At 40.9% G+C, this 72,089-nt stretch overlaps 2 protein-coding genes across 2 annotated transcripts in view; both read right to left on the minus strand.

The window, feature by feature from the left end:
• GALNT8 (polypeptide N-acetylgalactosaminyltransferase 8) overlaps window positions 1–4,719 on the minus strand; it is a 17,302-nt gene extending 12,583 nt beyond the window's left edge. Inside the window, exons 1-2 of the mRNA XM_010121842.2 lie at window positions 4,524–4,719; window positions 1,061–1,349 (exon numbers count right to left, since the gene is read on the minus strand). Coding sequence (XP_010120144.2) covers window positions 1,061–1,349; window positions 4,524–4,719 — 485 coding nt within the window. The remainder of the gene's footprint in view (window positions 1–1,060; window positions 1,350–4,523) is intronic.
• Window positions 4,720–20,100: 15,381 nt separating this feature from the next.
• Window positions 20,101–41,913, minus strand: NDUFA9 (NADH:ubiquinone oxidoreductase subunit A9). Its single transcript, XM_086758407.1, has 11 exons — window positions 41,785–41,913; window positions 37,519–37,689; window positions 36,589–36,686; window positions 36,306–36,397; window positions 32,530–32,671; window positions 31,291–31,393; window positions 30,511–30,578; window positions 30,275–30,351; window positions 26,391–26,486; window positions 22,836–22,902; window positions 20,101–20,375 (listed from the first exon to the last, which is right to left on the minus strand). The coding sequence occupies exons 1-11, from the start codon at window positions 41,840–41,842 to the stop codon at window positions 20,205–20,207; spliced, it is 1,143 nt and encodes a 380-aa protein (XP_086614533.1). The 5' UTR covers window positions 41,843–41,913; the 3' UTR covers window positions 20,101–20,204.
• Between the last annotated feature and the right edge of the window lie 30,176 nt (window positions 41,914–72,089).

A 72,089-nucleotide genomic window follows, 5' to 3' on the forward strand; every position in this document is an offset into this window, starting at 1 on the left:
GCTTATCATAATATATAGAAAAAAAAATAAAAAGGTGCTTGCTTTTTAACAGATACTTGTTCCTAATGAGGATTTTAATGATTACTTATGCCAGCTCACATAGTACCACTGGTCTGCTTAAAAAATATTATCTATTGGCTTCAAAACCAACTAATTCCTGGCAAAGTCCCTTAAGCTTCCTTTTATAAAGCGCACAGCTCACCTACATATTAATCCTGCAGATGTTTACGCCACTATCTTTTCCATGCAATTAATCCTCAGCCTCTTTAATAAATTGAGAGGAAAACAGAGAGAGAAAATAAGGCTATAAGGAAACTCACAATGTCACAGGTCCATTATGGCTGTGCCTAGAAGACCAAAGATGAGAGTGCCAGAGATTCAGCTCAAGTGCTGAATCTTCCCTCATCCTTCACGGGACTCACTGGCCAATAGTTAGTTCCAGCCACCTCTCCTGTTTGGTTCCTAGTCATCTTTTAATAAGCAATATAGGTATTCCCCACTTATAGTCTGCAACATAGCTAAGAAAAATAAGCATTTTGTTAAAAAGGACAGAATTTTACAATATAAGGGTTTATGTCTTCATTGATTATATTTTAGAAGTTTTCCAAAGCAAGGGAAGTTAAAAAACACCACTTTGGATATCTCAGCCTATAAAAGGCTTAAGTAAGACAGTGTAAGAGACAAGAGAAAGCATGCTTCAGATTTCCTGCCTTTGGGATTTAAACAGAATATAAACAGACCAGAAAGTCTCATATCTTCTGAATACTATGGTTAGCTTTTCCCCTTTCTACTAACAGTTACAAGTTCTATGTTAATTGTAATGTTAACATTATATTATTTTTCCTAAGTTTCTTCTCTACAACATGACTTCTTTTCACAGTCTTTGGAGTATTACAAGTCTGAGTAAGATTTGGAAAACATGATAGGAAAAAACCCTAAAGAAGCAGAGCACAAATTGAGATCTGTTAGTTGATTATTTTAACTTCGTGCAAAGCAACGTGAGTCCCTTTCCCTTTAATTTCATGTCTTCTTGTGAATGTAGAGAGGGCTTATACTGTACCTGGGAGATCTGGTGTCTCTGATGGGTCGGTCTAGAGGTAGACGATCACTGAGATAAACATTATACCCATAACTTAAGAACAGATTCTGTGCAACAGTTTGCTCCTCTTCCCTTAAATCTGCACCCCAGCTTTTGAACAAAAATGAGTCTGGGTACAGCAAACGGTGTACAATCTTCTGTTCCTCCTTTGCATTATCAGCTTTGTGTACTTGAGTCTTGGAACTATCTTGCAGTTTCAGACCATGTTCTATTTGGTTTATATTTTCACGGAATGCTTCCACTGATTTTGCTGATTGAAAATAAAAAAAAAAGGGTTCATTATAATAGCAATTGACAACCCTCGCTATCATCATAACTGGGCCAAATTCTCCATATAACGCTGTAGGTCAAGAGATTCGTGAAGTTACAGCTAAACTGATACTCACATGAGACTAGCATCAGACCCTCCCTCCTACATGAGAACATCTTTTAAACACCACGTTTCACAATACTCTGTCTCAGATTCTGCTTTCAATGGCATGAGCACAGAGCAAGGGACACTGCGCTGGCATCAGTGGAGAAATCTGGGAGTACAGGTAACCCAGAAATGTTAATTTCCATGACGTTATGCTTGAGTTACATTAATGTGTTAAGGATCCATAATGGGATTCCCATCTGAGTCAGGTTGTTCATACCATATTTATCTTGAAGGTAAATACAGTAAATGAGCCCTTTGCTCCTTTACTAAGCTTACCAGACTCTTTTGACTTCTGCTCATAAAGATTTGAACAGGGTGAACCCTCATCTCTCAAGGTTTTGTTAGGTTCACAATATCATGCCATAAAGAAAAGGCACAGATAGCCTGTGTGAGGTTGTTTAGGTCAAATTGTTCTTGAAGGTAAATACAATAAACGAGTGCTTTGCAGTGTCTTTTGAAAAGCTAGTTGTTAGTTTTGACTTCTGCTCTATCAGAAAGCTTTGAACAGGATGAATCCTAATCTCTCAAGGTTAAGTTAAGTTAAGTTGTTAAGTTTACAAAATTGAACTGTGCCATATAAAAAATGCACAGAAAATCTGTGTGAGTTAAATCTTTCTACAATTAAATTACTGGCTGTGTGAAATAGGGGAAAGGAGTGGATGTTGTTTAAACTCAGGGAAGGCTTCTGACCCTGCCTCTCACGCACAGCCCAAAGTACAAACTAGATAAGTGGATAGTAAGGGAGACTGAACTGCCAGGATCAGAAGGTTGTTATCAGTGGCACAAAGTCGAGATAGAGGCCAGACACTAGTCATGTACCCTAGGGATCAATCCTCATTCCAATACTGTTTTAATATGGTCATTAATGACAACGAAAATGGGGCAGAGTGCACCCTCATCAAGTCTGTGTATGATATCAGACTGTGAGGAGTGGTTCATACACTGGAGAGTCCTGCTGCCATTCAAAGGGACCTGAAGAGGACAGAGAAATGGATCAACAGAGACCTCATGAAGTTCAGTAGAGGCAGATGCAAAGTCCTGCACCTGTGGAGGAGCAAACCCATGGACCAGCACAAGCTGAAAAGCAGCTTTGCAGAAAAGGACCTAGGGGTCCTGGTGGACACCAAGTTGAACATGAGCCAACAGGATGCCCTTGCAGTGAAGGCGGCCAAGGGTATCCTGAGCTGCATTAGGAAGAGCATTGCCAGCAGGTCAAGGGAGGTGATCCTTCCCCTCTACTCAGCACTGGTGAGGCCACATCTGCAGGACTGTGTCCAGTTCTGGCCTCCTCAGTACAAGAGAGACATGGAAATACTGGAACAAATCCTACAAAGATCCACTAAGATGATTATGAGACAGGAGCATCTGTTATACAAGGAGAGGTTGAGAGAGACTGAGAAGGCTTAGGGGCAGAGATTGGACATATTGATGCATATAAATATCTTACAAGAGGGACTAACAAAGATGGAGGGAGAGGCTTCTCCTGGTGTCCAGTGAATGGGCAAGAGGCAGTGGGCACAAACTGAAATACAGGAAATCCCATTTAAACATAAGAATCTTCTTTTCTATTTTCTTTGACTGCTGGAGTGACCAAAAACCAGAATAGGTAGACCAGATAGATAGGTTATTAAGTCTCCATCCTTGGAGATATTCAAAGCCCAACTGGACAATGTCCTGGGCAACCTGTTGTAGTTGATGATGCTTAGAGCAGGGGAATTAGAATAGACTAACTACAGAGGTGCCTTCCCACCTCAACTGTGACTAAGCACTGAAGTGACAACTTCAGCTTTCTTTCAAATGGCTCTGAAATAATTGACAAAAACTGTGCCCAGCTATTGATGTCCATGAGAATAGGTGCCAGTGAAGACACTGTCAGCCGTAACAGTGACACTATGAGCTAGGGGATATTAAATGCGATCAAGCTGTGCAGGGAAAATTCCTTATCAATTTCAAGGGTGCCTGAAGTGGCATTTCAAACAGCTTCTTTCAGGCTTGGATGATCAAAACGTTCTAAGTTTCTTCTTCTGCTCTAGCTACCACACATCTAGCTCTAATGTGAGGAGATGTGGACCACAAAACAGTCAAAGCAATGCCAGCTAGCAGGGTTCTGGCTGCTTTAGCCCTCTTACCACCGCCATGAGGTGATGAGATTGAAATAACATGGAAAAAAAGTGGGAAATCAAGGGGTCCAAAGGAAATAAAAAGATAGATTCTTCAGCCCTTATTCAGATGTCTCTACTGTGCCCACTTCCCAAGATTCCAATCTGTAACAGATACCTGAAAACAAGGTCAAAATTCACAATCCCTTCCGTGAAAAAGAAAAGGCCATTTTGGAATTAATATTGCTCATATACAAGTATTATCTGCTGGGATGCTGTTGGCCTTCCACTGTTGTGAGATGAGAGAGAAACAGTCCTGCCAGCAGATTTCAGCTAATGCTGCTTGGGAACACAGTCCAATCAAGCAGGCGATGCAGAGTTCATCAGCGTCTTTTCCCCACAGCGACGCCATTGTGCCTATGCTCAAGGGACATGAAGGAAAAGGGCTGAGTCACAGTTCCCCTTGTTGCTCACCCACACAGCAGGCTCAGAGGCTGAGGAAATGGGGCATTTCCAGTTTCTTTCAAAAATAGCTGTTTATGACAAACAAAATAATGATGGGAATAAGAGCCACCTGAGATAAGTATGCTGGTACAAAAGGCACCTTAAAATTGCTTAACAGTTCTAAAAGAGTTAAAGGTTAGGAGCTGTCTAATATGAAAAAAAAAAAAAACACCAAGATGACTGCAAAAGATTTTATTGTTTTGTGTGTCAGTAGAGAAGCTATCAAATCTTTTTCAAGACTACAAGAAGGAAAAAAAAAACAAACAAAACAAAAACCAAAAAACAAACAAAAGTGCGCAGGGAAACACAAACAAACATTATCAGTGCTATCTATTATTATATCCTTCAGGAAATCTGGATACTCAATCCTCAAAAAACTTAAGCAGCATGGCCTTTTACTTACAGAGGTTATGAATGTTCCAGTCCAAATGGTCCAGTCTCTGAAGGATATTATTTTCTTGGTTCAGAGATCGAGAATTAACTTCCAAGGAATTGATTCTGCTCTTTCTTTGATCTTGCAGTAAGTTCACCAGGTAACACAGAAAACCTACGTTCATGATTAACAGTGCAACTTTATGGGGTCTCTTCCAGGGTGCCATTGTAAGCTCAAAGGAACTCAGTGTTCTGCTGCTGGTTGGAGTTTGTCTGTGGCTCTGGGTCCACACCGAGTCTTCTTTCCAAATGCACTCTTTCAAATTGCCTCTACCTAATTGAGAGCTAAGACTGCCCAGAGTCTAATGAGTCATAGAACTGATGATGATAAGGTACAGCTTACAGGTGTTTTCACTTTGTGCTTATATGTATCTGTACGAGTTATCAGAGAAAGTAGGCAGCTCTCACTGGCTTGTGTAATGAGTCACGTGAACTGAGTGAGCACCTGGGGTGATGCTGGAGGAAGTGCAGGGCTGCTGGGCAGATGTCAGAAAGCCTGTCATACAACAAAGACCCTGTACACCCAAAGGCCATTGGAATAAACTGCAAGCCGGTTCTATGTTTCCTGGTCATTAGCAGCTGGGGAATTGTGAATCCAATTAAACAAAAATGTGAAAACATATTAAAATGGATTTTCCATCAGTTTTTGAGCTGGCTGAAAGTAATTGTGACTGGTATAGGGAACTTTACAGCCCTCTCCCACACAGGTAGTTCCTGCAGCTCACCCCTGCCAAAACTCTTGCCAGTTATGCCTAGTACAAATGTGTGAGTTTGAAGTAGCACTCGTAACAGGAAGTAGCATACAGAGCTTTCCTTTCCATAAAAACACCAAGCTGCTTCATGCATCCCAGCATGGCTGTCCCAGTGTGGGTCATCTGCTGGCCATAGTCCCTCAGGGCTGTTTCTGCCCCAGTGTGTGTCCCCCATGGGCCACAGTCCCTTCAGAAGTGTCTCCTTTCAAGACTGTGTCGGCAGTCCCCTCAGCAGTCCCCTCTGGGTGCCTCCTGCCTTAAGGGCTGATGCTCTTTCTTATGTATATCAGTTCACGGCCTCCTCTACCATAGGGCAGCCCTGCAGCTCCTGCTACAGAAACTCTAACAGTCATGCTGGGTACATACTGATGTAAACATTTTACTTCAAATTCACATCACTAATATATAATCCTTTTTTTTTCTTGCTCTCTGTAAAAAACATAAAACTTTAGACTAATTCATATGAAAAGTGAGGAACCAAGACTACTGAAAAACAAATCAGTCATGTAGGCCAAGATCCCTTTACCATGTGAAATGCTGATGCAAAAGAAAAAGGACGGTGGAGAGGGATAAAAAAAAGGACTGAGATCTTTCCTCGAGCAATAAAGGACAGAATAGATGGATCTATGGATCTCCTTGCTATACACTTGCATTTCTTTGTCCTCGCAGGTTGTCCCAAGACTTGGGTATTGCGAACACTCCTAGGCAGTCTGACTATTCACCTAGCAAGTCCACCTACACAGAATCACAGAATGGCTGAGGTTGGAAGGGACCTCTGGAGGTCATCTGGTCCAACTCCCCTGCCCAAGCAGGGCCACCTAGAGTTGGTTACCCAGGACCACATCCAGATGGCTTTTGAATATCTCCAAGGATTCAGACTACATCATCTCTTTAGGCAACTTGGGCCACTGAACAGCCAGTCTCACAGTAAGTGTTTCCTGAAGTTCCGACACTGTTTGAGTCACAGGTGGGTTACTTCCTAGGGGGACAAACTGTGATATTAGGAAGAACATTTGGGAATTGTACAAGACTTATTGTGGGATGCTTAGGAAAGGAACTAAAGGCAAGGAAAAAAAAAGGGAACAAGGTGGTTTGGGGAGGAACAAACATGGAAAAAAAAAACTGGCTGGACAGTATTCTTCTCTGGCCATGCCCTGCACCTGATCTGTTCTGTCTTCTTATTAAACTCTGTTTCTAAGCATATTCCTGGGTGAGGAACACTCTATTTTGTGTCCATTTGTGTGCTTCGAGGTCTAAGTGCCAGCAACGGGAGATTACAAGACACAGGGAACGTGTGCCTGTGGTGCCAGCAACTGGAGTGACCAGTGTGTGAAATCAAGTCTTGGAAACTGAACTAGTGACCTGGAGTTCATCAGAAACTGATAGCTAAATGTTTCCTATCCAAAACCTACTTAAGCTAAAGCATAGGAGTGTACATATGAGAAACAGGCAAGGATCATTCTGGCAAAATTGGAGAGAGGGAAACACCTTTTGTTTTCATTTTCATTCACTTCTGACACGATGCTAAGTTACTGCTCTGTTTAACAGGTCCCTGGAATACAACACTGTACTTTGCCTAGGATGGCCTCAGCCTTTGGAACCTCACCAAATGCAGTGGCAGCCTCAGCTTTAAGTGACAGCAATGCCTGCTTGAGGTGGAGTTCCCAAGAAAATTGTATCTACAGAATATGTATATGTGCCTCTGTTTATTCACTCTTCCCCTAATAAGTCCTGATCCTGTTGGCCAAAGACAGTAGGCAACTTCACAGAGAAGAGACGCTGCCATTTACCCACTTGCAGAAAGTCTACAGCTTAAGCTTAAGCCTCACACGCCAGTTAATTCAATGGCAGAGAGGCATCACAAACACCATGGCAAGGATGAAATGAAGTGTTGATGCCCTGTTAGACAGCTGAGAAACCAAACACAAGATGCAAATCCAGAAGAAACTAGATTTCTTTAGGTGGGACTCCTTCAGTTGCTCACTGAAGCCCCTGTTTACAAAACACCCCAGGGCAAGGAAGCTTGGACAACCTTCCCAATTCTTAAATTCCCATGGCCAATTTTTTTATACAATAAAGAGTCAAAAGCCAGCACACTGCTGGTTGAAGGGACGCAGGAGGTCCAGGAATAGCCTGCAAGCAGAAGGTGATAGCAGCTTCACAGAGCTCCCAACACTGTCTTGCTAGAGAGCCAAGCTGACTCCTGTCCACACATCTGACTCCCTTATCACCAAGTAGGTCTTCTGTAAGTAGCTTGTAGTCACCTTTGCTCCCAACCTGCCCAAAGGCCACACCTGACCACATATGAAAGTCTCCGCAGCTGCAGGCAGTTGGATAAATTAAGCTAATTACAGGGTTTCTGCTCTTGACAGGTCTGGGTCCTCTGTTTGATAGTACAGACTGCTTTGACCAGGGGCAGAAGCTGAGTGGCATCTCCCCAGGCAGAATCAATTTACAATAGCCAGGCTCAGCGATAATCTTGAGACAAGAGGAGTCAATAGTTTTAAAGCAAGGACCATGAACCCTCTAGTCCAAAATCAACAAGTTGCTGTTGTCAAAGTTTGCTCTTGGCCAAGCCCAGTAAGTCCATGATAGAGAAAAAACACGGGATACAACCTCACTAGTATATAAAACTTCATTTCCCAATTATTGCCAATGCTGTAATTGTTCACGTATTCCTGCCCCATAGAATACCTGCCACAATTTGCAGAGTAAGACTTACCAGAGACTTTTCCCCATGGGAATAACTCGAGCTTGGTGAGCATGTTCTGGTCAGCATGTGGGAGAGAGGAGCTAGGTGTGCCAACAACAGTTGTGCCCTTTAACTTACACTTCCAAGGCCCAAGAACAATCCCTCAACTAGTCTTTCATGATAACACAGAAGTAACTCTGCATGCAAAACACTCCTTCTGCTCAATGACACTGGCCAAGTCAGAAAATCAGATGCCCTACATTTCACTAGCAATACAAAGGAATCATGAAAAAAATATGCAAGGGAATAGTTTCTTTTGTTAGGTTTTTTACAGCTCCAAGAATACACAACTTGCACATGCCAATAGGTTGTTTGATTCATACCTGTTAAATAGCTGACCTTCAAATGGAAAGGAGTAAAGGTAATTAATCTGATTTTTTTCCTGATGCATAAAAGAAAGTGTGCTTATCTATGCTAAGATACTTCTGCTTCTTTTATACTTACAGAACCCTTTTTATTTTTTTTTTTTGGGGGGGGAGGGGAGGTAAGGAGAAAGCAGGGAAGGAGAAATAAAAAGATGAATCCCAGCATCACATTAGGTAGGCTGTTTAAAAAAAAAAAATCCCAATTTTACTTTTTAATGCACACTTAAAAATAGAAAACAAAAATACTTTCAAGAAACATACAGATTATGCTTTTGTTGAAATTGTATGGAAATCCAGAAAGAGAAAAATAAAGGACCTCTGGACAGAAACAGGGCTAGAAAAAAATTAAAGAATGCAATTCATTTTGGTAAAGAAAAAAACTCAGCTTGTAAGAACATAGCAGATGTTACTGTGAAGCCCAGTAAACTGTGTAACAGGAAATGAACAACTGCCATCAAATTAACTACACTGTGAAATGTTAAGAAGAAAAGGTAGGGCAGGTCAGGATTTGCATGCCACCACATAGAGCAAGGCAAGCCTGTTTGCTGTAAACTCTGCTTAGATCATGGCTGAAATGTTATGCTGATATTGTTGCATAGCCATAGAACCATAAAAACCAAACAACAAAACAACAACAACAAAAAAAAAACAAACCAAAACCCGAACAAGAAAAACCAAACAGAACCAGAGGAAGCAAAGAGCACCTTGTACTGTACATGTTGGGGTTAAACCACAACAAGTACTGTACTATGCACTGTAGATGCATAGGAATGCCTTGATTACAAGTGTAATACAATAGTATTTAAACACTGTGTATTTTTAAATATTTATTTTAAAAATATTCAATATTTGGTTAAAAGTACCAATAAAACACTTCCTTGGTAATAGGAATCTTTTCTGCATGGTTTGGGTATACTAGAGTGGACAGGAGAGAGGAGAGAAGTGTACCCGCAAGAGCTGTACTATTCCACATGCTTTCAGGATCAAAGAATGATCCTTTACGGGTCTTGTATCACAGCACAGACATCGCTGTGATGCACTGATTGTGCAGAGGTTTCTGGTTTCTGTCAGCACACTCCACAGCTACCAAGGAAACACTGAACAAGAGTTCCATACTAGCTGAAGTCAGTGGCATTTTTTCCAAATTCAAGAATTCTTACCCTCTTGGGTAGCAACTGAGCACTGCCCAGGGCAGGCTCCTAGGAACACTGGTAGCCTTCCAGTACAAGGAAGAGCAGTGCATTGGAACTGGAGTAGAAAGAGATGGTCCACACCCAGGATTTTGTTAACTTCCATATTGTGTATCCTGGGCTGCATAAAACCCCCTACCATATAAAGAACCCTGTAGTATCCCTGGCTGCATAAAAAGTATGTGTCCTGTTTTTATTTTGGGGGAGGGGGGTGCTATGGTGGGAGCTACTGTAAGAGGCTGCTAGAACTTGCTCCCTTTGTTCAGTGAACTCAGCCAGGCCTAGGGCCACGAAGATGATAAAAGAGCTGGAGCACCTCTCTTATGAGGACAGGCTGAGAGAGTTGGGGCTGTTCAGCCTGGAGAAGAGGAGGCTCCAGGGAGACCTGATAGCGGTCTTCCAGTACCTCAAGGGGGCCTACAAGAAAGATGGGGAAAGGCTGTTTAGTAGGGCCTGTTGGATTGGACGAGAGGTAATGGTTTTAAAATAGATTTAGATTAGAAATTAGGAAAAAATTTTTTACGATGCGAGTTATAGAACACTGGAACAGGTTGCCCAGAAAGGTGGTGGAGGCCCCATCCCTGGAAATGTTCAAGGCCAGGCTGGATGAGGCTCTCAGCAACCTGATCTCGTTGGGGATGTCCCTGCTCCTTGCAGGGGGGTTGGACTAGATGACCTTTGAAGGTCCCTTCCAACCCTAACCATTCTATGATTCTATGATTCTATGATTCTAAAACAAAGAGATTCACAGGAATCCAGGACTAGCTTCATTCAGAATTTTCTCCAAAAGGTCTCACTTGTTTTTTACAAAAATTTTGATGCTACCACCTTTGTAAGCTTTTTCAAGAAAGAATGTTTAGAGTGAGTGAGTCCCAGGCTATAACTAGTCACTAAAAGGACAGAAAGAAGCTATAGCAGCACACTGTCACTCTGTCCTCAGGTCTGCTGCCAGCTTTCCTCTGCCATTTCATCAGTGTCCTTCACCTTCTGCTTCCATACCTCAAAGAGGCTGCGGTAACACTATCACAAATAACTCCTGAGTTCTTACAATACTTTGACTTTCTTAAAATATAGCAGTCCTCTGATCTCTCCATTCCATATGATGCATACCCATGTGTATCACATAGAGCAGGGGGAAAGGAAGAAGAGAAAACAGCAGGGAGAAAGAGGTAACTACAGAGTAATTACTGCTGGTGTGAATGCTCTTCTCAGTCATTTACCATCTGCCTTCTAAGCGACTGAAGAAAGTTTTAAGGCTTTCCAGGTAAGCCAAGAAAGAAAAATTAAGAGGTAAGAATGAAATAGCAGACAGACAAGAAGGCTTAATTCTATGCATGCCACCCATTCTTGGAGTGACACACTATGAACAGTGTAATTTAAGTTATTATTTTTTCAGCATGAATATGCACATAATAAGCAGTAAGTCCAAACCAGAGTCCTAACTGCTTAGGATACATGCAGTGTTTGGAGAAACATAAGGTCTAAATCCTTCTTTTTAAATCCCCACCCACACAAACTGTTCCTAAAATGCATGTATCCTCCAGTCCTACTTGCATGGAGATCTCAAAAAGTGGATTAAGTTTTATGCTGTTGCCATCTCCTTCTCCTACCTCCATACCTCCCTCCTTTCATACTGAAAAATTACACTAGCGTTTATCTTCCCAATAAGGGATAAAGGCTATCGGTATTTCCCCCATGAACTCAAATTATAGAGGTGCTCTAATTTATATGAATAAAACCATTGCCCTTAGAATAATCCCGCACAATATTCTCCTACTCATTACAATTTCTCTTCACATCAGCCAGGATATACTGGTGCCCCAAGGCACCATATGAACCAATCAAACAACACCGAGCAGAAGTGTCACTTTTTCCTTTCAGGCTAGCTGAGTCCAAAAGTGAAAAGTGATGTTTTAGTGACACCTATGCACTCTTTTCTTTTTTTTTTCTTCTCAGTCTCAGGGAAATGTATACACTTTCCATCAGACTTTCCAAGGTTGGGTGGTGCATGTTGTGGCAGGTGCACCCACCCTTGCAGTCCTGGGGCTTCCTGCCAAAGGCTTCCCATCAAAACTTCCCGGCACAGCTCTTGTCTTAAGTCCATTGTCTAGTATTAATCCCTGTGTGACATTTTGAACCTCTGGTTTGTTAATGATATCAAAGTCTTAAAGCAATTTCAGTTAAAGTAGAGGTAAGTTTGAATTTGTTATCAGTTTGTTACAAGTAAAACTGGTTTGAGTTTATCACCTGGTCTAATTTAAATTTTGTGAGTTTCCGTGACATTTTAGATTGGTGTAGTTGGCAGGATGGCAGGTAGTATCATTGATTGCTTATAGAGGCATGGAGTGAATCTGTCCTCCACACAGTAAATAACCAAGTATACCCTGCTATCAAATCTTGTTTCACTGTTGCATTTATTATCAAAATTCACTATTTTATATTGGAAAAAGGTGTATTGTTGCTTGACTCCATCCACGAAAATGTCAATAGAGGAATTATTACAGAGACATGGCTGTAGCCCTTCTCCCTTATGTATAGAATGGGCGAAAGGGGAGTGGTTCGACCCAGCAGCAGTTGGAGAAGGAAAAGAGCAGTGCTGCGGGAATAATCGAGATGGCAAAGGTGAAGAAACTATGTGTGCCATCCTAGGCATCTGTTTCATTCTAGCACAAAATCATATTCCAGAATATTAGAAATGAGCAACTTAAAGAAGCAATTAGAAATAGATTGTTTGAAGAGAGAAATGCAGAGGGAAAGAGAGCAGACATGTCTGTTTTAGAACAAAAAATTGAGATCACACTAGTACAAGCGAAACAGCCCCCCAGTATTGTCCAAATCTGAAAGTTGATCACAGGCACAGACCCCAAGGATTGGAATGGGGACATCTGGGGAGACCCTGATGAAAAGAGCTCCGAAGAAGCGGCAGAGTTGGAGGAAAGGGACATATGAGCCCTCATTAAAACAGAAAGGCATATGGGTCCACAACATGGAAACCCGTACCCACTGGAAGGGACCTGAGCTTAGCAAATTGCAAACTGAGTTTTTGTGCAGGCCAGGAGCAACAGGAACTGAGTATTTGTGGCATGTCTCTTTAATGGCCAGGGCATCGGATACTGTTAAATGATGGTGAACCTACGAGGATTCAGGGACCTGTAATGTTTCTATGCAACAGGCTGGCATGCAACCAGTTGATAACATCCCGAGCAGCTTATTGGGCTGGGAGTGTAAACCCCAAAGAAAGAGGAGAACCTGTTATTCTTAGAATAAAGGGACCATCAGGACTAGCAGAAGAAGTGCAAAAAGCTGCCTTTATTCAGGCTATACAAATGAGTGAGGGCAGAAAGGAGTACTGATGGCCACACGAGTGGACTCCAGCCACCTCAGACCTCTCACTGGAGGGCTACTGCACACTTTGAAAATACATATTAAGTCTCTTAGAGAAAGAATTCAGAGGGACATAGATCACTGTCCTGGTTTTGGCTGGGATGAAGTTAATTATCTTCCCAATAGCTGCTGTGGTTTGGATTTAGTATGGGATTTGGTATGTGAAGAACATTGGTAATACACTGATGTTATTAGTTGTTGCTGAAGAGACCAGGAATTTTTTCAGCTTCCCAGGTTTTGCTAATGTGCAGGTGCAGGAAGCTGGGAGGGTATAGCCAGAACACTTGACTCAAATCAGCCAAAGAGAGTAGTTCATACCATAAATGTCATGCTTAGTATGTAAGTTGGAGCTGGCCGGTGGGATCTCTCTCACTGCTTGGGATGGCTCCGGAGTAATTTTTGGTTTCATTCTGAGGTTGCAGCTCAGGACAGGCTGCATCTATCATTGGGTTGTGAGAAATCATGCATCATTCATTTTCTATATTTTAGTATCCCTATATATTATTATTAATTATTTTTATATATATTATCTCTTCCTTTGCGATCCTAGTAAACTGTCTGTATCTCAATCCACAAGTTTTGTTTTCTTCCCAATTCTCTCCCCCATACCCTGAGGAGGGTTAGCGAGTGGTTGCATGGTACTTCGCTGCAGACTGGGGTTAAACCACAATAAGTACAATTGGCAAAACCCTTGGAATCCATCCATACTGACTTGGGCGGAGACATTACACAACATAGTTACGGGCACAACCTGGGATGGGCCAATCTGGGCAGTGGTGCAGACGGGAATAGAAGGGTTCGAAAGGCCAGTCGAAAACCCCACCCCAATCAGCCTCCCTGGCCTGGGAGTCTGAACTCTTCCAAGGTAAATTGGATCAGACTTGTGATTCAGAGAGAAATTACCTCTAGTGAAGAGTGTTAGCATTAGGGGCACTCCAGGCAGTGCTGCACAGGCAATCCACTGGCATATCCGAAAACTGGCGGGATCGCTGGAGAGGTAAACCAAAGACTGAGGGGGGAAACACAGGCAATCACCCTTCCTCAGCAGAGCACAGATGCAGATTAACCCTATCGCGTCCCTCTGAGGGGAACTGAATGAGTTAAAAAACAGCAGCTGTGGTTTGGGGCTCGGGCTACCCACTCTGCATACTGAATTCCTGCCAATGGTCCACTGACAGGGAACCGTATATGCATACAGATGTACACCCCCATGGGTCCAGAATGGTTAAGTTTAGAATTTTTGATTGACACAGGAGCTCAGTTTTGTGTTTTGAATAAACAACAAGCCGAGGAGTTAGGAATTAAACCATCAGGAAAGGTGATAAAACACAATAGGAGTAGAGGTGATACCAGGACTGACTATGGCCACAGCTGTTAGCATGACCACAAGAGATCAGACTGCTCAAGCACTGCAGAAATGGTTTGGTATTTTGCCCATTTCTGAACATATTCAGAGTGATGACGGGTCACATTTCACAGCCGCAGTGGTACAAGACTGGGCATGAGGAGGAGGCATCAGATGGGTGTTTCACACACCGTATTATCCCCTGGCTAATGATATCGTTGGGCGAACCAATGGTTTGATTAAAAGACATGCTGATGTCTCACACCATAACTGGGACATACAATTGCCACAGGCAGTCTTTACTGTTAATAAGCATTACAGAAGCCCAGGAAGTCAAGCATTTTGTCCTACGAGACCATTGATGGATGATGCCCCTGTGCCTGGTGATCAAAAGGACCAGTTTCCATTAGGAACACGCATAGGCCAACCCATCATGGTAAAACCGCCCTCCATTGGCATTGTACCCATGACTCTAGCTAGACCCAGTCTTATATGCTTGGGAAGTTTTAGACAGGAGCAGAAAGACCCACCACACCAGTGCCCAGTGGATAATTCCCAACTTCTAACCCCCAAGGCCCACTTTAAAGGACTGAGGCTCCATTTTGTGCTTCCTTATAGGACTAAGAAGAGGACTGTCCTGCTGCTTCTACTGGCAGTGGTTATAGTGGCCAATGTGGACAGCAAAGACCTGGACGACAATATGGCAGCAAAAATGATGCTAGGGTTTGCTCGAATGATGAATCTAAGCTCCATAACTGTTTGTCTATCTACCCCCAAGTCAGCAGAAGACTCCTTACCAATTTTTGCACAGGACATTATTATTTCACTAACCCTCAAGCTCACATGGGAGCAATTTAACAACTACAGCTGGTATTTCAAAGGGGCTGAGAATTGGGACTATACTTACATTGTTTACAGTTGGTCATTGGGCACAATAAATGCAAGCTCAGTATGGGATGTAAATTATAATTATATCCTCCAACCCACCAGTGAGGCCACGAGATGGAGTGTGAATGGTACTATACTCTGTTCCAATATTCAGTGGGGAAAGGACAAGTATAATGCTCTATGAGACACTAATAATCATTCCCTACAATACACAAAACAATAAAACACCTCATGGTGCATTAAACACTCGGAAAGCAGTCCTAGTGCATGTAACTGAAACTCATTCAACTGCCCTGTCAACTGCACATGGGCTAGATGCACCCATGCACCTAGCTGGGATGAGGAAAAGAGTAAAACACCCTCAGCGAGGAAAGCTCTCTGGAACTGCCAAGTATGGGTCAGATGCAAAAACACTGACAAAATGCCATTGCTACGGCTATACGCTCCTACTCAGGAAGCCTTAGTGCAAGGCTCCCTAAGCAGCAATAGTAGTTATTTTTGTGTCTTAGACTGTAGCAAGAAAAGCTGCTGTCCTCCTTTTACTACCTCACCAGGTTTGTGCTGAACATCCAGTGTCCTTGCACTCCCTAACTTAGTATGGGCATGCTCTGATGGCCATCTGTATTCCCAACTATATCAAACCACCCCTTAACTAGCCTGTACACTAGTCGTACTCTCTCTCTGCCCCAGTTATTGGAAAGGACACATGCTAGACAAATGGTGAGGTCAAAGGCCAAGTGATTTTCAGAAGGGGTCCCAACATGGTGGACGGAATAATTATTCATTGTGGGAATTGTACCAGTATGAAACTGACACGGCATTTTAGAATTAGGCCCGCAACTATCAGCCTTAGCCTGACAGGCTGTTGCTCTTAAATAATCAATTATAACATACCAGTAAAACCCCTCCAAAACTGAGTCATATTAGAGCTGATGGTGTTGAAGGAGAAGGACGTATGTGGAGTTCTGAACCTGTCAACCAACGAGTGTTGTGTCCACACACTGAACGTATCAGTGCTGCTTCAAGACCAAATCAACAAGAAAAAGCAAGTAGCCAGACACTCAGAAGTGATCATTGTTGGACTGGGAACAAACAGGTTGGGAAAACTTTTTGATGTGTTCAGGATTTTTCTTTCTGGGTGGCTGACCAGCCTCCTTCAGCCTTTGATAACGGTTGTGGTTATGATTGTTGCATAGAGTCATATAATTGATGTTCCAGTACAACCATAGAGCTATTAAGAAATGATGATCAACAGTGAGTATTTAGGCTCACTGAGACTGCGCTTCCCTTTAACTCTGGAGGCAAGAGGTGACTGCATCACCACTCCAATGAAACCAGTCAAACTGGGACTGCGGTCACAGTGGATTGTGTGGCAGGTGCACCCACCCTGGCAGACCTGGGGCTTTCTGCTGAAGGCTTCCCATCAAACTCTTGTCCACACATTTTTTTTGGTCAAAAGTTAGGAAGGTTGTGGTCTTCAGCCAATGAGAATTTATACGACCACATATATTTTGAATTTGACAGATCACATTCAGCCAGGGTATAAATGGAGCCCCACTGGAGGGCGAGCTTGAGTCAGTCCTCCCTAGAGCAGCAGGTCTGCAGGCAGAGACTTTCCCCTTAGGCTGGGACGCTGCCTAAGGAAAATCCTCGAAGTTGAGAGCCCTCCCTTTGTTATGTGAGTCATTGCATATTTTGGATCATTGGTCATCAAACTTAAGACATCTTAAGTCCCTTGTGTAGCATTGATTCCTGAGTGGCATTTTGAACCTGTGGATTGTTAATGTTACCAGAGTTCTAAAACAATTTTGGTTAAAATAGAGGTAAATTTCAACTCATTATCAGTTTGTTACAAATAAATCACGTTTATCACCTTGTCTAATTTAATTTTTGTGAGTTCCCACAACACATTAACATGCTTATCTATGTAAATGCACACACGCACAGATATATACACATAATGCACATATACCTAACATAACTGCCAGTATGATTACCTTCACCAACTCTGCAGCCCTTTTTGGTCCTTAACCATCTGTCTCTTAAGTGCACACATACACTCACACAGCCACGCAAATAATTCATGTGGTCCATAACCAGATGCTGCCAAGGGTCTACTTTCTCACAAGACCCTCTAAGCAGGCTGAAGGTGAGCTGTAAGTTAGATTATCACACCATGTGCTGGGAGAGGACCAAAGCACGTTCCCTTTGAGCCAGAGATGGTACGAGTGCCATGTATTATTATGTCACTGTATCTAAATTTGTCAATGTACAGTTTTGGGCCTGACCTTAAAATCCCTCTCTGGACATCCTTCTGGCTCTGTGCAGGCAAGGAACAGAGATGAGAAATTGCAAAGACTGAGCAAAAGACAGGCTGCAAAAAGTGGAAGTACCCAGCGTGCCTAAAGACCACTACTACTTTCTGCTCTGCCAGTGACCTCTCGTGGGGAGGGCGGAAAACAACAGCTCCCTGTTTCCCTCTCCATACCGCTTTGAGCGACGACCTTCACAAAGGCCTTAAACAGAAGTACTTGAGAAACTAGGGGTAAGATAAGAAGAAAGACTTTCTCATTGACAAATGAGTAGGGATAAAAATCACAGATGAAGTTGAATTTTAGTAATATTTGCATTCTGGACCGTATTACAAAATAAGTGACTTTAAAAAAACCCAAACACTGAAGACTCCTACAGAAATTGCTTTGGAAGGACAAATAATGATAAATCACACTGTAGTTTCTATAAGGTGGGAAGCAGAAATGCTATGTAAGGCAAAGTATTGTGGAAAATAAAACTTTTAGCAGCAGCAGCTCAGCACTAATATGATGCTCTGTTTCATCAGTATCCCCATCTGATGTGGAGTAGGCTATTTAAAGCAAACTTTTCATAGATATTCATCATCTGCATCATGTTCTCCATGAAATGGCTAACTGAATTAAGATCCTGCAGGAGTGGTCTGTGGTGGAACTGAAGCAACGGGAAAAGTTGTGCTTTGAATAGAAAAAAAATAAAAATAAAAATAAAAATAAAAATAAAAATTACAGCATTAGTTTTGACAGGTTTTTTTTCTGGCTCAGCTTGCCATCTGAAAATGGAAACTGCTTGCTAGCCATACAGGACTATCACGATAATTGCGTATCTCTGTACTCTATGTGGCACTTGCGAAACAGTTCAGAAATACTACCATTTTCACAGCAGACTGTGAATAAAATGCAGTAAATCAAGATTGGAGCCACACATATTAAATGAACACTAATGAGGCTAATTATTTACAGTTAAGAGTCTTACAGAAAAAAAAAGCTTGCAGTCAGAAAAATAACAATATGCACTTCACTTCCTAGCTTTTGAATGTTTCAATTGGCAGATTTATTTTAAAACAACTGAACTTATGTTATTAAAAGAAAAATAAACAATCCGTGAGAGCCCAACTGAGTACATAGAAGGCAGGATCAAAACTCATATTACCACAAGAGCTTACCTCTTCTCATCAGAGTAAACATTAGCAGTAGCAGGTTTTATGTGGAAGAGCAAATGTGGAAGCTGTTGAAATTAAGAAACACTTTGCCCAGGAGATTCACAGTAGTTTGGCAATAATACAGAAATAGTGAGAGTCTGATCTTTGGCTCCAGCAATCAGTGTGATTTAATCAAGAGACTTCTGTACTTTCCCTAAACTTGACCTTTTTGTTCTTTTCAATCGCTCTGTTCTCTTTCCTACTTGTACTTTTTCATCACCTATCCCATCCCATTCTCCACTTCAGCTTTCCCCTCCTTCTACCTTTGATATGCATATGTCCAACTTGTCCCAGTTCCTTCTCTCCAATTTCACATCCAACAAAGGCAAGTAAGAAGCTTGGAGGCAAAACCACAAAATGGTCTGTCGCTCATTTTATCCCGTCTCAGCCCCAGTTTAGAACTAGTTTCCCCATCAGTCTCAACTGATCCTAGCTAATGTGATTTGTCCTGCTCCCAGAACTAGCAGCTCACTCCTTGATTCAAGAAATGTCTTCTTTCATACCTTGAAGCTACCAGAACACTGCACAGCATATAGAACATCTAAATCTCTGCTCTCAGTTCTGTTGCACAGGCTTACTCAGCTCTGAGCTGCACCCTAGCAAACAATGACCCTGCCAAAATTTAACCACAAACCTCCAGCAACTCTTTGGATATGGAAACAGAAAGCACAATTTTTGATCAAATTTAGGCAGGGATCTTTCTTTAGTCTTAAAATGACTGAAAATATTTAATCCTGAAGCAAAGCTTCTCTCTCTTGCCAAAAGAAAGACGATGTCCCAGAACAGGAAAGCTTTGAGCTTCTAAAAATAACTAGATTTTCTCATTTAAAAATGGAAGAAATGACACATTTCCTCATGTCTATGAGCCACAGCACACATAATTATCACAAGAGATCAGATGACACGTAGTAGCTTGTTTACATGTCTGAATGATGCTCCTTGACCTTAAAAAAAGCTTGTGCCATTTTGGTTGGGATTTTCTATAACAGTTGTGCTCAAGGCAGAAAACAAAGCTCAGAAAAGCCAAGAACTTAAAAACAAGGCTTTATCTGAGATCTCATAATCTGAATAGGTGGCAGTATCAGCAATTGCTACAGAAAAGGACATGTTCTAAGCGACATAGTCCTGAATTGCAACGTTCTTCAAATCACCTGAGCTCAGCAATATGCTTGCTTTGACAGCCAAGGGAGAAACTAACTAGTGTTAAGACACATTCCCTCTAGTCCCAACCTTCAAAGTATTTTAATGCTCACCAGCTAAGCAATAATATGTAATTTGCTTTCATGACCTTTTAAAGAGAAAAATTCCTTTTTAATGACAGTCTTCCATAATTGAAAAGACAACACTTGTAAAATAAAGAGTTCATATGATTAATGTATTTTATTCAGTATATACACAGTTCTCCAAACAAATGGGTTCATACAAAGGCAGCTGAAGAAGCATTAAATAACCACCTTATCAACTGTTATATGGGATGTGTCTTAGGTGGTTTTGCTTCTTCCAGCTCAGCATCCAACCAGCGGAATCGGCGGTGACGGCGCAGAACTTCAATTGCTTTCTGTTCTAAAGATGTTGGTTGAATACCGAGGTCTTCCAAACCAGGAAGATCAGGAAATTTCATGTCTGTTGTGTGAAACTTTAAAAAGGAGGGGAAATTAAAAAGAAGAGAGAGAGGAAATTTACTTGACAGAATGAACAGCATTACACCCAATGCAATCATTAACATACTAAAAAAAAGTATTGTGTACTTACACTTGAGGTCACCTCTTCTCTTTTACAAACAAACTAGCATAAATCCATAGTACTAGAAACAACTGAGTATTTCTCAAAACAATTTTTTATAAATGGCAGCTCTTGAGAGATTCTACTACAATTTCAAGGCTGCTGATATAAGAAAGAATGCTGCAATACAATACACTGCTGCATCTTGTACTAGATCTGAAGACCTATTCCAACACAAATGTGGACTCAGCCAATTGTGTGTCAGTTCCAGTTCCTTGACCATAATTTTGGCTCAGTGTTTTCTCTTGGGAAGAGGAAAAGATTCAATGTGGCACTACAGAACTATGGTGTAATTAGACAAGGTATTGAGTAGCTTGTGTACTTCAACAGGAGATACAGATGTTCTGCATCTGGTAAAAAGTCCTTCAGGCTTCAGATTTAGATTCAGGAATAAATAGCAGTGAGACATGCAGAAAGTCTATTTATTTTTCCTCCATCAGGTATACCTTATCAGGAAGATCACTGCATTGCAACCACCAAATTTGGCCAAACTTGTATATTTGAACCACAACTATATACATTCTGCTTTGTCAAGAAAATGCATGTTGAATTATCTCTGTTCGTAGCTTACAACAAGGTCTTGTACAGAATATTTAATTCTATTACCATATTTGCAACACATATTACCTATATCTTAGAAAACGTGGATTTCTCTTATGCTATTATTCCTTTAGAAGTTTAAGGCAACCACATCTAGTTTTATGTAGATTACTTAAGGATGAAAAGCTGGGAAAGAGGAACAATCAGACACAGAAGTGACATGAGAAACTCCTTCTTACACTAGCCATGCTATAGCTGAATTGCACTAGTTTCAGTGATTTGGTGCAGGCTCATTTTATGCAATGTAACTCTATAAACTACAAAGGCAGCTAGAAGTAAGGTTTGCAGGAGATGTTACATCTGTATCCTGGGTTAATACAGCCAATAGACTACAAAGCCAACCATCTCTATATGGGGGAATAAGTCAGTGGTTTGGGAAAAAAAATGCTCTGCATTAGACCATGAATAAGCTTAAGTCCTTTATTACACCACTATCCGTAGTTTTTCACAATTATTTCCAAACAGAATAGGAATAAGAAACCGGTTTATTTTATACAGATGGATAAATGTAAACATAGAAATTAATTGGTTACAGCTATTAGGGCCTAGTTCTCACAGATTCACAGTAGTACCCTGTCTCAAATTAATTTTGAGACAATCAGGTCAAAATAGGCTATTGATACTGCATCATTAAAAAAATGGCATTAAAACTCCAACTCTGCAAAAATCTTAGATAGTAGCAAGCTTAGAGTCTATCAGAGTACATGACAATCTTTGCTAACCTACATATACACCAACAGTTTTTAAATTAATACTTGGTAAATCGCTACTTTTTCTTGACTTGCAGTTGCTTTTTTGCAAGTTATTTCTCCACTCCCACTTAAACTCTCTGAGAAGTTAGGAACAAACATGAAGTTGCAACATGTTCACCAGAAATGCACTCTAACATTAAGCAAGAATTTGGGCTGTATCCAGTGCTGTCAGTTCAACCTGAGTTGTTAAAAATGCCATTATCTGGATGGTGTAAGTGATTTTCATGCATCTAGAGGTAAAAAAAGTCACTAGTTACCTAAAAGGGGAGAGCCTCCCCCCCCCATCAGTTACCTGAACATTGTAGATCAAATCTCTCCTTTGACTTTGCTACTTTCAACAGCATCTCTTTTGGGGGAGGGGGGCAGGGGCACAGTGAAGCATGTAGCCTTGACCACTTTTAACACTTAAAAAGGTTGGGCCCTTTCCCCGCCCCCATCACGTTACTTCTTGCTACGTAACCCACTTATCAACTGTATCAATCACTCTTTAAAACATATTTAGAGAAATATGTTAACTATCCTTCCTCCACCAATGCTACTGGCATCATAATGATGCCTTTTTAAAAAAGAATCCTGTTAGTCTCTTTTCCTAAGTCCTTTGTAAGACTATACCAGAGGACTCTCCAGACTGTTTTGACAACGTATTCCCTTGGCACTGTAACACGTCCAGACAAATAAGTTAAGAGCCAGATTGCAGAACAGCAGCTGTAGCAATTGTATGGCAGGAACCATAAACATTTCTGAAGAAGGTTAAGGACACCTTTAAAGATTTAAATTTTCTTAGTACCAAACCAGTCTGAAATTCTTTATAATCAAATTCTAGCAACTAAACTGACTGAAATACTATTATCACATGATGTCCACACATTTCAGCACTCCTTGAATGCAAAACTACAAGTGGCAGTTACAAATACACAATGAAACATCTCCCAGTAATAATTTGTGGGTTATCTTACACTTACCCGATCCACTTTGTCTCGTGTTAACCATGGTTCAAATGGACTCATCTCAAAGAATCTTGCAACTAAACTGTAATCAGAGAGTATTGCAAAAGTATAGTCATTATCCAGATGCACAGAAGAAAACGAGAACTGGTAAAAATATTCCACACTAATAGACAGTGAACAAGAGCTTGTTCTGTAGCTGTTCTTGCAAGCTCTGAATTTATTAAAGCAGTAAACGTGCCTGGCAGCAAGTTCTTAGCTGTGTTCCTGATAACTTAACTATTTACTACTGAATTATTTGATCTCCTATTCTTTTACTTTGGAAGGGAATGGAGGAGCAGATATCTAGAAGTACAAATGAGTGTTAGTGGGTGAGGAATGTAAGCCTCCACATGCAATTCCCCACACACCAGAGGGTTCAGTCTTGCCCCTGCCTTTCCTCCAAACTCTGCTCCCTAGTTGTGCAGGCAGTAATCCAATTAGTCACAAAGTTTGATTCAATGCCTCCACGAGAAAACATGCTTACTGACAACTACATGATTTAACAGCCATACAAACAAGATGATGGAATCTGGATCAATCTGCATCTTTAAAAACAATGAGGATTAGAACACTTGCAGTTACCAGAAATGAAGTTTCCCTTGAAAAAAAAGAAAGTCTGGCAGAGAAGAGAAAATAACACTGCAGCTCTTGCTCAGTGTCTCAGAACAAAGAGTATTCAAGGTAGAATCATAGAATCATAGAATGGTTAGGGTTGGAAGGGACCTTCAGAGGTCATCTAGTCCAACTCCCCTGCAAGGAGCAGGGACATCCCCAACGAGATCAGGTTGCTCAGAGCCTCATCCAACCTGGCCTTGAACGTTCCCAGGGATGGGGCCTCCACCACCTCTCTGGGAAACCTGTTCCAGTGTTCTACAACCCTCAGTGTAAAAAATTTTTTCCTAATATCTAATCTAAATCTACACCCCTCTATTTTAAAACCATGACTCCCTGTCCTATCGCAACAGGCCCTACTGAACAGTCTCTCCCCATCTTTCTTGTAGGCCCCCTTGAGGTACTGGAAGACTGCTATCAGGTCTCCCCAGAGCCTTCTCTTCTCCAGGCTGAACAGCCCCAACTCTCTCAGTCTGTCCTCATAAGAGAGGTGCTCCAGCCCTTTTATCATCTTTGTGGCCCTCCTCTGGACCTTCTCCAACTGGTCCATGTCCTTCTTGTGTTGGGGGCTCCAGAACTGGACACAGTACTCCAGGTGGGGTCTCACCAGGGCAGAGTAGAGGGGGAGAATCACCTCCCTCGACCTGCTGGCCACGCTTCTCTTGATGCAGCCCAGGATGCGGTTGGCCTTCTGGGCCGCAAGGGTGCATTGCCTGTTCATGTTGAGCTTCTCGTCCACCAGCACTCCCAAGTCCTTCTCCTCAGGGCTGCTCTCAATTCATTCCCCGCCCAGCCTGTATTTGTGCCTGGGATTGCCATGACCCAGGTGCAGGACCTTGCACTTGGCCTGGTTGAACTTCATGAGGTTGGCACGGGCCCACCTCTCCAGCCTGTCAAGGTCCCTCTGGATGGCATCCCTCCCTTCCAGCGTGTCAATCACACAACTTGGTGTCGTCGGCGAACTTGCTGAGGGTGCACTCTATCCCACTGTCCATGTCGCCGACAAAGATGTTGAACAGGGCCGGGCCCAGCATGGACCCTTGAGGGACGCCACTCATGACCGGTCTCTACTTGGACATCGAGCCGTTAACCACCACTCTCTGAGTGCGGCCATCCTGCCAACTCCTTATCCACCGAGTCATCCGTCCATCAAACCCATGTCTCTCTAGTTTGGAGAGAAGGATGTCGTGTGGGACAGTGTCAAAAGCTTTGCACAAGTCCAGGTAGACGATATCCGTTGCTCATCCCTTGTCCACCAATGCTGTCACCCCATCATAGAAGGCCACCAAATTGGTCAGGCACAATCTGCCCTTGGTGAAGCCATGTTGGCCGTCACCAACCATCTCCTTGCTCTCCATGTGCCTTAGCATGGTTTCCAGGAGAATCTGCTCCCTGACCTTGCCAGGCAAAGAGGTGAGGCTGACCAGCGTCTAGTTACCCGGGTCTTCCTTATTTCCCTTTTTAAAAATTGGTGTTACGTTCCCTCTCTTCCAGTCATCAGGGACCTCACCAGACTGCCACGATTTCTCAAATATGATGGCCAGTGGCTTGGCAACTTCATCCGCCAGTTCCCTCAGGACCCGCGGATGGATCTCATCAGGTCCCATGGACTTGTGCACCTTTAAGTTCCTCAGATGATCCCGTACCTGCTCTTCGAATCTCCTACTCAAGCACTCCCCTGGCAGACTAGGGTGTTACTAAGTTATGGCACATAAACAGAACTAGGCTTATCTGCCTTTTAGATGCACTCTTTTCTCAAAAATATGAAATACCATTTAGTTTAGCCCATAAAGAAACTAATAAGCACTCACATAGCTACTTTTCAGCAAGTTGCTCTGTGTCAGCTGAGCCATGTTAACCTGATGTCTCTACAACCAATTCAGAAACAGCCACAACAGCTTAAGATGCTGTTCTAGCATTATTCATAATCAGTTATGTGAATCCAATGTTGAGCCCCATCAGCAGATTGGTAGGAGGTTTCTAGCATTTGTGACTTTTTTAGCTTATTAGTTTGCATTGTACTAAAATTGAGGAGGACCAGCACCCCAAACATTAACACATTTCAACTATGCTAAGGGTAACTTCAGATTTATACTGCACTTTTTTATGTAGTATTACTCAGTAGCTGCAATTCAGCAAATCATATTCTATCCTCAGTGCCCCCTGAGGACAAAACGTACAGCTACAGAAGCAGCTCAGTGCATACAGAGCCTTTGCAGTCTATCCACTGCAGTCAATGGAAGTGATGCTTTCCTTTCTCTTATTACCTCCTCATTTATTACTATCTCCTAAGAGATGTTACTGTCCTCATATCACAAAGAGATACATGCTCGCAACTGTTCTGCTCAAATTCCCAGGCCAACATCTCAATACAAACTTATCTCCAACACTGTCTCAAATCAATACAAAGGACTGAACTAGAAAGTCAATCAATACCCATAACCACCCTTATCCCAACTCTGCTTCCAAGGTGACAGTACTCATCAGACTGGAAGGACAGCTGACAGTAGCAATACCTTACGTTGCCACAGAAAAATCTCTCAGGGCCTACAGTCAGCAACACATACACAGATTTTCCCTGTGGCACTATTAAAAGTTTGTTTAGTTTGCCACCGATTGTCTCTACTTAGGATCTTTTGCTACCTCCTGACTCAGTAAAGTCATTCAATGACTCTGGAATAAACAGTTACGTTAAGTTTATTACAGGTACACTTTTCATACACTAACTCATCAAACGCAGGCCCGTGCCTGATCAGAAGACTCAAAGCTAGCTAAGGAGTACCTAGGGAAAGCCACCTTCTCCAATCCTACCACGTTAAATAACAATTTGCACTATTAAAATACCGATGCAACAGTTATTCATGCTTCTGTGCCCCCTGGTGAATCCCAAGTTCTTAGCAAAGGAAGAGTCCCACTTACTGGTAGAGGGGACGCGGAAGCGGATAGGAAAAAAAGGTTCGAAAGGAAACTGCGAAGATGTATTCTACCATGTCATACAGGAGATATCGGTTAGGTCTGAAAGAAAAAGCAACAAACATTACAGGCAAGTTAGGTATACTTAAATATCTGCAGCAAGACATAAAAATTTTAAAGCTCTCCACCCCCAAGCACATCAAGGGCCTGTTTTCTTCAGTCTAAATGACCTGCTGGATTTGTTATTTTCCTCACAAGAAAGGAACAATTTTTTTAATTTTGGCTTTCAAGATTCTCTACTGTTTGAAATAAATATGGATTAAGTTAGAAAAACATATCATCTGACACCAGCGATAGTAACAGTGTAGCTCACAAATGGCAAAATCATTTGATCATCGTGTTACGTGCTGTTGAATTAGATGACCTTTAAAGGTCCCTTCCAACCCAAACTATTCTATGATTTTATGATAACTACTGACTCAAATTCTGAATACAACATTTTTAGCACTGGGGCAGGACTGAATTTGTAAAAGCCCACTTGGTAGTCTGTAACAGAAGGAAGCCAGAAAGCAAATGGTAAAATTAAGAAAGGTTTGTTAACAAGACATCCCATCTTTGGTAGCAAATAGCTGCAAGGAAATTGACTCACTTGCCTTTGCTCTATGAAGTACATACTCTTACCTTCAAAAGCAAGAGGAAGAAACTAAGATAAATTCCCCCAAAATCATGCATTCCCCCTCTCAAAATTGAGGGAACGAAGCAGCCAGTGTCCTGCACACCCAGAGTAGTTTAAGAGAAACACATACACCACTGGGAGTTCCTACTCCTTTCTTGTTCAGACTTTGCCTTAGCATTTTAATACTCTATAGATGGCTCAGTGTGAAACAGGTTATCTCCCTTAGCTTTCAAGGCAACTTGCTGGTATCCCAAAACATTCTGAAAATCTTCATGACAACACACCAGAGCAGACTGCTGAGTACTAGTGTGTCACTTGGTGTTTCAACCTTCAAAAGTACATCCTGCTGATCATGATCAGAGCAGCAATGAACACACTAACTGTGTGTCTCCTGAAGTTTTGCTATACTTTTCAGCTAAGGCAGAGACATCAGTGAAGTGACAATCATCTTGAGACTGACTGCTGCCCAGGTAAGGGCCTCCTAAAAATAAGACTTCGTAGGGGTTTTTTTCATCTTCAGTCTTCCTTGGGTTGTTTTTTTTTTGGGTTTTTTTTGTTTTTTTTTTTTTTAAATAGGAGACATTTTATTACTGTTGGAATCTAAACCCCCACAAAAATGAAACCATTCTAGAGTAAGACTGTCTAAGTATGCAAAACTTCATACAGTCCAAAAATCCAAGACTATGATACAAAGATCTCAAATATATCAAGGTCTGTAAAAGAAAATTATGGCAAGCCTTTCTAATGGATATATTGTAAAGTAGGTCAGTATATTTGGGAGAATTGAAAAGAACTCAACACTCTAAACTCCTTATCACCTTCATCCAGGTGGCTGGATTATAAAATTTGAGACATCTGCATTTATGAAGTTACACTAAAGGACTACTATCAAAAACAAGATATAAAATTTTCTTCTGTTAATAGAACTTACAAGAGAAATATAGCAAAAAGTGCTTACATTCACTTATTCAGCTGAGAAAAGAAAAAAAAAACAAACTTTGTTTTCATTAGTTATTAGCATTTTTTTTACCAAATTTTTTGCCCTTACACTTCAACATTCTTAGGTCTATCCAGAGGTAGTAAAGCCAATTTCACTTTTATCCTGATATATAAGAACCATTTAAGGATGTATAGTATAGCCAAACTTAAAAATTAGTGAATAGAGATAAATACTGTTTGTTCCTTTACAAATTATCAAACATTAACAATACAACTTCACCAAGAATACAATCACATTGAAGTGTCATTACTTGAACCACAATACTAGCAGACAGCAAGCTCCAGAGAGCATTAGCATTCAAGACCGAAGATTTAACGAGTGGATGAAGCAAAACCAATGCCATGGGGAAAGAGTGGAACAGGTTAAAAAGCACAGCAAATCTTCAGTCTTTCAGAAACAGCAGTGACACCACTAGCTGTCATAGTTAAAACTCTACTCCACCATATAGTAGGAGGGAGAAACAAAAAACAAACAAACAAAAAAAAGAAAACAAACAAAAAAAAAAACACACAGAAATTGCAGAAATAGAATGCTCTTTTACAAAATTAGTATTTTAAACTCAAAGTGGTAACTCCTTTTCAAAAAATTTAAAAAGTGCCTCACACAACTTTAGTCAAGGGTTATGATACAGAATTCTTTTTTTTTTTCCAACAACTGATTTGGATCTTTGGTTTAGACCATCATTTATTCAAAGTCTTTTCAGTCACTGTCATGTGCCTGAAACTGTATTCCTTGCAGTGAGAGCCTGGCATCCTTGCTTGAATTCCTGCTTCTGAAACCTGGGCACTGAACTCCTGGCCTTCTGTAAATTGCCAAAAAATGAGACTTTGAAACTGTAAGAATACATTCAAAGTTTACCCAATTCTTCTTCTATTTGGCTGCAAATAGTGTTCTACTTAGTGTGCAATTCTGAATTTATCCTGCAGTTGGAGCAATTGCTTATATTGAGACAGCAATGAACATAGAAACAGGCACCTCTCCTTCCTTCTGCAGCAGGCGGCTTTGGATATGTATTGAGCCATCATCAAGTCTGCCCCCAAGAGATAAAATAGTCACTCAAAGGGTTAATTTCATCACATTTTCAGGTTTTGCATTATTTGTGTCCATCTGACACCTACGTATCTATTATCTTTGATAAAAAAGTGGTTTTGAATGGCTGTCTAGCGTTTGTTTCCACTTATTCTTTAGTCTGACATTTCACACCATCCCAGTGACTTGAAAGCAACTTCAAGTTACTTAATAACCTTATTGTTGCTGTTAGTAGTCCTTGCAGACTATTGTTAGCTCCTTTCTCTTATTTTACTAGTTTTTGAGCAGAAGCTCTTCAGTATGTTCAGTATGTAAATTGAAGACCTGCTTGCTGCCTTTTCCAGAACACCAGCATACTGCACACCTAGCCTAGCTGCCAGGATCATCATCAACATCTTCCTCAAAAGCTCAGTTACGGCACTGAAGAAAGTGACAGTGACATCAGATGAGTAAAAGACAAACTATCAAGGATCTCTGCACGATGGGAATAAAGAGCTGTCATTGCAACAGCATCACAAAACAAACATAGCAAAACCCATGTAATCTCAGATAAGTCTTTTGCAAAATTCAAATACGATGTGTATTTTCAGTGTATAAGGGGGGAAAACAGATACATGTGCAATAGAAAAAAAGAGAGCTGTTCAGCATTATTTGTATCTGACTAATTAGCAACTGTTTTCTTTATCAATGAATCTGATGTTCCTTTCCCCACATATATTGGATGAAGAACAGTTCCAGTGCTACATTACAGTATCAGAACACGGACTCCATTACCTTGGCATTTGCCACGTTGTTTATTCTTAATGCTAACGACCTATTCTGAATTGGAGCTTTTGTACACAAAATACTCCAAGAGATTCACTGTCTCTATCCATTCTAATTCCAGGTGGTTTCCACACAGATTTAGCAGAGTCTTCTCCAAATCGTGGTGTCTAGCATGTTTCCCAAGACTGCCTATTTCTTTGTGTGCACATACATAATATTAAATGCAATGGAGCCCAAACTAGGATTTTCAGAGTACTCACAATAACAGCTTGAGTCATTTTTCCTCCCAAAAAGGAGGTGGAATTTATTGCAGCTCAACTGTGTGCACGGATGGAGAAATTAAATGTACTCTGCAGCATGCCAAAAAAATGACACCAAAAAGAAGTACTTCAGTTAATTAGAATCAGAAAAGTAACCTACCCAGCCAAGGCGTATGTTTTTCCTTTAGCATCAGGATCCTTAATTGCATTAATAATTGCCTTTGCTACATCAACCACCTGTGAGAAACAAATTCAGACAATTACCAACAGAAAATAGGAATGCATGCACATGCCTCTCTTTCAAAAGTGATTTACAGGGGAAGAGAAAAAAAACCACAATACATAAACACACACACACAGAGGACTTGGGATTGTCTTGTTTTATTGAAAACTTACATATACTGGTTGCTTCACTGTTTTTTTTCCCAGAGAAATCAGAGGCACTCCACCAAACCAGCGCATGTCTGACAGAAAGACACATATGTAACTTGAGAATAAAATGTATGAATCCTTTCAGTAAGCAAATAACCAATACATTTTGCACTACACTGACCATGGATCTCTTCTGAACGCTGACTTAACTTAAAAAAGACAGAATTGGGAAGAATTACCATCCAATTCCAGTAGTGCTGTTTTCAATGCATATTTAGGTTTTTTTATCAACAACAATGGGAAGGTTGTATTTACTGTTTACTTAGAGTAGTTCAGAGATATCTCAACTTCATAAGACAGAAACAGATTCCACTCTATCCTGTCTAGCAACTTTGTTGGTGATACATTAAAGTTATTACTGTTGCTTCTGAGCCCAGAACAATTCAAGTTCATTTTTACAGTCAAGCATTGCCAATTTGAAAAACTACTTTCAGGGAAAACTACTTTGAGGGTTAAAATGACCAGATCTTAGCTCAGAACAATCTAAATAAAAAAAAATAGTACATCTCCCCCCTCAAAAAAAAAAAAAAGAAAAAAAATTGGAAATCTAACCAGATTCAGAAATAATTCAGTCATGAGATGAAAATTTATTATGTTTCCCATAACACATCTTCAGGTAACAAAATACAGTACATTTCTGATAAAAACATACCTTTCTGGTTTTCAAAAGCAAATCACGTTTTCCCCTCTGTTCTCTACAGGTATACAAATCAAACACGGTTTTATTACTTCAGGAGTACATACTTGCGTAATGGTTGAGAAATCGGTCCTCTCTCCCAAACATCTCAGAGGGCTTTAAGATTATAGCATCTGGGAATTCTTCCCTCACTGCTTTCTCTCCAACTGCCTTTCATTCAATTAAAATGAACACATTAATTAGATCCATTCTGAACAGACCAGAAGAGGATGCCTTTTCAGAACTTAATGCATCCTAACTACGGCACTGAAAGAAATTACACCATGAGTAGCACAAAAATTATTTATACCTCATCTCAGCCATTTGATCTTTAAGATGCTATGCTAAGATAAAGGGTGCACAGAACATCCCAAAAGTCCCATAAACATGTAGAAGAACATGTCTTCTATTTGAGATACAATACAGTCTCACTAGTGAAGTGACACACACTCAAAGTGACAAAGTTCAAAATGGAGGAAGTCTAACCTAAGTACTTCTCTTGCTTTTGTCGGACTAGCACTTGGAAGAAAACAGAAGGTTTACATAACCCCTACAACATTATCAGAACACTCCAAGAACTGCTTAAGTTAGTAATTTCAGTGGCAGCTATATGCTTTCCACGTCGGACTGGCCAATATAGCAAGGTCTAACTATTCTATAGAGTTGTTACACTGAGAGCTACCAAATTTTAAACCTGGTTTTAAAAAAAAAAAAAAAAAATTATATTAAAAGACAAGGCAGAGTACAGTGAGCTCAAGCAAAACAAAAATAGCTGCCAATAGTTATACCGAGAAAATCAGTAGTAGAAAAATATACCTCCGAACAAGGACAAAAATAATAGGGTACCAAAACTAGAATTTTTTTTTTTTGTGCAAGAGCAGGTAACAATCCCACTTCAAGGGTCTGTAATCAGGATACTCATCTGTCTTTGCAGCATTCATTTTAGTATCAACTACCTACCTTGCTAGGTCATTCCAGCCTTAGATGTTAGGCCCCCCAACCATCATAAAACTAGTTCCTCTTTCTTAATGACAGTAATTTTAGATGCAAAGATATTCAAGGACAGAAGAAAGGAAGAGTTTTCAGGAACATGAATTCTATTTCCCTTCAAGGCACATGAAATACTAAAAGGATTTCTAGCTCAAATAAGCACAGCAACTCAAAAATTCCTCAGCTGCAGAAAACATTCCATAGTAAATTCACACACTGATTTCCTTCAAACAGACCCACTTGGAGGTGAGAAGAAAAAAAAACAACATAAAAAAGCAGGCGCTCTGAAAATATATTCAAAAGGATTCCAGACTTACTTTATTCCTGAGGTATTTGGAAGGACTCTTCATGCTAGCATTCAGGTGAGAGATATGAATGAGTGTTTCCACACCAGCTTCCCTAGTTATCTGTGCAATACTTTTAGGAATATTTACAAATTCATCTTCAAAACTGAAGTTTCTAAAACAAGGCAAAAAAAAAATTAATTTAAGAGCAATCAATAGTAATTGCATACCAAACAGTAGCAATCATTACATATTACTTGAATATATTTAAAAAACCTGTTGTGACGCTCTTTGTTAGAAGGTCTCCTTTCATGAGGGACTCTTCATATAACAAAAACAAGAGGCAAGGGAAATGCAACAGTAAGCTTGAATTATAGCAATAGTACTGTCTGCATTTTTACCTGTTAAGATTAAATCAGTATGAAAAATCCTTTTGCCCACTTCTCTGCGACAGACAGAAAACTCTTCCCAAGGGAAAAAAAAAAAGCTTTCAAGAGAAGTTCTACATCTTTAAATAAGAGCAATGTTGTCTGTTTACACCACATGTTCAAAATTTGACTTTATTTGATGCTCTCAATTACACTACAAAGGAGCTCAAAAATTCTGAGCAGCCTTAGTGAGGGCACATTGCTAGGCATTGGGAAGTGGATGAAAATAGACCAAAGAACACACAGGTGCTTATGCAAGTGGAAAATTTCACATTGACAGAACAGTTAGAACTATTCCATAGCAGCTGTAAGGGACTTCAAGAAGTATGCAGAAAGAAGAACAAGTCCACTCACTTTATGGCATTCAAGGGGCCTAAATTAGGGGGTTCAACTGTAATCTAGTTTGGCATCTGATCAATAACAATACAGAAGCTCTGTCTCCAAGCAGAACTGACACTATAGGCTGGCAACAATACCAAAATTCTTTCCAACTATCCCAAGACTACAAGAGAGAGAATTGGCTTCTCATGTCTTTATATCATCCTTGTAAGCACCCCACTCCATCTTTTCCATTTGCTTTGGATAACAAACATCTTGTCCAAATGCCTCTCTCTCTGTCCTTATCTACTCCCACAGCTCTTCAGATCCCACTGGAGTCTAAAGAAAGCCTTAAAAATAAAAAGTTATTTTTGACCCTTCAATAACTAATCTGATCCTGGGAACCATCACTCCTGTTCTACTCACAAAAATAGATTTTGGAAGCACACAAGAACGAACAACATCCCTCCTGTAACTATGGAGTTTTCAAACAACATAGTATACACAGATGAGACTGTACACTAATACTAGGCAAGGAGAAAAGTATTTAATAGCAGGCTTTACTTTTTTTGACTAATGTCTACTTCTAATCTTACTTTTTTTTTTCTCCCCCCTGCTTAAGTTTTTCATAGACTTTGGGACAATTACAATGGTTTAACAGACCACAGAATTTTATCTCAGCACCATCGTTCATACAAACACAGTAGATAAAATACATTATAAGAACATTTGCGCAATATAGTGGCAATTTCTTACCATCCAGAAGTCCTTAACATGTACCAAGACTCCTCTGCTTTTAAATCTGTTGAAACTGGCCAGGGTGACAAGTTTGGTGGAGGGAGTTTATCTAGAATTAAACTTTTTGCTGTTGTCTTTACACTTCCTTTCAATAACAAAGAAACCCTCTCTTAAATAAATCATACTTTTTACATGAGTCTAAAAATTTTAAAGGAGGAAGCACTCATGAAATACAAATCTGAAAGATAAAGAGAGATTACATTGTCCTTGGGCCAACTGTACGGACTTTCTTTTCTTCCCTCCCTCCCACATCATAAAGAAATTTCTTCTGTTTTGACAGCAATAAGCATTTGAACTCTTACATTCATAATTTACTTACAGTGCAAAACAATCATGACAGGTTGGTTTGTACATTTTTACCTACATCCCAAAGTCTGAAGAAGATATAAAAAGAACCAAAAACCTTGTCAGATGCACAAGACCAAAGTTAATTTTGGTCTGGTGGGCTTTAAACTATGTTATAGACTCCAACAGTGGGACAAAGAACTAAGTGACTATCAGAAAAAAGAAAGTACCTCTACAAATGTGAATGAGAAGTTAAACTGTCTCCCAGACATTATGTATGCTATTTGACTAGATAAGAAACAGCTGAAATAGTATGTCTGTTGGCAAGCGTCTACTTCAGGAAAAACAACTGTACAATTTGAGACTAGTAATTCTATTCTATTAATACAATTTGACTACTAATTCTACAATTTGAACACCAAATGGCTGTTCACAAAAAAAAAAAAGAGCAACAGAGATATTAGGCTTGTAAACATGGATGAAACTGGTATCTACACAAATGCAGGCGGGGCGGAGAATGGATCGAGTGCAGCCCTGAGAAGGGCTTGGGAGTGCTGGTGGATGAGAAACTAAATATGAGCCAGCAATGTGTGCTTGCACCCCAGAAAGCCAGCCACATCCTGGGCTGCATCAAAAGATGCCAGCAGGTCGAGGGAGGCGATTCTGCCCCTCTACTCCACTCTCATGGGACCCCACCAGGAGCCCTCAGTACAGGAAAGACCTGGACCTGTTGGAGCAGGTCCAGAGGAGTGCCACAAAGATGATCAGAGAGCTGGAGCACCTCTCCTGTGAGGACAAACTGAGAAAGCTGCAGTTGTTTAGCCTGGAGAAAAGAAGGCTCCGGGGGAACCTTACTGCAGCCTTTGAATACTTAAAGGAGGCTTATAAGAAAGACGGAGAGAAACTTTTTAGCAGGGCCTGTTGTCACAGGACAAGGAATAATGGTTTTAAACTAGAAGAAGGTAGATTCAGACTAGAGATCAGGAAAATTTTTTTTACAATGAGGGTGGTGGAACACTGGAACAGGTTGCCCAGAGAGGTGGTGGAGGCCCCATCCCTGAAAACATTCAAACCCATGGTTTGGGTTGGATGGGGCTCTGAGAAACCTGATCTAATGGAAGATGCCCCTGCTTCTTGCAGGGAGGTTGGACTACATGACTTCTAAAGGTCCCTTCCAACCCAAACCATTCTATAATTCTATGATTTGTTTCTGTCTACTATGACAGCAAAACTATGTACCATAAAAAGGCAAATCACACAACTAATGAGGTTTTTGTCTGGCAGTTCTTCGCAAGGCTTTAAATAAAATGGACATAATCGCATGCAAAAAAAAAAAAATACAAGGCCATTACAGGCATTTTTAACTGAAAATAAATATGGGATTTAAAAAATTAACTCTTTAAAAAATTACTACTGAAAAAATGCTTACGCAGCTCATAGTGTCTAAGCCAAAATTCTATCAAGAAATGATGCTATTAATCATAATCTCAGGGACTCTCCATTAGCTATTCCTGTTTATTAACATTTACCAGAGAACAGGAAGAACTTTATCATAGCTTATTCTAGCAGGCTACAATTCATCACTACATCAAAGTGACAGGACGAAAGCCCACTTCTGTAATAATGTAAATACGAGCTCACAGAAACTAGTGAGCCTCTATCAGCTATAGTGAGGCACCCCTGAAACATCTGTAAGGTGTATGAAAGCAACACATTGAACCCTCTGACAGAACAAAGGCTGTACACTAGAAAATTATAGAAGGAATGCACTTTTCTAGAGCAGATCATAATGAGGACTTCAGTTAACCATTAGAAGAAACAGAATAATTTTTATATGCAAAATTTCAGTTTTGCCTTTTCACAGAAGCCAAGAATAACGTCAGCGTCACTGCATACTGTACACCTGCTGTAAAACATGGCCACAATGTCCAATACCTGGTGCAAAACTATATATCTAGGAAAAAAATAAAATAAAATTACTTTGTTTCCCATTCCTTTCCAACAAGGTTAATGACCACATTGCTGTGTTCCACGGCTCTTCGGATAGAGTCTTTGTCCTTACTGTCCCACTCCTGTAACCAGAGCATCAAATGGGAAAAAGATGAGATAATGCATAAAGAGGCATAATCAAAGAAAGCTCTTTCACACCATTTCCATTTAGAGGCTAAACAATAGCTGGAGTTCTGACTTTGAGAATGATTAACAGACTTCCTTGTATAGCAATGGTATTATATTTGATCTAAAGCCAAAGCAAAAGACTTACGAGGAAGAGAAGTTGCCCCAGGTCACCCATTGGTCGCAGATACATGAGGTCATACTGATCACAGCGATAGGGTATGATTACTTGAGATCCAATGCGACCTAAGCGTTCAAAAAGAGGTTTCACTTACCTCAAACTGCTACATAACTTTAAGTAGACGAACTTCTGAATATACAAAACTTCCTTTTTTTTTGGTGGAGTTAAAGCACAACAAACACACATAGATATCTTGAATAGTTATCTGTGAAGCTAAAAGTAGCATAGAAGTAAGTTTCTGAGCCTACATCACTGGAATTCTTAAGCAGGGACATACTTGAATATTTGAGCATGTAAGACAAAGCACAGAAGCTTGTAAGACAAACAATACAAGCTTGTTAACAACAAAAAAAATCATAGTATGTGCTATAAACATAGTACAATACCTAAAAATGTGTCACATCTAAGGATATTTGTATTTTTTAAGTTGCATGGAAAGAAGGAGGAAAAAAAAAAAAGAAAAAGCAAGAGTTATTTTCTAAAACTTAAATTCAAAACAGCAATTTAAAGAATTCTAATCAAATTCCTGCAAACATTTTAGTAAAATGTCCTAATAAGGCCAAAACCAGAAGAATCAGGTACGTGTTGTATCTATCCTCAGACTTGCATTTTACAGACTGAAAAACAGTACTTGAAGGAGAATGACTTATTTTAATGACTTTAACAATTTTCAAAAGCTTCTAAATTTCCTAGATTAAAACATTTTTCACCAACTGTCACATCCTGTTGCTTTAGCAGACCAAACGCTACAAGAGTATCACACAAAAAAAACTTTCAAGAGCCAAAATGCCAGAGATTTCTAAATTATTCTGCAACCTGAAGAAAACCCACAGTTTCATTAAATATATATATATTTTTTTTTTTTTTTTTAATATTAGTACTCCTTGGGAACATTACCTAAATGGTTGACAACATATCGCCCTAGGAAACCTGTAGCCCCAAAGACAGTGGCCACGATGCCACTAACAGAGGATCGTCCACTTCTTCCATGAGGGATCACTGCATGATGAACTTGGCGGTGCTGCTGCAACACAGATGGTGCTGCAGCTAACACAGAAATACCAGGGCCTACAACACAAAATGGGAGAGAGTATGTGATATAAGCTAAAAGTTTGCTTCGTCGAACCATAGTTAATGCTGTTTTTTTTCATTACAGATCCATTTTCTCTAATATCCCTCAGCAAAATTTCCCATGTCAAGACTCCTGACAGGCTATTTCAGAGACATCTGTATAGGTCAGAGAACAGCAGGCTTAAAGGAACTGTGGATAAAAACCAAAGAACAAACTAAGACACAAAAGGAGCACAATACGGTCATTGGTTCCAAAACAGCAAGTGAAGCTTAACCAGCTAGCACTAGTACTTGAAGTATAAGGTGAAGCACACAGGTTAAGTAAATAAGGAATACTTGCTACAGACAGGTCCCATCTACATGTAGGATGTACATCTACATCCTACTCCCAGATCTGAGAACTGCAAGACAAAGACCTCAGAATCGCTCTAGATGGAGTTAACCAGATTTTTAACCTCAGTATAAGTACAGTAAACCCAAATGCTGGAGGAGGTAGCAATACTCCTTATATCATATCTGTAGAGTGAAGGGAAATTAAGAGATGCAAAGAGTCAGATCCACGGTGTATAGAATATTGCCTCAAAGCTGTTCCTTGACTCAAGGAGCTAAGAAAAGTTGAAAGCCACAGAAACCAGACATCACTAGGATACTGACATAAATTGACACGGTAACTCCAAAAGGGAGTTTGAAGAGAAGAAACATATGTCCTCTCCAACCAAGTTAGCCAAAAGCAAGAAATAAACTGCTTGTAAGAGATTTTTTTAAATTAGAAATGTTTAACGTTTCTATGTGTCCAGGCTCATAAAAAGAAAGGAACAGAAGAAATACAGAGTGCATAAACACACTACGCTTACAGTCTCCTCTTGTCAACAGCCAGGTAAGAGCTGTCATTGGAAAACCAGTTTGAGGACATAACAGAAATCCCATACCTGACCTTCCAACCTTTAATAAGTCATGGCCAGAAACATTTTCTCGATAAGAATAACTAAGTTTCATCTTCCCCATATACATCTAAGTAGCAAGAATCATAATGAAAACAAAACTAGTATTTGGTATCAGAATAATAGATGCATTAGGAAACAACAACAACAAAAAATCCCACTTGAACACTGAAGGAATATGTTTTATCCCAATATGGTTAGGTATTAATGTTTACACAGTGGTACTGACATTGCAACTATGATGTTAAGATAAAAAGGACAGGATATGTTTGGACATAAATTGTATTTTGTTAGATCAGCTGACAGAATTCAAACCAGAAAATCCAGCAAGATTTCCGTGCCTGAAGGAGGTGTTTCTCTATCCAAAAGTTTGTCTATCTCTCTCCACACCCCACAAATTGGAATAATAATAAGATATCACATCTCTAATTTTGTTCTGAAAGGCAGTTTAACACCCACTTAACTAAATACAGCAACCACATATACACAATTGTACTTACCAATTAATATACTATCCCTAGAAACTACACTCAAACTAGAAACAGGACAAAATAAGATAATATCTACGCAAACTTCAAGGAGATACATGACATCCTAAAAAGCAACTCTCCCACAAACCAGGTCCAAGTTTAGGAACAGTTAAACTGGGCATGGTATCTATCTTAAAGTGGCAGATATGCAGGGCCTCTCCATTACGGAAGCACAAACCTTGAGACTAGCTATGAGAATGAAAAAGAAGGAAAATACACTCTATGATAAGCATCCACAAAAGAAAAAAAAAAAATCAAAACCAAACCACTCACCAAAAATCATACCATCTGTCGAAGATTTGCCTCAGTTTAATAGAAATACACATTCCTATGGCATTCAATTAATGTCTAAAAACCTGACATGTAGTTTTAAAACTCAGATAGCATATATTAAACTTTATAATACCTCAAACTGAAATTTTAAGGAACGTGCCAACTCATCACTTATCTTCACTCTCTGCTTTCTCTATTATCTAGTCAATTGAACATTGCCCTCTAAAATCTTTGTGTACACTTCTGTGGAATTACAGTGAAGGTGAAGACAGTAATTTCAACAGATTTCCAATACAGCATATCTTAAAACACATTAGTACACTACCCTTACAAAGTTATCTGACACAGACTACACAAACATATCGCCCACCTATACCCTAGGTTTTTACATTCAAAACTCTTAGAGTTTTTATCATTTACTGCTTTAAATGACAATAACCAAACAAACTTGCAAATGAAATTAGGAGTGTACACTGAATACCCTGTACAGAATAAAGCCTGTAGCTATGTAATGAGTACCTGGAGAATGGAGATTATCCAAGCTCAGTACAAGTGCAAGTGTACAGGATAACACTGAGGGAGACAATGGAATCCACTGGTTGCCTTCATTCTTACAGTGTTCTAATAACTAGAGTCTTGTTATTTAATTTATTTTTTTAGGCAAATCAGACTCACAGAACAATGACTGGGTTCCTTATAAACAGCAGTATTCCTTCAAGTGTATAAAAAAGCTACATGGTATGCTGAGATGGTGAAAGGAAAAGCTTGATGGTCCATACTCCTTTTCAGTACTTTCTTTACATACTATTTCTAAAGGTTTTTTAACTAAAAATAGAACAAAATAGTGTTAACTCTGTAAATATGGATATTGTCTATCACTACTACTTTTAGATAGGAATATTTCAGTCTTTACAATATGAAATGTAAAACTAGCAAGATTTTAGTCCACTGTGAGCAACCTGTTGAAACAAGTATCATTAAACAGAATAACCTATGTAAAAAAGACAAGAAAGTTTATGTGAAAAAAATTCTACCTGTGTCTTTCAACTACTTTGTGGCTTTTTTGTTATTATTTCTGCAAAGACTATTGGTGAGGGGCTCTTCACAATGTGTTACATCATTAACTGTTACACTAACAAATAACATCCAATTACTATCTTGTGTTCTCCCACCTACGTGTATACGCCTGTTGTTGCTTGCCTTACGCTGTAAGATCTTTAGAAGTGTACGTTTTTTTCTCGTTTCATAACTGTTCAAGATCTGTAACAACACATCTATGGTTAGGAGCCCCATGATTGCCATATTTCAAAAAAAAAAAAAAAAGTTGAGTTTTAAGGATTTGTATGAGACTCAAAGAAAGTAGGCCAAGTAGGCTATAGAGATCCTTGCATTGATTCCCAGCCAGTAAGGGACTTTCCATACCGTGTGGAGCCCTGTCAAAATGAACACTTAGTAACTGCAGACTACATAACTTCATAGAGCCATACAGCTTTCACAATCCATGTTAATACCTCCAGACTGAGCAGTATTGCTTAAAACTTCATGCTTCTGTGTAACACAGACTGGCTCAACTGTTCTTTTCCCAGAACAGTAGGTTTTCGTCTTCTTCACTAACCAGAATCTATCTGTCACTGGGAATTTACTTTTACAATCTATATCTGAAGCAGTTTATGAACACTGATTTGAATTAAACCTCAAATACCTGCAGTGAACCAGAACCATCTTTTCTTTAGAAGACACATTGCTCCAGTTAAAGGTATGTTAAATTTCTTCCTCCCCTTTATCAACCAACAAATCCTGTTTCCCATCTCCCACTTTACTCAACAAAGGAACCTGCATGAATCAATTCAACTAGAAATTGGACCTATTTTGGCTTCAAAGGCCCAAATAGAAGCTTTAAGTATAATTTTGGTACCTGAGCATGCTTACAGAACATGGCCAAAATGTCAAGGTCACCTAAGAAATCGTAAAAGGAATGCAAACTTTTATCCTAAAGCGTAGCATTTCATCGCTGAGATTTTGACAGTCCCAGCAAGACAATCTACTTTACAGCTACCCCAGCAGCCTGAGTCAATTCCATGCAGCCCTTTGGGCTACAAACCCCAGTTCCCTCAAGGGAAGGCAGGCAGAAAACAGACCATTTCTGCCGCAAACAGCTATTTTAGCCAGCTGCTTTTCAGACGCTGCCCTGCGAGCTCCCCCACCCAGCTCCACTCCGAGGGCGCCGTGGTGAGCGAAAGGAGGCCCGCGGGCAGCCGGCTGGCACAGCCCCGCACAGGCTCGGGCACGGAGCGCCAGGGCAGCCTGACTCCCCGTGTCCCCAACCTTTCGCCGGCGATGACACTCACCTGCCCTTGGCAACAAGAGGCCGCAGGGAGCCCGAGAGCAGCGAGCCACGGCCGCCATCTTCCTTTACCCACCAACCCTGGCGGCGGACGGCATGCGGGCAGGATCAAACCTCTCCCCGCTGCGTGCGCAAGAGCAACCCACCGGGGGGGGGGGGGGGGGCGGGGAAGGAGTGCGCCTGCGCAGAGCCGTCTGCTGCAACGCGCATGCGTGTAGGGGGAACACGGCCCGTTCCGTTTCTCCTGTCCCCCGAGTTGGGGGGGCGGGGCGCCGGCAGGTGGGGCGCTCGCCCTCCGGTGAGGGGAGGCGGGGGAGGGCCGGGGATTCTCCCTCGGCTGGTGTTGGCCTGTTGCCCTACCGGCCCCGCCGAGCCCCCCGAGCCCCGGCCTGGAGCAGAGCCGCGGGCAGTCGTAGCCTCTCGCGGCGCAGCGGCTGGTGGGCCGGGGCCAAGGTGGCCCGTGGGGGACGGGAAGGCTGGGCAGTGAGCTCCGTGGCGGGCTGTGATGCGCAGCCTAGGCCCGACTGGGCAAGGACGCTTGAGTTCATAGACTCGCAGCTCTGGAAGGTGGGACGGATGTTCAGAAGCACCCAAGAGAGGAATTTCGGAGGCAGGATTGACCCCCAGTGCTTGCAGGTGCATTTGAAAGCCCCAGGCTTAAATATTTATTAATCTCTTCAGAGGAACTGCTGTTTGACAGATCCTTGTGTCTGCTTCTGAGTGCCTGTCTAGTGGGAAATGAGCCAAGTCCAACAATTAAATGACAGTAACTTCAGCCACTACTGAGCTGGACTGATTGAAAACATTTTCAGTAACTCATTACTTACTCCTTGAATTACCTGGCCTCATTAAATTAGCCTTAAATGGGGATTAAACAATTTTATGATTACAGACATGCAGCCACTCCGAAATTCCTAACTCCTTCTGTCATCCTAGGTCTTCAACATTTCACTGAGACTTTTTCCCCTAAGCAAGTGCTGCTGTGAATGTTGCATCACGATCACACACAGGGCACTCTAAATCTGCCACTCGCACTATTATAGCCTTGTTTTTCCCATGGGTTCCCATTGCTTTTTGGTCTGCATTGAATACAAATGGCCATTCTTTTGTAACCTAGCTTACACCACTGTAGCTGGTGCTCATATTTACCAAAAAGTTTTTAAAACATTGGCACAGTAAAAGGCAGAACAGTCAAGGAATATTTCTAGCAATTTGGATGGATTCTCAACTTCTGTTCTGACACAAACCCAAATGGCAGTTCTGCCAGAGTTGTGGCATAGCAGGTGACTTGGGGGTTGGGATAAAAATCTGGATGCTCTGTGAACTCTGGCCATCTCCAGTGCTCAGCCACAACATGCTTTTTTCTTTGACGTGTAAGCCAGGTGCACACTGAACTAAACATGCTCATCTCTTCTTGCTGATAGCGGGGAACCACAGCAGCAGGACCCCTCCACGTCCCACCCCCAAAATACGTACCCACCACTTCACCTTCATCATGCCTGACAGTTTCACCACAGCTTTTCTGAGTTGCCCAACCTGCCTCAACACCTTCGGGAAATCCAGTTTGTACGGTTGTGCTTAGATACAGTACAAAAAAAATGTTGCTCACGATCTACAGATGTAATGGGTGCTCGGTGCAAATTTACCAGACGGAACTGGATACCTAGCCTCATTTCAGAAATGGCACACAGCTACGTGAAAGTGTCTGTTCAACTCCTGCACCTCACACGCACATCTTGTCCTTGATCCAAGTCAGAGCCTCTTGCTGTGGGAAGCTGACCGTTAATTGTTCTGTACAGTGACATAAATGTCCATGAGAAGTGATTTTATAACAAATTCTAAGCTTGGACTAGAAAGAGAAGCATGAATTAAGGCTAAGGCAAAGGACTATAAATCAGGACATGTGTCTTCTGCTCCAGGCTTGCAACCTCCTGATTTCAGGAGAGATGAAGCGGACCTCTATGGTTTCCACTCTCTATTTTTAAAATAATATTTTTCTATTTCAGCAGTGCTGTTGTAGGGATAAGACAGGCTAGTTGGCCAGAGATGCTTTTGTCTTATGGTAATGTAATCATAAAAAAAAGCAGGAAGATAATGGACACATCCAACTTGTTACAGCTCCAATTACAAGTTAACTAGGTTAAATGTGCAATTTACAGGGAGCTAATTTGATTTTAAAAACAATTTGGAACATCATATTGATGATTAAGGACTATCTTACTGTATTTGAATCACAGGGAAGTTTGAGCCAAACATCTAAAAGCAGCCTCGGGGCTACTGATCACCTAAAATGTGTGAGGATTTATTGAGTCCCATGCTGACTGTTTCTGGCATCTCTCAGCTCTCCCACATCAGGGAACAGCAGGCTAATTGCAAACGCTGACATCAAGGGCTGGCAGGTGTAAATGACATGCCTCAGTTTCCACACACTCCTGCACCCTTGATCTCTATGTGGCCTTACTGTTGTTACGGAAATACTGATGTCACTCTGCTTTCTGACTGGAGCAAGATAAGCAGGAGAGCAAGGAGCCTGTCTGGTGAGAACAACCAAACAGCTTCATTATAAAACCATCCTTTGAAAGTTCCCTGGGACCAACAAATGCATCAATGCTGCTGAGGCAGGAAAGTTCAGTCAATTCTTCTGATTATTCAGTGCACGTAAGGGATACATAAGAACATGAGTTAATGCCCAGAGCACACATTTGCTTTCACCATCCTTTGAATTCATCTGGATGTTTCAGCAGTTTAAGAAACCTCTCTAGACAGTTTGCTTCTGAGACTTCAACTCACCATCTCTCTTGTCCTTAACATGGCTTTTTCAAGAGGTGTGTGAAGAACAGATGGCAAATATTCTCCTTTCTCTGAAAACTCCTTCTTCCTTTTCTGCTGGGTTTCTCTGCCGAGGTGTTTGGGTGGCTTAGGCCAGCAGTGCAGGGTGGAAGGCAGAAGTACCTCTGCTCTGTACATGCTATGTTGCTTGTTTCATTTGCTAACTCCCTGAGCAGTGTTTGATTTGTAAGATGTTATGTAATTTCCCCAAGGAGTTAACTTCTCATGTTGCAACTGAAGAATCAGAAAGAAGGCCGTTTCTGAGTGCAAGAAAACAGACGTGCTGCAGAGATCTTTGCATGATAGGTTGTTTCCTGTGATGCTACTCATGAATTTGACTTAAAAGGAGCAAGACTATATACTGTAGATGGCAGAAGGGGATCACAGCATTGCGCAGGGTTAGCACTCAAAAGACCAAGGGTACATTCTCCGTTTTGCTGCTGGTCTGCTCCATGACATGTGGAAGTCATGTCACATTGTCACATCTCCGCTTCCCCATCCATAATGTGGAATAATGATGCCTACTTTGTGAAACACTTAGGAATATACTAATGAAAAGCACTATATTAGAATAAAATATTTATACTATTGTTATTGGTTAACTTTATTTTCTACAGGTACAATATTTTTAGGTTAATATCCCAATCCATCAGCTTCCTCTATTTATATAGAATTATAACTTCTGTAATACCTGCTTTGGTTTTTTAAAATTGTTTCTTAGTAGTGCAATACTGTTATTTTTTTCTTTATCCTTGTAAGAGTGGTATCCTAAGTTATCCTAGCCTTCCCACAAATTGTCTTTTTCACAGTATACAACAATAAATAACTTTGAGGAAAACAGATGTGACCATCTCACATTGAGACCTACATAACCAAAATATTTTAGTGCTGACAATAAAAGCCTGTTCTTAGGCAAACTAAAAGCTGCAGTGAGTTAAATTCAGCCTCAGTTGAAATTGATGTTACATCTAATGTGGGGCCTCTCGGCCAGAAGTGTCATAGGAAGAGGAAGGTTACACACAGCAACCACATCTCTTGGAACTCAGAGCAAGGTGGAGCAGGAACAGGGGGTGCCCACAGCATTGTTATACCACTTTTTGCTCCAGTCGTAACCCCAGGGAAAACGGTGAGCAGCTACATCCTTTGTCATTCCAGTAGACCTTGGATGTAAGCTAAGGGGTGTTTGATCCCAGGCGCTGTCCTGGATCCCACTGGGCACTTTTGACCCAGTGTCAGAGTCCAATACTCTCTAATTAGGTGCTTTTAGATATTCCATCCTTGGAGGGAGTTTAAAGTTTAATACAAGATTTACTTACCTGCAATTATTTGACATTACATGGGATTTTGATTTAGCAGAATGATACAGCAATGTATATAAAGTACACTTGGCAGACTATAGCAATTGCAGTAGACAGCTGACTCACAACACAAACGTGTTTCTCATCATAAGTCTCTGTAATATGCTCACCATCATAACAGTGGGCATCCTCTGCTGCTGGAAAGTAATACATGGTTTGAAGGCAGCTCAGGTGCGGGACAAGGAAGACTATTGTGAGAAGTCTCAGAAGTGAATAGTCTAGAACTATCCCAAAGAGGTTTCTCATCTACACACTCCTCATCCTGGTCTGGCTAATGAAGGAAGACATTTGCACTCCGTTCTACAGCCAGGCAGCTGACGTAGCCATTTAACTAGAACAAAAGCCACCCTCCAGTCCCCTTTGTGTCAAGAAAAGTTCAGCTTTCTGTGCAACAGCTATGGTCAGTCACTCCATGCATTCTTCCCTGAGCTTCAGGAGCGCACTGCCCTTGCCTGTCTCTTCAGAAGCTTTTTCCATTGTTAGGGTTCAGCGCTCAGTCACACCCAGGATCTGTTAAAACATTGCTTTGAACAGTTATCAGAATGCCTCTCTTTATGTTGTCTGTAATCCATAAATCTTAATTTCCAGCAACCCTTCCTGGGCCAGCACCAATTGCCTTATCTGGTAAGAGATTCACTTTCTGGATAGGTCGGGGTGAATTAATCTTCCTTTACAGTTAGGTTCAATGACAGCAAGACATCTCTGAGGCTTCCCATTTATCCTCTTGCCAAATTTCACTGACAGAAATGTTTTTCTTGGTGTCCTTTGTTCTCCAGCAAGGTAGGCTTCATGCCATCATAAACTGGGTGGAATACATTGAGCTGAGTATTTTCTTTCTAATTTAAAATGACACAGTCAACTTGAAAATGAGTAATTTCCAAAGTAAAATGAATAAAAAGAATTACAGGTACCATATCTGTTCTTGAGATTTCCTTATCAGGAGTTTGTAATCCAAGTTGTAAGCATTTTCATAGAATCATAGAATCATAGAATGGTTAGGGTTGGAAGGGACCTTCAAAGGTCATCTAGTCCAACCCCCCTGCAAGGAGCAGGGACATCCCTGACTAGGTCAGGTTGCTCAGAGCCTCATCCAGCCTGGCCTATTTTGTCCCACCTCTAGCAATATAGAACACTCAAGTAGGAAACTGGAGGAGAAGATGATATGACTGATAAAGCAATCAAATGCACAAAATACTTAATAGAGAATTCAAATTCCCCTCATGGCTACTGTTAGTAATATTAGATGATTTTTTGTAACATTAAATAAATGGAAAACATCTATGGAAAAGAGAACAACTATGCAGTTGACAACCTTCCTCCATTTCACTGTAATGATAGCCAAGCCTTTGCAGGAAAATTAATCCAAATTCTGCAGCAGTAGTTCCACAGACTAGAATTTATGTGGTATTTTATGATTTTTTTAAAAATGAGATTTCATAAGTCTGGTAGGATAAAATAGCATGTGTTATGTGAATGTTGTAGCATTCTCTTTCAAATGTGAACATTTGCCAGAGGACAGGCTCATTGAAATCAACAGAAAATCTTCCAAATTGTAAAATTAACCCATCAGCGTAAGACTTTGAAGGATCTGGAGCATTTAAAACTTTAGAACCCAGCTCTTTCTCAACACTGTTGAATAACACTAGTGATGTAATGTCTGCTTAGCTGATTATATTTTGGTTTATACTTTGCCATAATTGCAATTGTTACACAATAGTTTAATTAGAAAATGGAAAAAAAAAAACCAAACCAGAAAATTCCTTTGGAGAAAGATGAACATAAGATATTGGGGTTAAAATATTTTATACAGCATGAAAGGCAGTTGGCATTTGAATTATGCATGCTACAAAAAGAAGATATTATCGTATTTAACAAAGTGGGTGCTCTCTCTGCAAAAATGGATTTTCAAACAACATGTATCACAGCTACTGCTTATGCACCTGGGAAGGTAGATAGACACCTCAGTGTGCACAAGGCTAGACTTTTGGAGTACCTTGCTTCAGCAAATTCATGCCCATGGACTAAATGAAAGCCTGATTAAAGCTAGCAGATTATCTACATCTAAGCTGCCACTTTTTACCAAATGAGAACAAGAGAATTTGATAGGTTTGTGTTTTGCTGCCTTTCTCTTCTTGACACTCGTCAGTAACTATTTCAGCATCTAAAGAGATTTTCCAAATGCTAATAATATTGTTACATTTGATTTATGCTGTTCTCAAATGCATTGTGACACCTGTAGTAAAGACAAAAAGTAGCAAAAGTGGAGTGCTACTGTTGCCATTCACAAAGATATCATAAAAACAATTTTTGTCCATTTTAGGCTCTTCTTAGATATAGTTGCCTACAGGAGTTTTTCTTGGAAATGCTGAGGAAAATCACAGTCTTTCAGACTTTTGCAGGCACAAAAAGGTAAGTTATCACAAAAACTTAATTTAAATACAGCAGTTTCAGTGTGTGAGTCTGTCCATAAATGCAAATAAATTATTAAGGTACCAAATTAAATTCTGACTTTTCTCTGGTGAAAAATTGAAAATTGTATTTCCATAATTCACTACATACTGTAAACACTTCTTTTCTTTTCTTATCCCTTCCTTTCTTTGATTTTTTTTTTTAACTCATTGATATCTGATAATATTGACTGGATGCAGAGTCAGAGAGCTCTGTAAAGTGGATCATTCTATTCTTGGAGGCAAGACAGAACAGAATTGGACAGTAAAAATGTATTTCTTTAAATTATTTTGCATATACATCTCCATGTAGGCAAAGCACCCAGAAAGTAAGAAGGAGGATGGTAATGGGTTAAATATTTTAAAGAAAGTTACACCTTTTCCTCGTTAAAATTGCTAATTAAAGGAACACTCTCTGCTACCAAATACCAAATGTTTGTACAAGTGCAACACAACTTTGGATTATTCTCACTACTTAATTCTAGGACTGCCATCCCTTGAATGTAGGAATGTCGCTGTTGCTTACATACAGTAGTTACTGCTGCTTTGCAGTAAAGAATTTGTTGTCTAAATAAGGGAAAGCAAAATTCTTCAGTTTCTTGTACTATAAATTGGGTAAGCACATGCAGAGAACTGAGACTTAGAATTCCTCATCTGATATACATGTTTTCTTATCAGCCAAAGTAAACCATTGCATACTTTTTCAGACCATGTTCCTCCGTGCTTAATAACGTTATTCTTGGCACAAGGCAGGAGTATTTAAATTAAGATTTAGTGTGTAAATCCAAAGCAAGTAATTTTGAGTTGAAGCTAGGTAAGTCTAGACTAGCTCTTTCAGATCCCTCAGCAAAGGTGCTCTTTTTCTTACCAGGGGAAATATAAAGGCTCATTTCCTGTATGTGAGGGCTTGGATGTCACAGGGCAGTATTTCTAGAAGCATGTATAGTTCAGTCTCCATTCTCTGTGTAGCAATCACCTATTCAAAATTTTGACTGAACATTCTTTCTGTATTGTGGATTCTTTGCAATGGCTTTAGAGAGAAACTAAATACTGGAAAATACTATTTCTGAGTAGAAATTAAAGATGAAGGAACAGGTGAAAGGAAAAACAGGTAGAAAGAAGAAGATGAAGCCATGGACAAATAAGTTTTTTTCTCTGAATCATTATTATAATCTCCAGTATTTCAGCTTGCAATATATCTACCTTTCACAAACGACAGAAAATATATTGGTCTTTGAAAGGAGCTAGTCTGATGAAGGTAGGAGAAAGGAGACTGCTCTTTTCAAAGGAGTCACTAAAAGAGGAGAGATGAGAAAATAAAATGGAACATAGTGAAGAATTGCAATTCTTTATCCTGTGTCCACTGATGCATGCCAAGGTAAATAAAAAACTATATTCAAACAGCCAGGTAGACATATAAATCCATATTCTATGACAGAAACGTAAGGAGGATGGTAATAATTTGTGGCACAGGCACAGTATGGAAAGTATCTAGCTGAGAAGACACAACTGGCTGCGGAAGTGGTTGCCAAACATCTTGACTGATCCAGCTAGTGGAAATAGGCCTTTAAGTGCAATTAGAGAGACTCAAATATTGTTTAATGAAAGTCTGAAAAATTTGAAGCTTTTGAACAATAAGGAGTGGCACAGCTGTAAGCTGCTTCATATTTCTACTGTGGCCATGAAAATACTGTCTAGATAAGAATGCCACTGGTAAAATGGCTTATTATGAATTCTAGGATGCTAATTCAATTCCCTGCCATTCCATTGTTACCTAACTGAGCTAGAAATACATAAATAAGCTCATGCCTATCCTGATGAGCATACTGTAGCTATGCCTACAATTTTGAAGTCTACCACAAACTTACGCTTGTGTCAGTACTAAGCATAGAAAATATTCTCCAGATGCAAACCCTTCTTATGCCAAAGCCATTTTTAGGCATTCAGAGGGGAAGAGAACAGGAAATTCTCCCACTAGAATTGCCTGCTGAAATGGGAGGAGGAGTGGACATATGACATACCCACATGTTGTGTCCCCACATTTTTCCCATTACTAGCTGCATTGTTTATACTGACATGTATACAAATTTTCATACAATCTTGCTGCAGATGCTGACTTGGGAGCGATGCTAGGCAAAAGGACATGTTGTTTCAAGTCCCCAGACAAGTTTAGAAAACACAAAAAATTCCGAGATACCTGCCCATATGTCCCCTCACTGTTACGGGCTTCTCCTGTCACTCTTTCCTTTATAAATGTATGTCTCCTTCATTTTGTGGAAAGATAATACAGTTGGAGTAGCTAGCTGACTGTACACTGATTGTAAGAAATAAAAACACAGAAAAAGTAGTGATTTAGAGTCTATGGTTTTAATCTAATCTGAGATTAGAAATGTTCTCAGTGATGAGAATCAGAAAGCAGTAACCATCACTTACGAAGGAACAGTAGCCCTCAACAGAAAAAATAAGACAAACTTTAGTGACATGTTGGCAAAACCATCTAGCCTTTATTCATATTAGTGTTTACACAGTTTATGCCACTGGTGAATCTGGTTGCTACCATTGAGAATATACCACTGAGATCAGTATACATACTGATTCTTCTATAGTTGTCAAGACCAATCAGAATTTCACCTGATGCTCACATGTGGGATATTTGGAAAGCAATGGACACATAGTGAACAATCCAGACACAATGGGACTGTTTAATCTGTGAGCCAGAGGCCTCTGCAGGCAGCAGGCCTCAAGGACGATACAAAGGTCAACGGTTGCTACAAGTTTGATGAAACAAGCACAAAAAAGCAGAACAAAGTTGGGCATACGTGACTGAAAGCAGGATACAAGACAGGATACAGGCGGAGGGAACCGTTCGCATGGTCAGAAGTCCTTAACCAATAAAATTATTGCTTTAGGCGCATGGACAGCATGTGCTAACCAATCAACAGATGGCTTGCGCATGAGCAGGAACTAAAATGTATACATAAGCTGAGCTACTTGGGCAATAAAGTGGCATTTGCTTGATCATATTGGTCATCTGCAGTGTCTGTGACTTCCACGTCAACACTCACACACAGCATCTTGGCATGGAAAGAGCCTTTGTGTCAAGGGACAAAGGTGTGGATAACAAATCATTATGCATTTCTCTTTTGTTTTATTCTTGAGACTGATTCAGGAATCTGATCCACTCAAAATCTTGAGCTGGTTTCAAAAAAACCCTGAAAGGTGTGCACTCAGCATTGAGGATGTGCTGAAAAGCATAAGAGTGATGGAAGTTCAAGACAACGATCTGCTGAGGGGCAGAGCTTCAAACAGGGCTGTGTATCACCAGGAGAATTCAGCAGTGTCTATGGTAAACATATTAGTCTGGTTGTCAGATCCAGTGCTGGCCCACCAAATTTTCACTTGAAGATGAAAACCACTCCAAATCCAAAGGAGCCAAAGGGCACAGAGGATGAGGCCACTACTTTGGGGCAAGTGAGAGTTAGAAGAGGTTTCCTTTTATGCTGACAGACTCTCTGACCTTGTCATTGCAGTGGCACATAAACAGATTAATGAAAAGTCAGATGGCCTTGACGCATGTTTTGCTGTTCTTCGAAAGCCTAGTCATAAATCTGTTGAACTGGGTACAAATAAAGATAAAAATAATCCATCACCAAACATTACTCATGTCAATACGAAAGAAACTAGGTATGAAGAGAGTCCACCTTCCAAGAAGATATTTTTTATAAAGAAATAAACCAGTCTTCCAATAGAAATGAGCTTTTCCAGAAGAGAAGGGCAGGACAATAAGAGAAAGAAAAATGCCATCACAAAAACATTTTGGCCAAGATGAATTAGCAAATAATTTAAGCAAAGAAATACTAATCTATGCAAATAATGTGCTTTCAGTCATGGTGGTGTCAGTTATGAAGACCATGGAAGGTCAGCCAAATGACTCAAATATAGCTTGTATTGTGCTGAAAACTTGTTACTGAGGCACTCTAAGTCCATGGTTTCAGACTTGATAGACTCCTGGATGAAAAATTTACATGACATAGCAGATGAGCTCTTGACTAATTCAGATTTTGATTTTTCAATGAAGCTAGCTCCATTCATGCTAGACAGCCGTAAGGCTGCAGAAATTGCACCAGCAATGTTGAATTATTTGCATTCTGCATTGATAGTGCAAAAACCTGGAGCGGGTAACGTCTAGTATATGCCTCTGCAAAGACAGGTTCAGGAACAGATGCAAAGGCTCACAATTGAGGTTTGCTGCAAAAAGAACTGAAATATTGCAGAAAAAAAAAAAGAGAAATGACCTGTGCAGATGCAGTGGGTAACCACACTATTAAGCAAGGGTTTACCCTCTGGCATGAAAACCAAAACCAACACAGCCAGTGCTCAAAATCCCAACCAGGAAGGGAAGCTGCAACAAGATCACCAAAGAACACACCCTAGAGTTCAGAAATTTAGGATGTAACCAAAATGTTGCCAGATTCGTGGGCTTGAATGTGATTGCATTATTGCTCAGAGATCATCATCTAATCTGGCAGAAGGATGCCAACAAGAAAGCAACAGAAGATAGCAATGTTAGCTAAGCAGGTCCCACTGCCTTTGGGTTATTATTGCAGGAGTCCCATGGTCCCACCTTCTAAACACTTTCAGAAGGATATCAGGATCCATCAAAAGAAGCTGAAGAACCCGATTCACAGAAGTCAGACACTGAAAGGCAGAAGCCTGAAAATTACACGTCCAGTGCTACATTAATGCCAATCTGGAAGTTAATAAGCAAAAATAGAAGAGGGTTTTTTCTTTGCAAAGTAGAAGGTCCACCTGGAAATCCAATTGTTGATGAAACAAACCAAAATATTGACAAAAACACTAAAGGACATATTGGCCTTTCAGACACTGAGCAATCCTGTGAATAGGCCATGTCTGGACTAAAATGCTTACTGATCAACGTGATGTGAGCAGAGAAGACAGCAGCAGTGCACAATTTATTGGCAGTCTGGTGGATACAATGGTAAAGCTGTCTCTCGTGAGAGTTAAATACAGCAACCCTGAGTCACTTCTGGCAGAGCCAGGGAGCAGGGAGGATGGCGCAGGATCAGTAGGCTCTGAGGGCATGGGAACTGCTGACTCCATGGATGGATCCAGTAAAGGTATTGTAGGAGGACACAGGGTAGTAGTGGTGAATCAAAATCCTTCTGAAAATGTATATAGCAGCTCTGAGCACTTTCGCAGTGGGTGATTGCTTCGCAGGCAGACATGCTGGTGCTTTGCTTCTTGGATGGCAATGAGGAGTTCATGAATAAGGCAAGCAAGGCAGAAATTAGAACCTGATTGTACTTAGTTGCTTGGTTGGTTCCCCCAGTCTCACTGACTTACAGGGAACAAACATTTTCTTAATAAAATCTTTTCTAGACATTTCTTTTTTTAAGATAGTGCTCAGAGTAGCTATGTGGTAAGACTAAATCTACTGTCTTGTTACAAAATAGTAAGCTAAAAGGAATTAAAGATGTAAAGAAAAATATGTACCTTTAGCTCAGCACAAAGATCTCATATACTGTATTTCCCACAAATTCAGTGGGTCTAATTTTAAACATAACAAATACATTTATTTGAACAATTATTACATAAATTAAGACATTTGCATTCAGAAGTGTTCTAATGGCAATGCCATTTAGAATCATAGACTCATAGGATGGTTTGGGTTGAAAGGGACCTTTAAAGGTCATCTAGTCCAAACCCCCTGCAAGAAGCAGGGACATCTCCAACCAGATCAGGTTGCTCAGAGCCTCATCCAGCCTGGCCTTGAATGTTTCCAGGGATGGGGCATCCACCACCTCTCTGGGCAACCTGTTCCAGTGTTCCACTACCCTCATTGTAAATAAATTTTTCCTAATATCTAATCTGAATCTACTTCCCTTTATTTTAAAACCATTACCCCTCATCCTATTGCAGCAGGCGCTGCTGAAGAGTGTCTCCCCGTCTTTCCTGTAGGCCTCCTTTAGGTATTGGAAGGCCAATACCTACTAAATAAATAAATAAATATTTAAGCTATAAATATTATGAGTTATTCACAAACATTTTTACCGATGTTACTGAAATGCTATGGATGGAGTATCAAAACAATTCAGAAGCCCAAATTACTTTTCACTCTGCATTTATTCTACTTCTTTCAGCTTGAACAAGGAAGAGTAGTCTGAGTTGTGTTTGTATTCTTTTCCCCTTTACTGATGACCTAGCAGAGAGCAGCTCTTCACCTCTTGTAATGTTTCCCAATTTGGCAGCCTCTTACAGAATACAGCCATGAAGAACATAGGCCTCCAACTATGGAAACTCCTCTATGAAAATAGAGGACTGAGATGCATCTGCTACATCACCCTCTCACACACAGCCACAGACATGTGCATGGTCCTCTTAAGTTCCCCTTTAAAATAATCGACCTCGTTAGCACATCTGGTATATCACACCTGTATGTTGCTTCTGACATAGAACACACTTCTGTTTTGTTTCTGTTTTCCAAAAACTGTCATCAGTAGCCATCAAGAAGAGAGACAAAGTAGGAGAAATTTTACAAGCAATGCTGCAATACAAGAAGGAAAGACAATCTGGTGAGGCTATAGGCCATTCTGTGCAGGTGTCAGTCTTGAACTGGCTGCTAAATAGCTTGTGAGCGGGGCCGTTGCCTATCACGTCCTCACCAGCAGCATGATGCTGGGCCAGCAAAGCACAGCATGCTGGTGCCAGCCAAGCACGTAGCAGAACTCCATCATCTCAGGCTCATTTATACACAAGTGATTTGTAGGAGCTGCTATGAGTTGTACTACTCCTGCTTGGCAAATGTATGAATTAAAAAAGTGTGCAGAATAGCTGGGGAAATCTGACTAGAAAAAAATGTCAGTCATAAAAGCTACTGTTCACCTGCCTCCTTGAGGCAAGATTAACATCCTCATCGGCAGCCTCCACCACAGAGTTCCTGTCCTTCCTGAGTATCTTTCTTCAGGCAGTTTGGCCCAGTGCAGAGGGACCTAAGCTCTTTACCTTGAGTTTTCACTGTGCTTGAAGTCAAGCCCAGGAGATACTGAGTTGTTACCAGGCCTGTTTGTCTTCTGTACACCCTGAATGCAATACAGCTTGATTCTCCCTCTGTTAGAACAGAGTGAGAAAGTGGGAGCATCCAAGGAAAGGCAAGTTCCTCGCTTTCTGGAGTGACCTGGAGGTTGCAGCAAACAAATCTGTCACTCATGCACTCCAGCCAGTCCTTGTCCCCCAGCAAGCTCTATGGTTTTGAGCATTCCTCAAGTTTAGCTCTTTATCCAGTTGAAAGTATTTGCAAGCTTGAGATTGGAGTCTAAACAATTAAGTTTTTTGTTCTGTAATGCATAGTCTGTTCTTTAAAAATCTGCATAGCGACATAAGAAAAATCACAGAGACCCAGGGAGAGCATGTTGTGATACAAATTCAGAGACTGGAAGTTAAAAGCGATTTTATATAATGTGGACAATAGAGAAAATATTATATTATTGGTATTTTCAGATAATGCCAATAAGAAAAAACAAAAATTACGACTGAGGGCATGGAATATGACCCAGAAAGAAAAAATTGTAATACCAGGAGAGATTGCATACAGTATCAGAAGAAGACAGAATACTATCATATTTATAATGTAATTTATAATATCAGGAAAGACTGAATTTAGAAAAATGCAGCTGTTAAAAAAACCTGAAATACAAATACACAGTGGAAAGCAGAAGCCAGGAAAACAGCACCAAAGGAGATCAAGGAGTTACAGTGAAAATCAAGTGAGATGTATTTTCAATACACTGTTATACACAGGCAGAGAAATTATAGAGAAATATGTTAAGATTTGACTTAACAAAGTGCAAAGGTACCATAGTTCTCAGTTCTATGCCCCCACAAGCTTGCTCCTTGAACAGTAAATCCAAGAAACAGTAGTCCAAGAAACTACTTTAACAGAAAAATAGTGAAATAATGGAGCAAATCTGCAAGATAGAAAATTGATAATGGGCTACAAGATGTGATCTTTTGAATAATTAAATATATCTCCGTGGGTTACAAGATTTCATGTGAATGGACATGTAACATGATGCCTGCTTGTGCAAGAGATCTTTAAATATTACAGCAAAAAGGGAATTTATTTAGAAATGTACTAGAAGGCATAACTAAAATAACAGAGATAAAGTAAATACCAGTAAGTAATCACTACCCTTTATCAGGATTTATAACTGTGTACTTCAGAGCTGATCCTGGCCAGTCATTTATGTTACTTTCTGAACACTTACAGAGCCAGTAGATATATGTTAAGGTTACAAAGAAGGTTAGCAAATTGAGAACTCACACGTTTCTGTTCCTTGCAGCCTATTGACTGCATTTTTGCCCAAGTTTGATTGTGTTTGCACTAGCATTAAATCTGGAATGACTCTGTTGAGTTCAGTAAACAAACTGGCCCTCTGCACCCTAAAGGGCTCCTGGGACAGAACTAGGACCGTAGCAAAGAAACAGCATGAGTCTTGGGTGACCTGGGCTGTATCTTCCCAAATGGCTCAGCTTCCTGCCTGGGCAGATTTTGCCAATCCAGTATTTCTTAGCAGGAACTTGGCATGGATTTTGCCAGTAATCATGCTGTATTTTCCACCACTGAAGGCCCTCAGAGAGGATCCTGCACAATGAACTCAATAAATGATCTTGTCCAACACAGCTTCTCTGTGCTTAATCTGGTGAAGCCCAACATCAGACCCTTTCCATGTGTTCATAAGATACAGTGATAGAAAGAAAAAATATCAGATAACAAAATTCCTTTCACAGCGAACAGGAAAAGTTTCATGGAGAAAAGCACTCTGCACAGCTGGAGGACCACACAGATCAACCTCATTTGACAGAGTACAGCGATGATCTCATTTCAGTGCATGATGTAGTTAAAACAGGGAGGTCTAATTAAAGCTTGCTTTGGATGGAGAACTAGTATCAAGAGCAGGGGGAAGTGGAAGGATTGGTTTACTCTGTGGCTATCATTTTAACAGAGCTAGGAGACAGTCTTCTCAGATTGTAGGTTACTTCTTTTGGGAACATTACCTTCTGTTTCCTTCCAAATGGACAAGTAAGAGCTGACAAGAGCCCATGGGAACATCCAGTTGGAGTAGTTAGAAAAGGACACAACAAATACAAATGGAGGCTCAGCTTATAGCAGGAGCTGCTGAGTCTGCCACTGACAGAATGGAAAACTTTGTGTTAAAGAAAACATCTAAAACAAAATTATTGCTCCTGGACTCTGAGGAAGTAGAAGTCTCTGAAATGAATATGTTGTTTTTCTCTATAACTAGGTAACAAGGTGCTGCCAACTGTACACCGAGTGGGGTGTAGTGTTTCTGTCATCTCTGTCTACCCACATTTTGAAGTTCCTTGCGTAAGCAAGAGTCTGGAGTTCTAACTGATTGCTTTTATCAGGTGGAGAAGTAATTTACCTCAATGGCTTTAGGTCTCCTTGTGAACAGACAGGTAGGGAACATAGCGGGTAGCCAAGGCATGTAAAAGAGACTATGTCTAATAATTCTCTAGAATTGAAAAAGCAAGAGATTGTCAATATCTGCATTTGTGGGGTTTAAACCAGTTCTTCATGCTGCTTTCTGTGATTTATCTTGTCACCTGAATTCTTCCCCATCTGCTTGCCTAGTTTTTTCTTCCAGCTAAGCTCAGAAATCTTAAATATCCAGTATTGGTATAATTCTGTGTCCATAGAAGCCAGCAAGAAGAATTTTAATGTCAATGAATCAAGAAAGGCCTTGCTCAGACTGCCTTACTACATATAAACTGGGGAGGGGCAGGAGGGTGCCTTTCTCTGTTGGAAAACAGTGTTCAGCCAGATCGTCATCAGGTTGTTTGTCCAGAGCTGGCTGTTTCTCTCCAGGTGAAGCTTCAGGGACTCAACACCAAAACTATTTCCCAGGGCAGGTGGTCAGTTTAACTTTGCATTGTAAAATAGCCTGTATTTCTAAACACTTCTAGCCAAATTTTCAATGGAGGTATAAATCACCTGGTAGACTGTTACCATGAGTGCTGGGGGATTTATTTCTGTGCCTCAGTTGTAGCTGCAGCAAACCTGAATTTGAAAGTCCCAGCTGAGCTCCATCCATTACAGTGGTGCTTTAAACACATCAATCTAATTCACTGTCCTCAATTAGCCAGAAGACTCCTTTGAAACATAAATGATTTCCAGGTTTCGCTTTCCCACTGAGGATATTATTTCAGATTATATTTCCCCAAGTATGTTAGCATGCATTTTCCAAGCTGAATCCTGGTTTATTTTCGGCCCACATTTTGAATGCCTGTGTGTTATTTCTCTGTCATCTTTCATTTGCAGTTCTTCATCTCATATGTATATTTTCTTAAACTTTAGTTTGTATATAAATGGATTTAAAACATTACTGCACACCTTCCCAAGTTTAGCATGTTCTTGGCTAACACTCCTTTCTGTTTGTAGGCACAGAATCAAAGAAGATAAATTTACAGGAGACCTGAAGAGGTCTCTGGGTCTATTCCCCTGCTCCACGATAGCATCAGCACTACCTAAATTGTTCCTAGCAAACATTGGCTTGGTCTCTGCTTAGAAGTCTCAAAAATTAAAAATTCCATTATTTCTCTAGGCAATGTATTCTGTCCTGTTCTATTAACCAACCTTGCCAATAGAAAAAGTGTCACAGTGTTTAGTTTAACTTCCCCCTGAAAGACTGGCCGTGGCTGAATGATCACCTCTTTGGTCCTTTGTCTTAAGCAGTTTTCATTCCAATGTCTTTTTTCAGGTTGACCTGAAATCTGTGCCCCCTTGAAGATATGCTTCTGTGTAATTTTTAGTGAGGGTGAAAGAAAGGAATATTGCCCATTCCTTATCAGCCTCATTATTACATTATTTCATTTGTTCTACAGGTTTAGCTTGAGAGTGGTCCCTAACAAATGAGGATTTCAGAAGAGATCTCAAGGAAACACTTTGACTTGCCATTTTAAAAAATTTAACAGCACAACCACTACAATAGCTAATAGCCACACAAAGACATCTTAGGAAACATTTTACACAAGAGACACAGTGACAGCAGATTCTAAGAAATCTCAGCTGTATTTGGCAGCGTAGTGGCTGTAGGTCAATTCTTGGATTTTTATTTTAAAGCAGCAGTTCACTGCCGGCAAAGGGAGTCAGCCTAACAGGCACAGTGACTTAGCCTGCACCCCTCTAGACCCAATACCTTTCAGAAAACACAGTGAGGTTTACATTCATCTGACTGTTCCTCCAGACCCCTCAGTGGGGGGCATGCGTGGATGGATAAATTCATTGCTTTTTATTGCCTTCATACCCTTTTCTTCCTAGTCTTCTGACCCCAGACCACTATGAAGAATGAAAAATATTTTGTGTCTGCAGCCATTGGTCACTGAGCAAGTTACTACAACCATCTTTTCACTTAATGTGACTCAGTGAATAGCCATTGGTTGGTAGCAACTTCTGGTAACTATGGGCCTCAATTGGATCTCATCCAGTCTCTCACAGACCAATTCAGCACTTGGAGAGACACAGAAATCTTTCCATCGACTTTAAAAAGCATTAGCTTGGGCCATCTCCATAGACTTCACCTTCTATCACAATATTCTGAGCTACTTAGCTGTTACTTGTAACCTTTTAAAGTCTATCTATCACTTAGCCACAAGTAAAGCCAAAGATTTTCTCTAAAACTGCCTGAAAATTATGTTTTCATTTTATCTTAATCCCTAAATACTTCACACCTGTGTCTTGCTGAAAACAGTCAGGCGGCAGACATGCCAGGTTTTGGCAGGGTTGCATTAGCACAGGTCAAAGATGACCCCTAGAGGAATAATAAATGCTGTCATAACGGTGTGCTAGGGATATAGTTGTGCTGGGTCTTTAAAGAGAGATTTCATTGCTTTTAACCCAGTGTCTTACAGATTCAGATAACTAAATGCTTTTTTAGGAGTTCATGAACATGGAAGCAGGGTTGGCAGAGAGCTGGTGTAGGGCAGGATGGTATTAGCACTAGTTCTCTTCCTGAGGCCAAGGGAACGCTTTGCTTAGCCTGTTCACCTCTTTCTCTGGTTGGTCCACTTCCAAATCTCTGTCTTTTTTGAGGAGGACAGTGGAGCGGACAGTGGGAAACTGCATGCATCAGCTGATCTCAAAATGGCCAGTGTCTGCCTGTGTTCAATTTCTCTTCTATCATTTGTTCACTCCCTTTTCTCCCTTTCTTCCTTTCAGGCCATTCTTTCTTCCTCTCTTTTCTGCTCCTTCACATGCTTTCACCCATATCTCTTTTCACTCCCCTCTGCACTCTACCACCAGGTTGTTTTTTGTAATGTATTTATTTACACGTTATTATTTCAATTGCACCAACAGGCCTGAATGAAGACTGAGTTCCTATTGTACAATTTAAATACATAGCAGAAAACAGTCCCCATCCTGAAGAGTTTATACTTTGAGTGGGCAAGAAAAGAGAAGCAAAATGAGTTTCCCATGGTCCTACAGCATGTCAGTGGCACAGCAGAGATTAGTGCTGAAGTGTCTCAGCTTGGTCTCCTGACTCTCAGCCTAGTCCCTGTCTATTATATCTGTTACTTTTCTTCCTCTCTTTATATGTGAAACATTTGTCCTGACAGTCTTGATCATCTTCCCATGCAGGACCAACCTGGGGAATGGTAGGCAGAGATTTTGCCTGATTTTTGTATGGATGTTGTCTTCCCATAACTTTTCCCAGAACTTTGTTCCTAAAGTTGTGGCATCTCCTGGGATTTGCATGTGAAAGTGCTATGCTCTGTCTGAAATACCATCTGCTTTTGCTCCAAAGCCTTGATCCAAACTTGTCCACTGTTATTCAAGCATGTTCCTAAGCTTTTAGCACTCTCTGGAGGAGAAGAGTCTGAACGCTTTCTGTTCCTTAAGGTGTACTGTTTACATAACTTGGGTTCAGCTTGCTTAACCACAGACTACACACTCTGAGCCCTAGATACAACCAGTCTTGTTGATAGAAAGTCGCTGAGCCTGGCCTGCTTAACCTGCTTGTCACCTCACAATACAGCTATAACAGTAGCCATTCCTCCACTTACTACAGCAACTGGGAAAACTAGGAAATGAACACATTTCTAGAATGAATTGCTTCAAAACTGTGGTCCTCTTTGAGAATGAGGGATAAAATTATCTTCTTAACCTCCTTCACTTTGCCTTTGCCACCTTTGCCATCTCAGCTTTTGGTGGAAATTCTGCAGGCCTACTTTCAGGAGCTCATATGTGAAGTACCCAGGGAGATCCATGCAAAAAAGCACCTTTACAAGACTAATCCCGAGAGATTTTCCCCTCTCTCCCTCCTTCTTTTTCCTAAATATTCTCCTCACTGAATCTAAACATAGGGTATTATTGCTTCAACAGTCACCAGGTAAAAAAAGAACCCTGTATTTTCAGTCACCTAAACAAGTGCATGTTTAAATGGTCCTTTTCCAGCCTGGTGGAAAGAAAGCTGAATTTATAATCAGTAACTTTGTCAAAGTCAGTCTGGGCTGTATTAGCATTTAAGAAAGCAAAAGAAAGAAAAACCCCAAAGCCAGCACACAAGCTTATTTGAGTGGTAAACAGAAGGCATAAAATTAAGAAAGAATCTCCATGGATGGTTTCCCCTCCACAGAAAATCCTGAGCTTGGAGACATTTTGACAAGCCAAATACTAGGGTTGCATGATTATAGGTGCTGCTGTCAGTAGATTTATTTTGTGGGTCTCTTCAGAGATTATCTCCAGTTCCGTGGTTTTGTATTCTGATGCAGGGCCCGTTTTGTATTTCGATTGCGTATGTGTTGGAGATATTCATTAGGCTTTCAGAAGGATATTCCATAGCTGTAAGCCTTTTAAATCACATACAATGTGTTTCTTATTTCCCTATGGCATTCTGCTTGCATCTGCTTGGTATGTGGAACGTCCAGGCCAGCCACATTTCAGTGGACCGTTTGTCTCCCAGTGATGGAGCACGTGCCTGATAATACAGGGACATGTAAGCATTCATGGTGCTTTTCTTTTGAAAGCACGTGCCTAGTGTTTAACACAGTCAATACTTTTAGGGACAAAAACAAGACAGAATTGTCCTCTGTACCCAAGAAGAAGGGAAAATATTGGAGCATTTGTGCTTGCGGAAACTTCGCATTTAAGGTTCATAGAAAATAGACTTGAAATTCCTCCTCCTAAGGCAACGATGAGGATTCAGAAAGAATGTTGATTATGTTTGCTAGTTTATTTGCTAGCAAAAACCCTGGATCTGTCTCAGTGGCTACAGAATCAGTGCATTCCTGCTTCACAATGAAATAGTTTACTGAGGGCTGCAGCAGGCAAGCAGGGCAAAGCCCGAGGAGAGAAATACTAGAAGTATGTCTGAGAGGGAAATCCTCCTGTTCTTCCTTTTTTAATTTTCTGCACTCATTACAAAGGAGCAAGGAGAAAAGCCTAAGACATGGGCTGGGATTCCTTAAATTCCTCAAACACCATGCAGCTGCCTAAATGCCCTTGCCTCTACCAAGTGTTTTCCCACAGGTCACTAAGCATCTGAACATCTGCTGCTGGATAGATGTACTTCACTCCTTTCCCTGATGAGGGTGAGTGCATTGAACCCTAGTTAAGCTCTGTTAGTCTCCACAGGAGCTCGCCATGCAGTTCAGCTGCAGAGTTGAGTCTAATCAATGTTTTCAGAGCACACTTCCTAGGTGAGGCTCCACACACAGAAGCCAGAAAAGGAGTTTCTTTCCTTGCCTTGTGCTGGGCACTTGGATGAAATAGTTAACATCCAGGGTGAGATCTCTCTTCAACCCAAGCGCATCTGTATTGATATCTCCAAAGCAGATGGTGAATACTCAGGTCAACAACTTCAGAGGAAGAGAATAAGACAGCCTCCCTTCCACAGATGGCTCTGTTGTTGGATGTTCAGCTCAAAGGTGCTATTGGTAGCACTCAGAGCAGGGACTGAATCTGAACCTGGCATAGGCTGTTCCTCTTGTATAAGGGTGTACCTTGCAAGCAGGAGCCTTGTTGGCTCAGACACAAAGCTCCAGTTCCTCATTGGTGGGAACCCCAAACAGAGATGGATGCTTTCCTATAGAAGATTAATGTTATGCCACCTTCCATTTATTGGTGACTATCAAAGATATGTCCCCTAATTTTTTGGGATGCCATATTTTGGTATGCCTGACTCTCCACATGTGTTATTTTCTGGGTGCCTTTCTCGATCAAGGTCTCTGAATTCCATTGAACACTTTGGGTGCCTAAAAGTTATGAATCCTTTCATGAATCTAGCACAGAATGCTTCCTCATGGGACTGGGTAGACCTGCTAGAAGAACTCCACAGAATTATTGGACCAGCTGTTCTCTCTACCTTCCCTTTTCAGCAGTTTCCAGCTTTATGTAAAAGGGACATTGGGTATATATTCTGCTGTTTCCAAAATGAAGGCTTTTAGTGAGTCAGAGATTCAGCTGCATTAATCCATAACACTTCATAAAAATTGTGAATGTCAATTCATATTCACTAAGGAATTGCCATGATTTAGGTTTTTTTACTGCTTATTAATGATATTCAACGATTTAAAAATCCCAATATCATGTTTTTTTAATAGGGAAAACTGCAGTGTTTTAGTAACTCAGAATCTTAACAGGACATAACTGTACCCATTTTGTTTCCTCACTTAAAATTTAGCACGGCACAGTGGAGCAGGAGGCGCCATCAAATGGGCTCAGTATCCCCTTTCACAAATAAAGCGTGTACAAAGTGTGTCAGCATTTCAACTGAGGCCCTTCTCCTGAAGGCCGTTAATTAGTGCAGAACGCAGACTTCAGTTCTTTTGCCAGGGTAGATTAAAATGATTCTGGAAGACAGCCCAGACAGAGGAATTTGTCATAGGTTAGAACTGTTCCAACTCTAAGAACCAAGTGTACAGCTTATGCAAATCAGTTTGCTAAACACAGATTCTGTGTTAATTTTTTCTTTGACTAGCAACAAGAGCTCACTTGCCAGATCTTGCCTGAAATCAAAAAGAAGTGATTCCTTCTCTGCGCCCCAAAAAAGAAAAACGTTTCTAATCTAAAACATGTCAAGAAAGAGCTGGGATGTAATAATAAGGCAAATGTTCATAGGAAGTAGAAATGGAAAAGCCCGATGACATCACCGCTCCATCTGCCCAGGGCCGTCAGATTCCTCAGTACAATGTGCTCCACAGTACATTGAAGATGAAGCTGGAAGAAGCACTAAGCAGTGTCTCAGACTGCACTGAAGAAATGGCTCTACAAATTGAATGTCAGACCATTTTCCTGATAACTGGCAGGTGCCGTCACCGTTCCCTCCAATAGACCTATTCATAGTACATAAATCTGAATGCCAGTAGCTCTAGCATCTGCTTCAAATTATTAATGCTGAATTTTGTCAACAGTTATCAAGTTTTTTGGTGCTTTAAAATTTGCCAAAGCAACATTTGAAATATTGACAAAATCAGCAAGATGGCAAAGCTTGAACGTGAATTGCCCAGTTTCACATTTTAAGTTTTCCAAATGTGGGTACATACATACATCAGAGATGAAATTCAGCTCCAAAAGCAAGACCTCATATGCCTTGTTCAACCACACAACTATTATGCCTCCTTTTAGAATTTCCTGAAAATGCCTCAGAATGGCAACATTCTGCAGGGATTGGCAACCACCAGTGTTCAAGTCAGCACAGAGCATCAGAGAGACTTGCAATGTGATCAGTTGCAGCAGAAAGTTTCTGCTCCTTTTCTTTAGATAACATGTTAAATCAGAGTTGAGTGACTTTGTTACCCCAGAGTACAAAACCTCATTAGATTGATTTGATGTTTCCATTCTACCAATTTACAAACTGCTTTTGAACCCTAAGGGGGAATAATTTCATTTTGAATCCACACAAAAACTAAATCACCTTAGCCTTGATAAGTCTGGCGATTCAAATGGGAAATTGTTCTCAAAATATAACAGGTGTTTATATTTAGGATTTAATATATGAGCCATCTATCATAAGGATTTAGGTATCTCTTAATTTATTACAAGCCATTTGATCTTGGACGTCTTTTCCAACCTTAAAGTTTCAATGATTCTATAAAATACAGAGAAAATATATCTATAAAAACCCCTTCAAATTATTAAAATATCTATATTGTGATCTTTGGAAATCAAAGCTTTGACAATTCCATATGAGTGATACATACTCTTGTATGCATTCTTTTAAAATGAAAATTTGTTATTTTCCTAAAAATATGAGGGATATGACACAGACATAGATGGTACTTAACACATTCTTCTACTTTTACATTCCTTACAAGCTTGTGAATCTAATTTCTACAGTAACTTCCAGTTACAAAGATATACTTTAGACTGAAAATGTTAAAAAAGAACTTTATCTGTCACTGTGACTCCCTGTTCCCATGGTTCTTTACTTACTAAAATCTTGCTCTGAGGTCTACAGGGAAAATTTGGTTATATTGCCACAGACTGATACCTTATTCCTGCTCCAGATCTTACGCAAACTTAAGGAAATGCTTCTGTCTTTCATTGCTGCTATTTTTCATCTCAGTCTTCTTCTGTCTTCTCCATTTAAACTCAGTGGCCTCCTGCGCACATAAAATCTGTTTATATAGGGCCTGGACAATAGGACTCAAGTCATATTGGCTCCTTGTGTGGCTACTGTAAAGCTAATCAATAGAATAATAGAATCATATAAGAGTTTGGGTTAGAAGGGACCTTGAAAGGCCATCTAGTCCAAACCCTCTGCAAGAAGCAGGAACACCTCCAAATAGATCAGGTTGCTCAGAGCCTCATTCATCCTGGCCTTGAATGTTTCCAGGGATGGGGGATCTACCACCTCTCTGGGCAACCTGTTCCAGTGTTCCACCACCCTCATTGTAAAAAATGTCTTCCCTATATCCAGTCTGAACCTGCATCCTTCCTTTAGTTTAAAACCATTACCCCTTGTCCTATCACAAAATACCTTCATTAATCTTTTCAATCTCAGCACCAAACTGCGCAGAAGATTTTTTTAATTGCCTGGAATTTCATCTTCATCTCAGTAATGCTTGAGGAACAGTTCCCTACGCGCTCATTACGCACCAGCAGCTGCGTCTGGTGCCCCTGCACTGTAGGTGCCAGGCTGTTGCACAGACCCCAGTGGACCTACCCGCATCCTGGCAGCCAGGCATCTATCTGCCCACCCTGCCTTGTGTGCCAGGCTCATCGAAGCCTGTTAGGTGAGGAAAGAAGTGGAAAAACAGCGGGAGTGTTTTTGCGTCCCCCTGCTCGGAGCGGGAGTGAGGCAGAGCGGAGGCCGGAGGGCAGCAGAAAGCCGGGAGGGGGCCACTCCCAGGGCATCCCAGCCCTGGGGTGGGAGCATCCTCAAACCTGGGTAGGGCTCGGAGCTGCAGAAAATTGCTGAGGCCTGGGGAATTCAAACCTAAACCCAACCGAGGTGTCTCTGAAAAAAAGAAAGGAGCCATACATGTTCCAATACCTAAAGGGGGCTTATGAGAAAGATGGACAGCAGGATCTGTTGTGAAAGAACAAGGGGTAACAGTTTTAAACTATAAGGAAGCAGATTCATACTTGATATAAGGATGAAATTTTTTACAATGATGGTGGTGGAACACTGGAACAGGTTGCCCAGAGAGATGGTAGATCCCCCATCCCTGGAAACGTTTAAGGCCAGGATGAATGAGGCTCTGAGCAACCTGATCTAGTTGGAGATGTCCCTGCTCCTTGCAAGGGGGTTGGACTAGATGGCCTTTCAAGGTCCCTTCCATCCCTAACTATTCTATAATTCTATTCAGGTCAAACTGGGAATATTTGGTATGTTTATAGGTGCAAGGACTGAAATCCTAACATTACTGACCACAAGCAGTATGTCATAAACACATCAAGGCTTAAGCAAAAAATCACTGGTTGAGGTTAAACTTCAGTCTTAACCATGGTCAGAAAATAAGTTTTTTAAGTTGATACCTTTACACTAGATGCTGGTTAGCATTTAAAGCTCTATTAAGTAACACTGCTTAACTATTGCAGGGCTTTTGTTGGTTTGTTTGTTTGCCTGTTTGCTTGTTTTTTCTCAAGTCCAACACCAGCAAAATTTCAGAAATGCATTTTTGATACTCTTGTAAAGGCAAGGGGAGGAGAAAGAACTTTATTCAGATTTAGCCACAACTCTGTGATGAGGCTTTACAGGAATGTTGTCTTAGTTTCTCTGCTTCCCATGATGTTTTCTACCAGAGTGTTAAGTATTTCCTTCTTTCCCGCTTCATCCTTCACAGATCAGCAGAGATCTGATGCAAAACCTCCAGTTACATCAGCGAGGCCACTTTTTGTCTCAAGGTCCTATTAGAGCGACATGTGAACTTGCCCCATCTCTTACTGCATTTAAGCTATTTCAGCTGGTTGAACTTACAGGCATTTCAGATGACGAAAACATAAGTACAGATTGCTGCTGGAGACTGAAGAAAAAAAAAAAAAGATATCAGTTGTTGCCTTTTGCAAAGGAAGCATGTTGGTCAGAGAACAAGCTGCATTCCCTGTAGAATCTTTGAAGCTGACACAAAGCATTTCTAGGAATTATGCAAGTTTCTTTTGATGGCAATTCAATGCGTTTCGCTCGCTCTCTCCCCCACCTGCCCAAATCTTTAGCTTCAGTTCAACAGAGTGGCTGAGAACAGCCACTGACATCCTTCCCCAGACATAAATGTAAAAAAAAAAAAACCCTGAGGCCCGATTGTATCTGTCATTTGTACCAACACTCGTGGGCTGCGAAGGCTGAAAACAATCCTGCCCCCTCCTGTCCCAGGACCGCACTGTTATTGTTGTTCTCGCTGTTTTGTCCTGCGGCAGTGCCCCGAGGATCCCCTGCAAAACCCAGCCCAAGCCATGAACCACTCGCAGATCAGTTGAGCAGATAAACAACTGGGAGATTATATTTGTTATTTCCATTTTGCAGTCAGAGAAGCAAGATCCGGGGGCAGCGGCACTGAAGGCAGCCAGAAAGCCTCTGGCAGAGCCCGGAGCTTGTAGGTCCCAGCTGGCTCTCTTGGTCAAAGGAGTCATCGGTCTCTCCCAAAACAACTCCTGCCTCTCCAGTGTATGGCTGCTACTCCCTGTTTCTGCTACTCCCCTACTTCCCAGGGCCCCAAGCCTGGTGCGTAGACAGTTCTGTGGGAGGTTGGCTCTGGCACGAGGCTCTTCACGGCAGCTCCCTGAAGTTCCCTCAACCTGGGCTGAGGCGAGCAAGGGCAGGTATCTGCTCTGGAGGAGCAGCTTCTGTGTGTCAAGAGCAGCCAGTGGGTCCCCCACATCCTCAAGGAGAGCAGGGGTACGTCTCCAGTTCCTAGCCAGGCCCAGTCAGCTGCCATTTGCCACCAGTTTGCACAGACTCTGCAACTCAGCCCGAGCAGGTGATTCCCCTCCTCTTCCTCCAGTCCTCCTTTTCAGTTGCCCTATAACCCCTTCCATGTAAGCACACGCTGGCATTTTGGGCACTGTGCTAGTTACTTTGCGCCTAGGCTGATGCGGCCGTGGACAGAGGGCAGACTCCCTGCCTTGCGCTCTTTGCCCTGTCCATGGGTGCAAGCTCTCTGTTGCTGGGGTGAGAGCGTTCCCCACTGCACCACAACAACTCTCTTACATCTGTGCCTCCATCTCTACTCTGGTCTCATTTTACAACATATAAACTATATCTTCCTCCTTGATTTAATTTTCTTTTCTGCAGTTCTTCAACTTTCTGCCTTTTGTGTATCTGATACTCGTATTAGTCTCTTGTATTTTCTATTTATGATCTATGTACAGTTTAATTCCTATTATGTCTATTTGGTTCCTATATGAAGCGAAGTTTATTGTTGGGGCTGATCCAAAACTGGAAGGAAAATGTCATCGCTTTTTTTTTCTCCCCATCAAAATCTGAGGTTTCACATTCAACTCTCTGAGTGGGTGAGAGTTTTGCTATTTTCAGAAACATTTTAGTCAAAACCTCCAACTCTGTCGTCCAACAAAATCTGAAATAGTGCTGGAAGTTTTCACTGAAGCTTTGAGTTCCAGCCAGCTCTGCTCTTCTGCTGCAGTTCTAAAATAATGTAACTTTGCGGACATTTCCTAATAAATAGCTGTCAGTTTAGGGGAAAAACAGTTCGTTCTCTTCAAAAGGATTGCCTGCCCTGCAGAGTCCATCTCACACAATAACAATAAGATGCCTAAAAGAAACCAGAAAGATGCCCCAGGTTCAACAGACCCAAAATTTGAAGGGAATTTCAAGATTGGTAAACTCTGACAATTAGCAGAGCAAGGCTCTTTGCAACCAGTGTGCATTGTTTCCTGTGTTAGCTATGCACATTTAGCACAGGAAAAACACTTTGAAATGTCATCATTAACAGCACTCAAAAGATGAAGCAAAACTTCTCAGGAGGTAACAACAGCAAAAGCAGGACAAGTTTGGAGAGGTTTTACAGCTTGCATTTGGGTAAAACCTTCTTTTCTGCTGTATTATTCATAACCTTGCTTCATTACAGGGTGGCTGAGGTACCCAGAAAATGGGCTGGGAAGATACCTCCCAGCACATGGCAGGATCACCTGGGGGTATACCACAATGGGCTCACGAGGGTTTTGTTACCTCATGGCTTTGAACTTCATCCCTGCACCTCCCTGGCCTGTGTCGCAGCTCTCATATCCATGGTTCAGAGACAGACTTCCCACCTGGCAGGCATACAAAATGATATTACTAGTAGATACAAACACACAGGCGTTGCACGGTCGATCATTTTAAGAAGTCCGTGTTGCTATGCACGCTGTTTACAAGAGGACCAGAAGAAGAGAGGACCTTAAATCAGATTATAACAGTCCCAGATATTAAGGCAGCAAGCATGTAAGGTATGATGTCTTCAATGCTTTTCCTGAGTGTGGAAGAAAAATAGATGTGTGATACTCCTCACATGCATGCTGAGGAGATCTGACTGTGACAGCAATGAAAGACCCATCTCAGCACTTAAACACACACCAAATTTCATGAAGGTGCTTAATTGCCATTGTTTTCTGTGGGCTGAATTATTTTTTAAAACCTTTAGAGTCCTCTGCCAAACTGACGGACTCAAATCACAGCACTGAAGTTTCCAAAAGATAAGCCGTAAGAGCACTTAGCCTAGAGTCCTAGTGAATGCACTATTCCTACCTATAGAAGAAATAACTGGAAAACACTTGAATCTGATCATTATTTTTGTCACGTGGGGCTCTTGCTGGGCACAGCGTCGTCCCAGCTCTGCATTCTGCACGCGGCTCTCGTGGCAGCTGCTTACAACAAGGGGGGCTCTATTCCTTCTTGCCCAGGCAGGAAAACAGAAGCATGGTGAAAACATAAGCTACTCAGACAAGAATAAATGCGAGCCATGTAGTGATGAACACCACAAGAAGCATTTAGGTTTCCATTCTCAGGTCTGTGCCCTACTGCCTTGAGTAGATGCCACGCCAGGACTACTGAGCTCACCACCACCTGTATACCCGTTTGCGTTCCTTGTCTCCGCTACAGGTATGGAAATAGGCTGGAGTCCTACCTAAATTCAGCTAGAATAGATTTCTCAGTAAATCTATGAACACGTTTGCAGCTGAATGCAACAAAAGCAGAATTTTCATCACTACTACTGTAAAAGAAGTTGCTAGGACAGACCGCAGAGCTTTGCCAGTTCATACCGGCCCTTGATCTGACTGACTGTGCTTTCCTCTAAATCAGAAAATAAAGTCATTTTCACAAGTCAGCAGAGGGGTCAGGAGGAAAAGTTTCCATTAAGGCAGAAATTTTCAGGCTATTTCAGGTTCCAGCTTTTATGCAGAAGCAATTAATAAGCAAATATGTGTTATATGTGATCTTGGCAAATTCTGTCCCAAATAAGCACAGCACTGTGATTAACTGCACGGGTTGCACTGCATAATCTATCTTGTAACAGTTGGAAGAACAGTCTTTTCCCTTGATAGTGCCTGAGTGTCAGGTTCAGGAAGCCCGTGTAGATTTGGTGGCCATGCCTTCTCCCGACTGAGATTAGCTACCATCTGGTAATGCTTAAGAGAAGAACCATTCTCCATTGTCACTTCCTTTGTCTGATGGTCTGTAACATCTGACCTCTGCTTCACAGGTCGTGGCCTTCACCTCCTTTCTTTCCAATAGGAATAATGACAGCAGGGTTAAGTTTATATGATACCTCTGGTAAGTGCTACTTGTGAGCACTGGGCTTTCGCAGCACTCCTCCTGTCTTTGATGCTAAAGTTTCTGTTTTGACCTCCTTGCAACATTAAATCAGTCTGCCCTATCTGCCACCAGTCTGGCCACCTGGTTTGCAGGGGTCTGAACTTCTATTTCTCTCTTCTGACTCATGGTCTATGAAAATCCTGCGCTGAAGGGGCATCCCAGTTGTCTTTGCAAGGGTATTTTTTTTTTATTTTTCCTCAATCAAAGACCTAAATTCTCTCTCATTCCATTATATAGCTCTTATTCCTTGTTCCATGTGTAACTGATGGACTAAAGGGCCACCAGCCATCAAAACAAGAGACAGTCTCGGCCCCAAAGTACTTCCTCTCTGATGTCAAACAGGGAACATTTTTCATTTTTGTTTATTAAAGGACTGAATTCCATGGC

The sequence above is a fragment of the Chlamydotis macqueenii genome, chromosome 1 (assembly GCF_036417535.1).
Source record: "Chlamydotis macqueenii isolate bChlMac1 chromosome 1, bChlMac1.mat, whole genome shotgun sequence".
Classification (NCBI taxonomy): Eukaryota; Metazoa; Chordata; class Aves; order Otidiformes; family Otididae; genus Chlamydotis; species Chlamydotis macqueenii.

Excerpts from the sequence above, each read along its gene's own strand:
- NDUFA9 (XM_086758407.1), bottom strand. The coding sequence starts at position 41,842 with ATGGCGGCCGTGGCTCGCTGCTCTCGGGCTCCCTGCGGCCTCTTGTTG. Across the intron at positions 36,398-36,588 it reads TGGGGCAACTTCTCTTCCTC|GAGTGGGACAGTAAGGACAA; the intron begins GTAAGTCTTTTG and ends CTCTGGTTACAG. Across the intron at positions 30,352-30,510 it reads CAGTGAAGCAACCAGTATAT|GTGGTTGATGTAGCAAAGGC; the intron begins GTAAGTTTTCAA and ends TGTTTCTCACAG.